The sequence below is a fragment of the Ostrinia furnacalis genome, unplaced genomic scaffold, assembly GCF_004193835.3.
Source record: "Ostrinia furnacalis isolate ACB-3 unplaced genomic scaffold, ASM419383v2 OfSCF7233, whole genome shotgun sequence".
In the NCBI taxonomy this organism is placed as follows: Eukaryota; Metazoa; Arthropoda; class Insecta; order Lepidoptera; family Crambidae; genus Ostrinia; species Ostrinia furnacalis.
In genome coordinates, this window is record NW_021137472.1 from 1 (window position 1) to 72,089 (window position 72,089).

Sequence of the window (72,089 nt, forward strand, 5' to 3'; positions counted from 1 at the left end):
ATTTTTTTTAATTACTCGCAATATTCAGGACATCTACATAACCCGTCCCATAGTCGGGTCTTTTACCTTAATAATTTTTCAAAACAAAATTGGTAGTACGTAAGTTAGTATCTACTGTACTTGCCACTTGGATACCTTGGTGATAAATACTAAAATGAACTTTGAAACTCTGAATCCATAATATTATCACCATGAAATGCACTATAGTCATTACTAACTATAGCCCGACCAGGAACATAAAAACCCTCGCCATGTTGCGGAAAACTAATGGTACTAATTTCTTTTAATGGCTACAGTAACTGAAAACTTCATCGACATGTCATCTTGCATGTCATTTTAAACTGTCTATTGCGGTCAAAGTGTAAACAAACTTTATTTTATATGTGTGCAATTGATTTTGTGAATTAAATTGCTAAAATCTTTTTATAGTCGTGAAAGAAAAGTGGTTCACAATGTGTTAAAGTATTTGTCGAAGAGAAATACTAAGGGTTCGGCAATATTTTCATTGAATAATGTTTCCGACAAAGGTTGTCAACTTGACTGACATGTTTATCGTATAGTACAGTCCACTATGAAAATTAGCTGTGGTTTGTTTCAACTACCTATTTTAAAGTTTTTTGTCACTTACAGCGCAGCGCAGAAACAGCGCGGAAACTCCCGAATGCACATTCGGTTTCGGTCGTAGTTTCGGCAAGTTTGCCGCCGAAAACGAAACTAAACCGAAACTCGTGTTTTTACCGAAACTCAACCGAAAACGAAACCGAATAAGCTACCCATCCTTATTGCTCGCGCGTAATTATATTGCTGTCGCGACTGTGCGACGGGCGCCCGCAGTGAGTGTGCGAGCGCGACAGCAACATAATCGCGCGAGCGATAAGGATGGGTAGCTTGGGGTCATTGGACAAAATTCTACGTGCTCACGGACCAGGCTTTAGTATAGTCTAAAACAGGGGTCTCCTAACTACGGCCCGCCATCAATCCGGCCCGCGACAGCTTAAGACCCAAATATGCCACCTGTTAGTGGGTAGCTGCAATAGAAAATACCTAGAACAGTACATAGTAACACTACTCGACACTCGATGTCGTTACGTGTCACAATACACAATCAATAGTAATTTAAATGTTTGCATAGGTGGGCAAACATGCCGAAAGAATTATTATGGCCCCAAGACTTCAAAGTTTGGAGACCCATGGTCTAAAAAAATAATTTCTAGAAGCGCAGTCGCAGTATCACTACCGTCCCGTAGCAAACGCGACATGAGTTGCGCTTCTAGAAATTGTATGAAAACTAGTTGTTCCGCCCCAGTGGCGCCATTATAATGCTTCCTCACGCCTCATACTTATTGGCACACGGTGATATGACGAAACTATAATAAGGATAGCAAACCAACGGCACACAACATTAAAGAGACATGCATTTGAAAATAACTTACCCATTTTTTCCATAACTTCTAATTTCTTGTTGACTTTGTACGATGACGGGCGGTAATCGCCAGACGGCGGGGAACCTCGCCTCTCCCCACTGCTAAAAATAAAGTAATACTGTATTACATACAATAAAATTAATTTCATGGCTACCATAGTATAATTGATATTAGGACAGTGATCTTCGTATTAAACTAAATTACTTAAGTCTAATGTTTGTATTATTTCTTTCTTGAGATGGCAGGATGTACGAGCAAGTACATAGCATATAAGTTGTTCAGTAAATCTGCTGACATAGCGCCTGCGCGCGCGACCTACTTTCTGTTCATTTTACTTCATTTTTATAACTTACTTACAATTCAGTGCAATAAACGCTCTCTACGGAATCGGACACAGTTTTAATTACCACATCCCGTGACGTAGATAAAACTACAATTACAACTAACATCAACACTGTAGAGGCACACAAGACACACAGCCCCTACAACCATGCTCTATGCTGGATAATGGTTTGGTATATTGTCCCAAAGATTAACGTAACCTGGGACTATTTCAATACATCTTAAAGGTTTGCGATGATGCAAAATTCATTGTCATGAGAAGAGAACTTCATTTCTCTTAGAGAAGTCTACGAATGCATTACCTGGAGGTAGATGGTGGCGGAAAAGCCGCGCCGCGGGAGCGCTCTCTAGACCGGGACCGCTCGCGTCTGTCAGGATGCCTGTGGGACCTGGGAACAACATAAACGCCTTGCAGTTAGTCTGTGTAATCTTTTAAAAAATAGTTCCGTTAACCCTACAATGCTTGCGTGTTCACCACAATAGTCCAACAGGGGTGGGTTTCGAACCCGCGTTCCTCGGATCTCGAGGTCAGTCGGACCCATTAATTTTATTGGAATATAGTCGCTCTCAATTTTTACTTGTTTCCCACCATATAAGAAAGAAATCAATTATTGTTCTTTTTTCTTGTATTTCAAATTGAAATAAATATGTAGTTGTGGCAGAAATAAATACTCACCATAAGATGAATAGGAATGCGTACGGAACAAATAAACACACAATAAATTATCTTGCATTAGAAAATAATTAGTTTTCATCCTATTGCAGACAACAAAATTCAATTATAATAAGTACTATAATAATAAGAAGAACTATGAACTTACCGCGACTCCTCGGAGCGGCGGCCGTGCCTGTCTCTGTCTCGCTCGCGGTCTCTGTCGCGGCGGTCGCGGTCCACGAACCTGAAGACAAATTAGAATTTTTAAATTCACTCAGCTGAAAGTTTGTAAAATTATAGCATTACGTTTGTTCTTCTAAGGGCCTCTGCTAAAACGCGTGCGGGTGGACGAAGCGCGGATTAATGTAAGGAAATGCACGGGCAACCGCGTGCGCTACTCTTCTAATATTTCGATACTGAACCGCGTGCAAACGCCCGCGCGGGTATTAGCGGAGGCTGTAACAGTTTGATGGAGATAGATTTTTCAGACTGGCAGTATAACCGGTATTTGACAGTGTAAGGTGTGCGTTTTTTCTATTTCTCAGTAAGAAACGGCGGAGTAGAAGCGCGTCAACACTAATGGGCCTCAGTCAGCCACTAGAATCGAGGGCTTCTCTACCGGCTGCGTATCCTATCTATCCTAGATCATCATAGGGATGTTACGGATATGTAGTTTCGGTTATGGATACGGTTACGAATATTGGAATAATATTATACCGGTTTCGGATATTTTTTTATTTCGGATATCCGAAAGTTTCGGTTACGGTTACGGATATCCATAACATCCCTGCTTTAAAGGTATTTGCGCCCCCCACTTTGGGAACCAATGGCCTATACCGTTGTACAGTATGCTTACCTGGGCGAGGCCGCGTCCCTCGCGTCGTGGGGCCGGCGCTCGACCGGCGGTGGCTCGCCGCCGAAGGGCCGCAGCTCCATCAGCGCCGGCGGCCGCTCGCCTAACAACCCGCGCCGGCCACTGCGAGGGCCGTTCTTGTCGCATCTACACAATATGAATGTTTGAGACTTGTGAACACATTAGTAAATTAGCGTAAAATATCAATTACGGTAGAAATTCGAAGCAGACTACACGCAGCAGTGCAGGTAACGAATTGGTTTCAAATCAATGTATTATACCTTATAAGACGTATCACCACAGAGTATCGCTAGCAACGGTAGCCAATAAATCAGCTTGACACTATTTTTTTGGGACATCCTGTATAAATACATAGAAACCAATATTATGTCGCCTGCTGCAGTGTGTAGTCAGCTTTGAACTTGAGCCTTTACCACAAGCTTTTGCTCAACATTTTTTGAACAGTCGACGACACAAAGATAAGCACTAAAGCTGTTGTCATATGCGCTATTTTGTAGACATGAGGTGTTAAGCTGCCGCGAAACAAACACAGTTTAGTGTACCAGCCGCTATAACAATCTTGTCTGCAAACCTTTTGTTGGCAATCAATTATTTACAATTTTTTTTAAGATTATTAGTAATTTGTATTGCACAAAGTTAGCCCCTCGTGGTAAGCTTGTGTTACGAGTGGGCTCACCTCAATAGTAAAGCGGCGTTGGGATTCGAACCCGCGTTCCTCGGATCTTGAGTCGGCCAGTCCGACCCCTTCACCATTCGGCTATTGTTTATTCTATTGTACAGTAGACTTTTGATCAAGATATAAAACCAAAATATACCTGTCTTTACGCGGCGAGCGTCTCTCACGCTCCTTGTCTTTACGCGACTCGCCGCGCTCCTTGCGGTCAGGCCTGCGGTCGCGGTCGGGCCTGCGGTCACGACTGTCAGCCTGAGGAGACAAATCGCACCTGTCGGGCCGCTCGTCCCGGCGGTCGCCGCGCCCGTCCCGCCGCGGCGACTCGCGGCGGCGGCGGTCGCTGTCGCGGTCGCGGGTGCGGTCGCGGTCGCGGCTGTCATCTGGGGAGAATGAGTTTTGTTAATTTCTTTGAAGAATAAATTAAGCAGGCAGGGTTCCAACGCTTCGTTTGCTGAGTTATTAAAATACTTATGCATAAAGGTTACAAATCATCAAACTGCTGAACCTATAGTGCTGAAATTCGGCACATATCTGTGCCTATCTAGGCATCCGTTATAAAAAGATGTTTACAACATTCATCTCTGTAGGGATAATAAAATACCTACATAAAACCGTAAGGGAGATGCTACACGGTGCATTGCATCGCCGCACCGCAAACATTTTGCAGCATCACTGTATTAGTGTCCGACCGAAACTAGTTTTACGACCGAAACCGAAACCGAAAACGAATTTCGGCAACGGTGTCTATTTCGGCCGAAACCGAAACCGAAACCGAAACTTTCTTACAAGGCTCATATTTTAAGGGAAAAATAAAGAAAACGTTATTATAATCAGTCAGTCTTTATTGTTTTCTCTTTAAATTGCATTATTTAAAGAGAATTGAACATATAAAGCACCTTTTTACTCTAAAATGTATCAAATTATGTATTAAAAAAGAAAAAGAAGGATTTATAGTCTAGATTTTTTTTAATTACTCGCAATATTCAGGACATCTACATAACCCGTCCCATAGTCGGGTCTTTTACCTTAATAATTTTTCAAAACAAAATTGGTAGTACGTAAGTTAGTATCTACTGTACTTGCCACTTGGATACCTTGGTGATAAATACTAAAATGAACTTTGAAACTCTGAATCCATAATATTATCACCATGAAATGCACTATAGTCATTACTAACTATAGCCCGACCAGGAACATAAAAACCCTCGCCATGTTGCGGAAAACTAATGGTACTAATTTCTTTTAATGGCTACAGTAACTGAAAACTTCATCGACATGTCATCTTGCATGTCATTTTAAACTGTCTATTGCGGTCAAAGTGTAAACAAACTTTATTTTAAATGTGCGCAATTGATTTTGTGAATTAAATTGCTAAAATCTTTTTATAGTCGTGAAAGAAAAGTGGTTCACAATGTGTTAAAGTATTTGTCGAAGAGAAATACTAAGGGTTCGGCAATATTTTCATTGAATAATGTTTCCGACAAAGGTTGTCAACTTGACTGACATGTTTATCGTATAGTACAGTCCACTATGAAAATTAGCTGTGGTTTGTTTCAACTACCTATTTTAAAGTTTTTTGTCACTTACAGCGCAGCGCAGAAACAGCGCGGAAACTCCCGAATGCACATTCGGTTTCGGTCGTAGTTTCGGCAAGTTTGCCGCCGAAAACGAAACTAAACCGAAACTCGTGTTTTTACCGAAACTCAACCGAAAACGAAACCGAAACCGAACATTCGGTCGGACACTATGATGAATGTATCTGTTACTATAAACTCGTAATATTTATTAGAGGCAGTCTAAGTTGGCCTTACTACTTGGTATCCACAAACATTACTATGAGGTCTCACAATGCGCGTGAACGCACAGGGTGACACGTACCAATCACAGAGCTATTCAAGGTTGTGGGTTCGATTTGCTGTTTCACTTAAGCAAGCATCGTTTGTGAATACGGGCGTAAGTTTCTATTTGACAATATGATTATTTATTATGCTATTTTTATGGCACGTCGGATAAGCTCGGTCCCGAACACGTTCAAACGTGTGACATGTTTTGTGCTCTTTGTAAGTGCCTATACATGTATTTTCTTTGAAATATGAATACCCTCTTTGAATGCTGCACAATAAACCGGAACGAAATATGTTTTGGGAAAGTACGTGACCATTATGCCCACTTTGGACTCGTTGAGAAGGTTCCGTGATGTATTTGTTGTACCGTAACATTTAATACAAAAGTTCATTTACACTATGTTTTAAGCCATCAGGTCCAACAATCATTTTAAAAGAAATGTTATACATAGTATCTCGGAATCTCGAAGTTATCATACGCAGTCCGATTTTGTAGTTGTATTATTCCAAGTTAAAGTCACAATTCTTTTGATTTGCATGGACTATTAAAAATAGTGCTTACAAATCCTCAAATATTAAAAATAAAATAAAAAAAACAAAAATAAAAGACTAATAAAAAAAATTAAGTTTTGCGGAGCCTTCACATATCTCATAATCTTTTTGCCCTACCAGCGCTTTGAGACAAACATTTGGCACGTATTATGGGGTCTATTCGTATGTCATATGCAAATAAATAACCAAATAACTATGTCATCCGGTTGTTCTTAGAGTATGTAACCAACCATCATATTATGTAGTTCTAACTGTCCTGATTTTTTCAATACTGTATAACATGTACTAAAACAACGAATTTTTGTATGGAAAAATCACCTAGCTATATTACAGTCTCGCAGCTTTCTAAAATAATTAAATCCAGATTCATTTACTAACTAAATTGCCAGTAGGCAAGTAACGGACGGAATCTCTATTTCAATCTAGACTGCATTGTTAGATTACAGTTTCAATAACAATTAAAGCCGACGTTCACTTTTTAGTGAGGAACTAATAATTAATTTATTCTGATTTGAATTAGTCTTTCATAGATCAAAACCTTTTGTCCAGTCTAATTTAACCCTGAAAGTTATTGACACAGAGCAATTGCGATCGTAGTCTATCACTACAGACGATGGATTGTTAGTATTTAATGTTACATCTTTATAAAAATACACAAAAAGAAGTGATTCAAAATGAATTCACTTCAAAAGTTCTGAAGCACGAGCGTATTTTTTGACATACAGTAATAGGTACTCGTACCTAGTTCAAAATAAAATGTACCCCGTTGGGATTCGAATATAAACACCAATAATAGTTAAGTGTAGGTATAATAATGACTAGGTACCTACCTAGTTTCATTTTTTATAAGCTCTTCATTACATTAGTTCGATAACTAACATGTTGGCAGAGAGAGCGCCACGGTGAGGTGTAGATGACAGCACGTCTACCTAAACCCCAGCACCTTATCTACATATGATAAGTGCTATTTTGCAAAAAATACATACGTAGGCTGATCTGCCGTCGACTCTACATTTAGTGGAAATAATGGGTAAAAGGCTGAACGGTTATTTTTATGACTGAGCTTGCATGCCCGGCCTAGCTTTTGGTCACGATTTGAAAATAGCGATTTCGACAAAAACATTTTGATTGTCCTACTTAAATAATGATTAAATAAAAAGCAAGTAGTTTAAACATTTCAATCTTCGTGATACTGTGGATTGAGAAGCTTGAGTCCGATTGGGAGTAACATTTTTTTCAGTTTTGTTTAAAACGATGGCGCTTAAGATAATTAGGCGGTAGGTATTTGAAATTTGAACTAAAAACATATAATTTCAATCGGGATAACGTTCACCAGCAATTTTTATCCGGTAAATTCAAATTCAAATTCAAATTCAAATTCATTTATTTGCACAGGAACATGGTACAATACAGATGTCAGATAAAAACAATCAGGTTCAACATTAATTAATTATTCTTATGTATTTGAGTATGATGATCCATTATCTTTTTAACTAAAGAGCGGAGTTTTTTATGACAAGCTTAAAATAGTATTTATCGAAATAAAACGTGAAACGCACTACAATAATTTCATGTTAAAACTCGTACAAGTTCTGTGACCTCGGTCAATAGTTTTTAGCATGCCGGTAACAGCTCGTTGCAGAGGCATTGCGCTATGCTGCGTCGGCACGCGTGATATGACATGACCACACAACCTGTGACAGGAAAACCATGGTGTATTTTTCTTCTTCTCTATTCTATGGCTTATACGATCTATCTAAATATAAATGTAAGCCAGCCATAAGCTTCTGACATGGCTCTATCAGATTGGCTTAATGCTTGTACATTCTTCTTCAGATGATCAGGTTAATTCAAGCCACTATGCTCTATCGAAACTGGGCAACAATATTTTGGTACCTACATAGTGATTAACCACTATGTGTGCCTTAGCTGGGATTCGAACTTGAAACAGTCGAGTGATAGTCTACGCCACTATGGCTACATTATGGTGACGCGGACGTGCAATTATGGAAGTAGGAGTGTCACAACCATGGAACACCAATGTCCGTTAATTGCGTTCAGGGGCGTGCAATGCATAATAATATAGGTTCGCACATACTGCCTGCACATTGTTTACTTGGCAAATGTTTGTTTATTGAAAAATAAAATTTAGTCATTTGAACATTTGAAAATTATTGTAACTGTCTAGTAGTTTCAAAATTGTAACTGCCAATCCTACCTCAAAATCAAATCAATGCTCGCCTTGGAAGCACAGGACTTGAACTGCGTAGGAAGTTCTCAAATGTTCTATTTACAAGTGGGCCAACTCCGTTAGGCTACGAGTACATCCGAATTTCAGCTACGTCGTATGTAGTCCAATACATAGTAAGCTGTAGATTCTTTAGGAAATGCAGCATCGGAAATGTGTGCCAATAATCTCGTTACTACCACGAGCAAGATGTGAAAAGTGTACGGCTCAGAAAAAGCCAAGCAGCATCGACAACTCTGCTAAAAGCATGGAAATGACATTAAGAAAGCCCCGCTTTTGAGAAGTAATAAAATAAAACAATCCCAGAATACAGCTACGCAGTAAAATTTACGATCGTCTCTCCAACACGCATTTCTTTTATGTTAGACTAGCGGCCGCCCGCGACTTCGTACGCGTGGATCCCGTTTTACCCCCTTCATCTATCTTACGTGGTTTAGATTTTTTCATACAAATGTTTTTTCCCGCTAACTTCCGTTCCCGTGGGAATTTTGCAATATCCTGTTGTAACTAAGCTTTAAGTTTACTAAGGTACCTGCATACCAAATTTCAAGCATCTAACTTAAGCGGTTTAGATTTTTCATACAAAAGGATTTTCCCGCTAATTCCCGTTCCCGTGAGAATTCCTAAGTATACTATAACCTGCCCAGGAGTATGAAGAATAATTGTACCAAGTTTCGTTAAAATCTGTCGAGCAGTTTTTGTTTCTATTAGGGACAGACAGACAGACAGACAAAAATTTTACTGATTGCATTTTTGGCATCACTATCGATCACTAATCACCCCCTGATAGTTATTTTGAAAATATATTTCGTGTACAGAATTGACCTCTCTACAGATTTCTTATAAGTATAGATGGTAATTGGCGACAACTTATGTGCAGGCGCAGAGGCGATCCATTACATGTCAAGATTGTTTTATTACGCGTTATAACAAACCTCAGCATCCGTGTTTGAGTGAATGGAGATGTAGTGACAGATAAGGATGAAACTAAGGCTTGAATTTGTTTTGCAATTGTACTGATTCTGTGCCTGTTATACGACTATTTTTCGAGTTTATTCTGCACATATTTCCATGAGCACCATGGGCAGGTTAGAACTAATGCAAACGCATAAACTTCCCCAACCCGTCTGGCCAGCGTGGGGAGTATATGACATATCCTCTATTTGCCTTTTTGAATTAGAGAGGGTAGTGCTCTTGCAGTGGAGACAAATTCACCTGATGAGGAAACGCAATGTATGTTACTTACTTAAATAATACATTTTTGGACCAAATACTCGAATTTTAAGTAACGTCAAAATCCAGTGAGATAATGCATCTGCTTGAGCAACATTTTTGCCTCAATTGTTGTTTGGTGTCAAAAAATGCATTCAAGAATCACGTTGCAAATGCAATCTTCAAGTAACACCTAATGAATTTCGTTAATATGGTACGAGTATGTCGTTGATGTTTGTGATTGTTTGGGTATGGGTTGACTAGATCTTTGTAAACTTATAATATGAATTTTGTGTCTATTCTATAGGTATTATTATTGAATACTCATAGCTAGGTACTTTACATACACCGATACCTCAAGATTGTTATCTTTACTGTCAAGTTACAGTTACAGATCACAGGCCTATAGATTTACGACAGAGAAAGTACTAAATTAACAAAAAAAGTGCAAATTTTAAAAACCTGCTCGAAAACCTGTTATTGAAAGTTTTTCGTGCGTTCTGACAATTTGGATTTGAATCTTTGGCACTATAAAGACTATGTGACTTGCAAATTTTGAGAAACCATGAATCTACGGCTGATTGGAAGTGTTGATAAGGATAAAATTAATTTGCTAATAGAGAATGAAACTGATAATTGGTAAAATTTAAGGTGTGACTTTAGTATTACTTTTTCTATTGGTCTTCAAGTTGAAATTCGCTCGTTGAACACTGAGGGATGTTGGAGCCTTGGTATTGTTTAGAAGTGGCCGCTAATTGCAGTCACAAAATAACATATCTAAGTAAATTATAAATAACTTGAAAATAATAAACTGCCTAAGGCGGGAATCGAACCCACGCACGACCTTTCGCTTGCCGGGCGAGTGCTCTTCCATCTGAGCTACTTAGGCTGGGTTGCACCATGTTACTTTAACTTTGACAAACGTCAAAATTCTGTCAAACTTCATACAAAAAACACCGGTCATTGTTATAGTTACGGTTAAAATAAGATGGTGCACTCAGCCTTAAACACTGGACTCCCGCCTTAGGCAGTTCGATTTCTTCATGTTATTTATAATTTAGTTTGAGAAGGGACTCTAATCGCTAAGATAAATAAATTTAATATCTAAGTAATTCTTGATTACTGACTTGACTATAAATTATATTCGTAACATTGATACAATCAATTTTTATCCACCCGTTTCAATTGTCTTTGCTTCTTGTAGAGCCAATAAAGTTTACATTCAAAGTACTGCTGAATTATTCATGGCCGATAGATTTGTACAGATAGCACGTCAAGCTTAACACTAGGGTCTTATGTATTTGTAATAGAAGCGATTTCGAAACGAAAATGTATAGCCTGATGTGCTGTCGTTTGTACCTAAAATCTTGTTATATAAAACGAAGTTTATTTAAGGCTAGCGTGTCACGCCTCGGTGCGGCTTCATGCCTAGGTCTCAGGTCGCCTGGGCCGTAGCACGACGAGAACAGCCACCTCTTGACCTCGTATAGTAGTGAGATACTAAAATAATGTGTCTCAAAACGAACTACAAAATAAATACATGTTCTTACGAGCATTGCTAATTAAAACTAAGCTAATTTCTTTGCCAATAATTATTGGTGGGTAAAAGAAAATATAATAATTATGTATTTTAAATTTTAATTAGGAATCGCGCTCAGAATCAACGTTCGCAATTATAATTTAAATTACCGTCTTGACACGTAAACATTTATTACATTACTTATGCTTAGGCAGAGTTGCACCAACTAACTGTGACAATAACCGATGTTTTTTGTATGGAGTTTGAGAGATTTCTGGTGTTTGTTTTTAGAGTAAGATGGTGCAACTCAGAGTTAGCTGATCTCAGATGTGCTATCCAAACCCAAGGCCGAGCCACAACGATAGGTCTCCGCGACAGCCCAAGGCCCACGCGGCACGGAAGGGTGTTTCGCCCTCTGGGCTGCCGGTCGATGAAGTAAAGATTTGCCAGAAAATACTGTCTACTTGGTAGCCAGGATCTACAACTTGACCGCCAATAAAAACCCAACCAGTGAAGGCCAAGTGTGTCCCGGGGGAAAGTTAAACTGTCATTGGACCCGCTTGTCTACTTGATACTGAAATGCGACATTCACAAACATTACTATGAGGTCTCACAGTGCGCGTGGACGCACAGGGTGACACACGAACCAATCACAGAGCTCTATTCAACGCTGTGCGTTCGATTTGCTGCTTCACTTAAGCAAGCATCGTTTGTGAATACGAGTGTTAGAGATTTGCTAGAAAACGTTTGGGTATTCAATTACCTACTGATTTATATGTAAGCATGTTAATAATTACAATAGCTGGTTTATGTGCTATAAAATGAATTTGGTGGTGGGTATAGATAGAGCAAAATAGAATAGCATAGATTGCTGTTTCTATTTGTAAGAATGTTTGTACGAGTATGTACAAGGTGGTAGAAAAGTTTTTCACTATTTGAAAAAAGAGGTCAGAGAAAAATAATTAAACACACCCGGAAACGTCAATTAAGCAGGGTAAATTGCCAGTCATCAGACAGTTAAGGGATATTATAGTCTAGTAATTTATTGAATTAAAAATATATTTCTATTTCAATACTAAGGAGTGTTTGTCCAATGACTGTGCCCCGATTACGCTAATTTTTAACGTCTACAATACATCGCGCTTATTCTCCAGTTGCGCTCCGTTTTTAATTCCAGCTGAGGTGCAAATTCGGTATCACCGTAATGGACGTACTTTCCTAGTATTTTCATTGTCACATGAGATATTTAGCTTTACGTTTACGTCTATGCTTCCTTTCAACTAGGTGTCATAACGACACCGCGATACGGATTTGTCAAAACAGCTGATGTTCGTTCGGCGTCCGGGCACGTTGAAGATGGAAATTTTTAGCGTAATCGGGGCCCTGGTCGGCGTCCAATGGAAGTTTGCCCTAGTGATATGTATCTGAACGTCTGGTGATATAATTGAAGCCGTCTAACTTCGCTCGACATATTAAAGAGCCATTGTGGAAAATTCCACGAATGTATTGCGGAATCGTCTCCTAATTACGAGACTTATTGTTTCAATGGACAGCAAGTTGTTCCGCTTTCAAGCCGTGCTCATTAGGATGGGAACTTGAGTGTAAAACCATTTTGCGGGAGTCTCACTCAATTGGAGGAGAAAATTCTAGAAAAACCATCTCTTATTACTTTTCAGGATCATTTATAAAGTGACCGATTTTCATTAACTTTGGTATAAAAATAGATTGAGCCTTCAAAATAGATTAGCTTCGTTTTATGACAAAAAAATAAGGATTTTGATGAAGTCAAATAAGGGAAAGAGAGTTGGCATCATTTAACGAGACGAAAATTCTTAAATTATGGTTTGGTAACTGAGGGGATTTCATTATTATGTATATCCATAATAGATATTATATACAAACAAATAACTCTGAAATGTAATCAGTACTATTAATTAAGCTCTGAAAGCCTTTTTTTTCTAAGCCAAGCCTAAAAAGAGAAAGGTTTCGTGCGAAGCTGAGACACGCAGATACATGGGGACTGGGGAGATGAGAAGGTCGTTGACAGACAGACACATTTAATTTTGTTAATGATTTTTTAAATAAAGTCTTGCATTACAACATTAAGACAATGTCAGAAAACCAATTATAGGTGAACTTAAGCTTCGGCCAAACCAACGCGTGCAGCTCGCATCGGTAATGGCGATGACGATTGACGATCCAATGACAGGACGCGTTGCAAAACTCATCGCTACAAATTCATACTGATCGTCATCGCCATCGCGCACGCAGGCTGCACGCGTTGGTTTGGCTTAACGTTTACATGTGTTCTGTATGCGTGCCATGTGTTGTTGTGCAATTATTGTATTTTTTTTTGTGTGAAATTACTTCTCGTATGTTAATAGAGTGAAAGTGTTGAGCATATCGATGTATGAAGATAGTTTTCACCATTTATTTGGGTAAATGAATCACAGTTAACTGTAAATTAATAGGTAACTGTTATGAATATAATATTTTTAGAATTGTCTTATACTTATTTAGTTAATATGGAAAATCCAAAGATGAAAAGGAAAAAAAAATTTAGCATCATAGAATTACTTTTTGAACTTTCTCGGTACCTATATCTTTAAGAATTGAAAACATTAAAAGATCAAGAAACTTTTTGCTACGAGTATGTAACTTTGATAGAGAGGTTAGTTAATAGCAATTATTGCTGTTTATTATCATACAGAGACTTGTTATCTGGTCATTTAGTGGCTATCTGCAAGATATTTTAATTTCTTATTAGCACTATCTGCCTTTTTGTGTAAATATCGTAAAACTTGTGTATTTCGTAAACAGTCATACATAATTCATGGTGTGGACTCGGAATGGTAATGGATGACGTATGTATGGGAGTGAAAGCGACATACTTGTATGTGTAATTTAATTATGTTACGTGCAATTAACATTGATGTTATCAATTATGGAGTAAAAGATTCTGATTTACGTGGGAAAAACAATACGTGTTGATAAATTCAACTAAATTAAGTGAAAATAAACTTCTTAGTTTGTAAAATAAGGTTTTGCGACATAGTTGCGATATGATACTTTAAGATGTTGTTAAAACCATTCGAATTTTATCAATTCTTGAATTTCTTCGCTAAGCCTAAATTATTGCTAGGCCCGTTGACCTAGAATTTATCAATTTATTTATAGTAGAGGGACGATTTTTATTGGAGTCTGTAGTTCTGTACAAATAATAATACCTACTCGTATGTACGCAAATACAGGATGTCCCATAAAGAGCGTGCCAAACTTAAGTTGATGTAATAAATAATGGATGGCTATCTATGAAATTTTATTTTATTTAAAAGTATTTCACGCCATTTTCGATACAGTTTTTTTCATCTTTTTTTAATCCTCAATTTTGAGCCTTTCTCTGTGTGTACAAATGAGCAGATATTTCTCATTTTCTTCTACTTATTCATTTTGAAATTATTTGCCCATTTATACACAGATCAACAAGAGATATTCTCAAAATTAGGGACTTTGAATAAACATGAAAAAAAAATCTCTGAAATGGTGATACTTCTATGAAAACATTTTTTTTTGTATAAATGGTCGTCCATTAATCTATCATTTGCTTACATTTGGTACGCTCTTTACGGGACCCTGTAGGTACATTAATACGACCAGGGAGAGAGAGAGAGACGGGAAGAGAAGCAGGTAAGTATATTTTCTGCATGTTAATGTACATAAACTTGTGTTCCACTACGTGTCTGGCTGCATATTAATTGTGCTTTTATACTCGTTATAATTGATGTTAGTACGTAGATAATATAAAATTGTTTAGATTTAATAATATTTTTTAATTTGTGTGTAAATGAAAAAGGGTCATGGGTATTGTGTGTACAGATTAGGTTTATAGAATTAATTAAATATCTACAAGGTAAGATGGATTATTTTACTACACGGTAATAAAATAATTAATTGATAACAGCAAAGTTATTAGTAGCAAAATATAAAAGGATCTCTACATTAAATAAAGTTCTCATGTATTAATCGAGTCAAAAGCACGTCATCTGTGTTTGCTATTTGTTGCAAAACACGGTACACTGTATTACGTTTTACTGTGAATTACACTCGTACACTTTACCAAATATTATTTTATCAAATCAGAAGATGACGTAGGTACACAGATGTATAGATCGTTCCATCCACGAAGACGCGCCCCACCATTCCATCGCTAATGTTTGAGTGTTACACGCTAAATTACACACTACAATAATGACGCTCGGATTGCTCGGATCAAACTTCTCGCACCCCGCGCTTCCCTCGACCAAAAATTGGTGGGGCGTGTCTTCGTGGATGGAGCGGATCATTAAACTAAGCAATTTGAATGTAATCATTGTCTTCAATGGTTTCAGAGCTGATCAACTACACGCAGCCGGTGTACGTGTGGCGAGACGACCCCAACTCGCGGCAGAACACCATCAAGGAGATCATTGAACGAGCTACTTCTAAAGAAGACTGGCCACAGGTATCCATCATCAACTAAAATCCTATTAAGGCTTCGCCAATAGGACGCGTACTTACGCGGCGTAGAGTTAATCTAAAGTCGCGCTATAGCGCCGATTTGTATTGGTAGAATGTATAACCAGGCGTTATACCATCCTAACGCCGCGACAGAGCGTTGATACTAGCGTTGGCGGGCGCTCTGTTTGACGGTATTTTATCATGGTAGTACAACACAATCTTAGCGTCATAGTGCGGCGTCAAGTTAGCGCGCGTCAGCATTAAGTACGCGTTCTGTTTGACGAAGCCTTTAAATGAGATAAAAAAAGCCATTTTTAGTGCACCCCCTTTGCGATACCAGACCTTCGTTTCAGCCAAATGATGTCCACTGCTGGACAAAGGCCTCCCCTAAGGATTTCCACAACGACCGGTCCAATGCTGCCCGCATCCAGGAGCTTCTCGCGACCTTCACCTTCATACAAAGGTGTTTTTTTGTGGCAAGCAGATCTTTTGAATCAATTCGAACTTGAGTGATATTATTAGTACGGTCACAATTAGTTTCGGGTTTTAGTTGGGTTTCAGACGGGTATTAAAGAACGAATCTTAAAATTCGTTTCAATATTATCTTGTATGCGTGGAAAGCTTTTTTCTAGTCAAATGTTCAGCCAAGACCTCTAAATAAAATTCATTTAAATGTATCCAGAAGAGGATTCAGGTTACATTTGAGAATGAGCTCCCTTCCATTGAGCGACACCCTAACTATTCTATAACGAATTTCTAAGGTGTTCTAGTTTTGATACAGAACAAAGTAGTAATATTATAAGTCGTAAATTCAATTATACGACCGTAGAAATGAATGAATACATGAGGAAAATAGTATTTCGTACTACTTTACAACTTTATTGCAGCTTTCTTCTATTATCTTTCAAAGCCATCTCGAACAAAGGTTCTTATGCACGTATACCTAAGTACTCAGTACACTAATTTTTGTAATCAAATACGAATAAGCTACGGTCTGGTTGGAAAACATATTAAGTTTAATATTGCTAATTACATACACCGCACCGTTGTGAATTGACCACCGAAAAACTTTACAACGTATTTTGACTGACGGGACGGCATACTTACAATGTGTTAGAAGCGCAACGAAATTACTTTTTAACTAACCTATATTATTTCTTCATTTCATAAATGTAAGAGGCAGTTGACCGACTTTTTATAGTGCACACGGAAAGACCTACTTTCCAAATGAAAGAAAATAATTACGATCACACTCGGACTTAGTTGCAGGAAAAATATAGATTTTTATTTGCAATTGCAAAATAAGCTATATTGAAACAATCTGGGAAGGATAAGTCAGAGATACGTCAGAACGGAAAAACAATCGATGAAGCACATGATGTCGTGCTCTGCGTACCCATGCCCAAACAACAGATTTAATGAAGGCTACTGACAACGCCATTTTTGTAGCGGAGTTTTGGGGTGATACTGTTAAGGCTTCGGCAGACCAAACGCGGGGCAGTAGCAGCGTAGTTTGAATGCGGGCCCGCGAAAGTTGTAATATAAGAAACTCTTTGAAGTGTGTNAGTATTTCCTAAAGGCGAGCGTACCAATGTGCCGATAAAAGTACCCTTAACATGTATTTTTGAGCTGTTTGGAGGCACATAGTTAATGTTAGATTAGCTGACTGTTGGTGGAATATTATATTCAGTTCTGTTTTATTTATATTTATGGTCTTTCTATGTTATCCTACGGTCCAGGATGTTAATGTAAGTTGATTGCAGCAATGAGTCGAGGTCTAGATTTATTTATTTATTTAATGAGCAACATAATAAGTTTACAGATTACAATAAAATTATATAGATTGGCCGGAGGATACGTTTCACGTCTTAAATGATAATATGGTGAGACTTCGAGGCTTAATTACATGCGCCACTTGGTCAGCCAATCAGCTGACTTTGCAACAGTCTAGTCACTTTAAGATCACAGTTACATTTGAGGAAGGCCGCAGCTTTCTGGTGTCTGGGCTACTTTACCAGTAGATGTTATAGAGTATCGGACCAAGTACAGAGTCCTGGGGTACTCCAGCTCTGCAGCTAAAAAGAAAAGATTTTGTCACCGAGTTTGATTTTAAACTGTCTGTCACTGAGATAAGAATCCATCAACAGGTAGTAGAAGTGTGCTGGAAGGTACTTTTTAATTTCATAGAGTAGTCCTTTATGATTAACCCAGCTGAAGCCGCAGCGAAAGCAGACGTACAGGATTCTTTCTTTTCCAAACATTGTACTGATTATGGTTGGTATGGTTTCTGCCAAAATTTATGGTCGGGTATACTATATTACATGGGTCATACTTAGGCAAGGGAATAAACGAGCAAGAATGATCCTTTTCCATAATTTTAACAATACAAATGTCAGATTAATTGAGCGATAAGAGAATTCGTTAGGCGACTTGCCAGTATTATGGATCATTTCCAAAGTTAAAAGACTTGCGAGGTTCTCACTCAGTGTGGTCATTGTCATTACCATGGACTTCATGGTGATCAGATCAATTGCAAGTGCTTTACGAGGGTTCATTTTTGCTATTTCTTTAGTTTAGCCATCTCTCTTAGCGTTAGTTCTTTCGTTTCAGCCGAAAGACGTCCTGCGCCGCTCGCATCCTGGCACTTCCTGCGACCTTCCCCAAATCGTCGGTCCACCTAGTGGGAGACCTGCCCACGCTACGTCTTTCGGCTCGTGGTTGCCACTCAAGAACTTTACTACCCCAGCGGCCATCAGCTCTACGAGATATGTGCCCCGCCCACTGCCACTTGATTTTAGCGATTCTGTGGGCTACGTCAGTCACTTTGTCCTCCTGCGTCTTTCGTCCTCAATTAGCGTAGTAGGAATCAATCTTCTACTTTGAACTTGAGGAGGGTAAGCGGAAACATGGCGGTCAACTCCTCAGACAGTCAAGTACAAAGATGTCCAGAAGCAGCATACGAAAAGATGCAAAATGGGCCCTCTCAAATCACAATGGGAAGGTTTGGCAGCACAGCACCTAGAATGGCGGGAGATTGTGTTGTGTAGAGGCGAGTCCGCGAATTCAAGGAGCAGCGCATAACTGAACTCGACGCAAAACGCGATGATGTAAAACTCTCAATATGCGAGGAGTTTGCCGCGAATAAGTAGGTAAGTCATCTTCGGGCGCACCAGCGCCGCTAAGACAGCTAAGTCGAAGTGGTCACCATGACCGAAATCGGTCGGATCAATCAAAGGCAGGCATCATAGCTGCAAGTCTCGGATCAAGTTCAATGCTTGATCTTATTTTTTTGAAAAATCCACAATTCATGTGGATTTCGGATTATCCGTGTCGGATTAGCAAAGGTCTGAGATTTTTCTTGTCAGTTTGCACTCATGTATTATCGGACCTAATAAGCGGAGAACACTTTGAGGGAGGTACTTTGTTGCCTTCCAGAGCTTGTGGTTCCCATTTGCATTCCGAGACATATTTGCCAAACTCTGTGTGTGTGATTCGCTTAAAGTATAGTCCAATANCTTGTTTTATTGCACGTAACGACGCATTATCCAAAATATCGGAGAACATTTCCTTAGTACGACTGAATCGCGACTAACCTAGCTACGCGGTCGATGTTCGTTTCTGGGCATATCGCGGAGACACGCGCCACGCCCCCGTTTCACATCTATTCCCTTCTATGATCTGAGGTCACACCAAATTTGAACGCGGGACCGCGCTCCAACCGCTCCGCTCCGCGCCGCGCCGCACTGCAACTGCCGAACGACATACCAGGCGGTGGGACAGAAGCATTTTTTTTTGGTATCCTTCTATTTGGCCAAATTACTTTTCGCCAAATTTCACTTCGCAAACAACTTATCGCCAAAGTTTCATTTCCCAAATGAACTTTTAGCAACTGTACTTTTCGCAACTAATTCATTTGGTCAAATTATCATTTGGCCAAATTTTACTTGGCAAATGTTTATATAGCAAATGTTTTATGTTGCCAAATATTATATCCCAAATAATTTGTTTGGTCAAATTGACACTTCACATACTTACCCATCGTTACCCATAAATCAAAGTATAAGGCACATGATCATGGTTTTCACAAGAATTTTATGTAAAACATTGCAGGAAATAGTGTGGTAGCAAAAGGTAGGTTAGGTTAGGTTAGAACAGTGACCCTTAATGCGCGAAGGCGAGCGAAGCGTGCCGCGGCAGCGGCCGCCGAGCACTAGAATCACCTCTATTGTTAATGAATCGTTTGGAAATTTCGATAAAAATAATGTAATAAGGAAATTAATGTAGAACAAATTTTATATTAAGTACCCACTAAACAAAATAATAACCACAAGCTAATTTGTATCCATTCTATGCACCAATCAAATTATTTTGTAAATAGTTTATCGTGAAATATTTTTGCTTAATGAAACATTTGGCAAACCATACCTTGCCAAACAATAGTATGCCAAAAACATCATTTGCGAATTAAAAGTTTGCAATAAGTTGCTTTGCCAAATGAGAATTTGCCAAATGAAAATTTGCGAAACGTTGTTTGCGATGTGATAATTTGGGAAACGTTTTTTGGCCAAACATTAGTAATCCATTTTTTTTACAAGCCCGCGTTGCAACTGCTTTGATACTGCCGCTGCCTTCAGTGAGCCTACTGCCGCGCTGCAGCTGACCCGCGTTTGGTCTGTGGAAGCCTCAATAGGTTTGTTGTCGACACGACAAGAAGAAGACTGAAAAAGCTACCTAATGTACAAAAAAAACCACACGAGAGAGATACATTTTGGTCTTATTAGTTAGGTATTAAACGAATAGACACGCTAACTCGACATTATGCCTTATTAAATTTGCCTATAGCCTATTTAGGAACTTTCTTCATCGCGTGTGGTGTTTAAATTAAATAGCTATTAAATTAATTGCGATTTGGTATTCAAGATTATTAATCAGACAAATTAGTTGCTTATGCAATAGGCTGCATCGTTTTTTATTTTCACGTTTTAAGATAATAATCATAATGTTATATTACGAGTATTCACTGTAGAGTAGGGCATGTAATATCGGAAGGTTTTCAATTCCGATATTGGTTTCCGATATTAGATCTCAATATCGGAATTCCGATATTAATATCGGAATTGAGTTTGTGTTATAGGAAATTTTAAATATTTGGTTATATTCGTATAATTTCTCGATTGTATACAGTAAAATAATGATTTCAATCAAAATCTTTAATTTATTACAAAATAGCACTTCTTAAAATTATAAAATTGAAGTATTTAAAACCATTTTGTGTGTTAAAGGTAATCATTGGTAACTGATAATGGGCCAATTATGGAAATGGACTAGCAAAGAATTTAAGTGTTTTTGTAAAACAGGTATCAAACAAACTTTTACTCCTTCAACCAATACTGGCGGAACGATTTGTAGAGTCATTCAAGTCACATGTTACAAAAATATTAGACAGTGGTATAAAACTTGAATATGCTTGTAATTTGTTCCTTTTTGATTATCGATGTACAACTCACAAAACCACGGGGCGATATCATCATCATCATTTCAACCATAATATGACGTCCACTGCTGAACATAGGCCTCCCCCAATAATTTCCACAATGGCCGGTTGGTAGCGGCCTACATCCAGCGCCTTCCTGCTACCTTTATGAGGTCGTCGGTCCACCTTGTGGATGGCAGCCTTATGCTGCGCTTTCCGGTACGTGGCCCCCACTTCAGAACCTTGCTGCCCCATCGGCCGTCAGTTTTGCTAACTAGGGCAGAATCGCTGGAAGACCTCGGCACAATGCTCGAAGACCTAATCGAGTCTCCCAACAGGTAGGCCTTGGACATGGACAAAATGAAGCTTATGACCATGTTTCGCCCTACCTATTTTCGGTTGGGAACCTGATTTTCGAAATTGTTGACAAGTATGTCAACCTCGGATAAACGATTCAGCTAAGTAGATTCAATTTCGAGAAAGCGGTAAATCGTCAAATCCTACTTGGCTGGGCCGCGTTCAGGAAACTACACAACATCTTTTCGTCTAAAAAACCTCAGTTCTTAAAGACCACCAAACTACCACCACTTAAAGATTACCAGTGATAATATACGGCTCGGAAACGTGGCCTCTCAAAGTTGCACAGCGTGCTATGAAGAGGGCTGTGCTTGGTGTTTCTTTACGAGTTCGAATCAGAAATGAGAAGCCCTGTTTACGAACCAAACCAAGTACGGTAAGTGCTAAAATTGTTTTAGAACATTTTATGGTTAGTAATTATTTGCAGTGGGACAAAAAGTGATGTTGAGAGACATGAGAAAATCATTGGTCTTTGCCAATTATGTACTTTGAGCTTTGTAGCAGGTTCTGGCGCGTTTAAACGCTTTGTTTAAAGTCTCAATTAAAACCTTTATCTGATTCCGATATTACGATATTGGGTCGCTCAATATCGGAATTGTAATATCGGATCTCATCTTCCGAGATTCCGATATTACGAGATTCCGAGATTCCGATATTCATGCCCTACTGTAGAGTGGTGGAGTTCTGGACTTCGGTAATTTATCAAGTATGTCTTGAGTAACTATAAGGCACAGTAAAAAAAAAGTTTCTCTGCTTGACCCTTGGTTGAGTGGTAGAGAATGCCACCCGGCATTAAGTCCGCCACTTTTATGTGCAATAGTTTAAATAAATAAGTCCAGAAAGTTGCAATTTGGAATTAACTCGTACTAAGGTTTATTTTATTTCTAGTGTAAATCAACGGTAGGCTGCTTTTACAAGTAGGTTCATAAAATTAACTTAAAACTCATGATAAAATTGATGGAAAACCACTCATGCACCTTGACTAAATCCAAGGATGACAATTTCACCCTTATCCGCAAGCATCCAAAGTTCGAGTTTAGAGGAGGTTTCACCAAAGAAAAATCTTCAAAATGAAACGCCATTCACATAATACACATTACACACACATTATTGCCACAGAATACGTAATTTACTGCACTGATCCAGAAACTAGTGGTTGTGTCCTGAAACTAGTCCTCCGTGGTTGAGGATTCCGGGTGAAGCTCGCTTCCACCTTCGGCCTGATCATCACTTACCATCAGGTGAGATACAGGCCAAGAGCTTCCTCGTTGTGGATAAAAAAAAAAAAAAGTAATATTTTAACAGGACACTGAAATTCGCCGAACCGTAGATACAGAGAGGTGCTCTGAGTGGGGGCGCGGGCCGAACTGGATGAATAAAACTGTGCAAACTACCGAAGTACCCTCTTTTTTCGTGTCATTTGTGGTTCAACATTTGACAGTTACCCCTTTGATAAACAATATGCATGATCGATAAAGCAGCATGGCATTATGCGTTCTATTTTTTAAATTTCATAAATCGAACTGAAACAAAACACCAAACATTTTCTTGTATGGGCCTCTTTTGATTTTTGTTTGACTCTTTCTAGCTAATAGAAATACAAGTAATGTAAAAAACTGTCTGTTTATGAAAACAAATGAACCACGACAACCGAACGGTGACGGGGTCGGATTGGCTCGCCATTTGAGGAATTGAGGCTCGCGGGTTCGATTCCCGCCGACGGTTGACTATTGTGGTGAACTCACTCGTGACATTTAGCTTAGTTAGTACGAGGCACTAACGGGACTATTAGTTATTTGTGCAAAACAAAATGACTAATAATTAATCTTTAAAAAAAGAAAATGCGGACTGCGGAGTCATATTAGGTTTTTTCTAGTACAAAACTTTTGTTTATTAAATTCCAGGTGCTCATCTTCCCCGAGGGAACATGTACCAACCGCTCCTGCCTCATCACGTTCAAGCCGGGCGGCTTCTACCCCGGCGTGCCGGTGCAGCCTGTGACCATCCGCTACCCCAACGCCCGGGACACCGTCACCTGGACCTGGGAGGGGCCTGGCGCGTAAGTTTCTTTCCCGAGAAACATTACAGACTACAGCTCATAAAGCTAAATACGAGTACTGTAACCTGGAGTAGGTGTCTTTCCTGAAAGAACAGGGAAAGAGGAGCTTCTTCCCCGAAGGAGCTTGTACGATCAGATCCTGCCATATCACATTCTAGACGCTGTGGTGAGTGTCTTCCTAAAGGCCATGTAGGATCCGATCCTGCCTCATCACCTACAAGTTTGGAGTTTGGTACATAAGTGTCATCTTCCTTTAAGGAGCCAATACGTTTACATCCATCTCATCACGTTTAAGTGAGAGTTTTGGCGCGTAAGTGACAAATCTTTCTTGGAACATGTACCAACCGCTCCTGCATCATCACGATCAAGCCGGGGGGCTTCTACCCCGGCGTGCCGGTGCACCCCAACGCCCGGGACACCGTCACCTGGACCTGGAAGGGGCCTGGCGCGTAAATGTCATCTTCCTTGAAGGAATATGTAGGAACCGATCCTGCCGAGATTCTGTTCTTGTTGGCAAGGGCCCACGTCGCGATCCCACTCGTACCGTCTCTTCTGGCGTAACCAGTACTTATGTTAAGTTACTTTCCACAGCAACGCCTTAACCCTTTAACTGGTACAGAGAAAAATATTTTTAATTACTTTTGTACCTTATGTTTTCTCAATACGGTTCAAAATATGGTGGCAACAATTCTGCCACTATCAGGTAAAGGTTTAAGTAGAGAATCGAGACCCACTCGAGGACGCCATTAGGCTGGCTTAATGTTGTTCGAAGGTTGAAATCCCACAAAAGTTGTAGCTCCAGCATATTGTACATTTGTAGGATATGGATCTTAGTTATTTAATTTTTAGCGTTAAGAGTTGCATCTCAAACTAATTTGAAAATTATAAATAACTTGAACAAATCGAACTGCCTAAGGCGGAAATTGAATTTTTTCAAGTTATTTATAATTTTCAAATATGGATCTTAGGTTATGTAGATTTTTTGAAATTACGATTTGCTGCTTATTCTTACCAATTTGTATCTTAAACAGGTCCAGCTGTGGATATTACTATTTTTTTCACATTTTACGTTCACTTACGAAATGGTCTTCTTAACCCATAAGACTAAAAATGTGGTAAACATTTTCCTAAAAAGTTGGCGCAGTATTAACAGTATCTTTACCCCATTCCAGGTTAAAGCTCCTCTGGCTGACTCTGACGCAGGTTCACAGCTCGTGCGAGATCGAGTTCCTGCCGGTGTACTACCCCAGCGAGGAGGAGAAGCGAGACCCCAAGCTCTACGCCAGGAACGTCAGGGATGTCATGGCCAAGTAAGGACTAAGGAGTATTAATAAACCATGGCTTTGTTGATAAGATAACTAAAGCCTGGTCCGTGAGCACGTAGAATTTTGTCCAATGACTCCAAGCTACCCATCCTTATTGCTCGCGCGTCTGTGCGACGCGCGCCCGCAGTGAGTGTGCGAGCGCGACGGCAACATAGTTACGCGCGAGCGATAAGGATGGGTAGTTTGGGGTCATTGGACAAAATTCTACGTGCTCACGGACCAGGCTTTAGTACTATTCTTACGTCATTGTTCAGTAAGAAGTATTATCAGGTCTTTTAGTGGTAGATGACATGAATGATAGGTATACTATAGTGCACCTCCTCAGCCCATTGGTACCTATTTAATGATCTTGTATCTTGTATGTTGTAATTTTTTAAGCGACTGCGCCAGAAGGATGGTTATGTATGGATTTCTTTAATCATATCTGTTAATTAATAGATATGGGTAATATATATTCTTCGTTAATTTCAACCAAATGACCTCCACTACTGGGCAAAGGCCCAAGGAGTAGGTACTTACACTTAAAAATCAAAATCACATCGTTTATTTATGTAAGCCTGTCATAGGTTCCTAAAGAACACTTAAATCTCTTTAAACTATAAACTGTGAACAGATTTTGCGGATTTCGAAAATTTCTTTGATGTGTATTAGTTCCTACACATCATAGAAGTAAAACCTTTCATTTTACCTTACCTTCCAGAGCCCTCGGTATTCCAGTGCTCGACTACACTTACGACGACTGTCGGCTGATCGCGCGCGCCAAGCAGCTCGGCATCCCCAATGCGGCTGCTGCGAGGGAGATCAACGAGATTAGGGGACAGCTGGGGTAAGGGGAAAATGATTTTGTCTCATACGGTATTTGTTATAAACCCCCGTATTTACAAATATTACTATGAAGTCTGTTACACCCTGCCACTCTAAGGGAAACGCCTACGAAGTACCAACCTAGATTTTGGCTAAACAAGTAATTGCGTCAATCGGCGACACGAAAAGCTGCGTCGGCAGAACGTGATGCACCGAGCCGCCGCGTCCCATCGCGCCACCGCCACATCGATCACTTTGGTTCCAACATCGAACTTGGTCAATCGATCTAGTAATAATTAATTTGTAATTGTAATTTCTATATCTTTAATTAAATTAGTTTAAAGTCAATTGCTTTTTTTTTGAGACTAGGAAGAAGCCACAAAGTGCCATTAAGTTTTTGGATTTAAGATTTTTTTGTCTACATCGGTTTTGGCAGATGCAGTCACCTGATGAAAAGTCATGATCATGCTGAAGGTGGAAACGAAGTTCACATGGAATCCTCAACAACGGAGGAGTCCGCTGGTAGAGGCTTATGTTTACTTGGTTAACTTCGTAGCGGGTCCAGTGACAGTTAACTTTCTCTCGGGACAAACATCACTGGTTGGCAACAATGGTGGTCAAGCTGTGGAGATCCTGGTCTCACCTATTGCTCAGTGAACGCTCACGGCGATCAGCATAATCAACATAATCAGCCCAAAAAAAACCTAGGAGATCCTGGTTACACAGGGGTTGCAGCGGTGGGAACAAGAGGTGGGAATAGTCGCGTAGAGCCAAGTTTATAACTGTCTGTTACTGCTTACAGCCTGGAGCGATCCCAGTTAGAACTACACTTGGCAGCGCAAGGCGTGCAGACGCGCTCGCGATGGGTGTCGGGCGAGGAGTTCGCGCAGCGCCTCGGCGTTCCCATGGACCAGCGCTCGCAGAGGCTCTTTGACATCTTCGTGCAGGTAAGGAACAGTTCTCACTTAGAACTGGAGCTCCACTTAGCAGCGTAAGGCGTGCTGCCAGACCAATACCCGCAAAGGCACTTTGGTATATTCGTGCAGGTAGGAAAGATTGAAAAGATGGTTCTAGTAGTATTTTCACCAGTCTTCGTACAGGGGAGAACTGATTGAATGATGTGACAGTGAAATATGGAGGTTTTTAAGACGGACTAAAGGTGGCAGCTTTAGAAGGCAAGTGCCGAGAAGAAGCGCCGCAACAAACTCAGTCACCACTGTCTGCCGGTTTAAAAATACTTTGTAGAATCTATGACCCATGGGTTTAGTCAAGGACCAACGCTCAAAAAGACTCTTTGACATCTTCGTGCAGGTAAGGAACAGTTCCTACTATAACCTGGAGCGATCCCAGTTAGAACTACACTTGGCAGCGCAAGGCGTGCAGACGCGCTCACGATGGGTGTCGGGCGAGGAGTTCGCGCAGCGCCTCGGAGTTCCCATGGATCAACGCTCGCAGAGGCTCTTTGACATCTTCGTGCAGGTAAGGAACATTGAAAAAATTATACTGCTCAATCGTAGCTTAAGAAGGCTGCTGTAGTAATACCAGTCTTCATACAGGTGAGATTGATGTGAAGAAGGAAGAGGGAGGTTTTTCAGACAGCCTAACGACGGTACCTTTAGAAGGCTGCCCCAGTTTTACTGGACTATAGATAAGCACATGGTTCTCGCATGAATCTTCGCTGTAAGCGTGGAGTGGTAGAATCCATAACCCATGGGTGTAATCCAGGACCAACGCTCGCAGCTCTTTGACATCTTCATGCAGGTAAGGAATAGTTCCTACTATAACTTGGAGCGATCACAGTTAGAACTACACTTGGCAGCGCAAGGCGTACAGATGCACTCGCGATGGGTGTCGGGCGAGGAGTTCGCGCAGCGCCTCGGAGTTCCCATGGATCAGCGTTCGCAGAGGCTCTTTGACATCTTCGTGCAGGTAAAGAACAGTTCTCACTTACAACTGGAGCTCCACTTAGCAGCGTAAGGCGTTCCCATGGATCAACGCTCGCAGGGGCTCTTTGACATCTTCGTGCAGGTAAGGAGCAGTTCCCACTTACAGCTGGAGCTCCACTTAGCAGCGTAAGACGTGCCGCTAGACCAATACCCGCAGAGGCTTTTTGGTATATTCGTGCAGGTAGGAAACATTGAAAAGATGGTTCTAGTAATATTCTCACCAGTCTTCGTACAGGGGAGAACTGATTGAATGATGTGACAGTGAAATATGGAGGTTTTTCAGACGGACTAAAGGTGGCAGCTTTAGAAGGCAAGTGCCGAGAAGAAGCGCCGCAACAAACTCAGTCACCACTGTCTGCCGGTTTAAAAATACTTTGTAGAATCTATGACCCATGGGTTTAGTCAAGGACCAACGCTCAAAAAGACTCTTTGACATCTTCGTGCAGGTAAGGAACAGTTCCTACTATAACCTGGAGCGATCCCAGTTAGAACTACACTTGGCAGCGCAAGGTGTACAAGCGCTCGCGATGGGTGTCGGGCGAGGAGTTCGCGCAGCGCCTCGTAGTTCCCATGGACCAACGCTCGCAGAGGCTCTTTGACATCTTCGTGCAGGTAAGGAACAGTTCTCACTTAGAACTGGAGCTCCACTTAGCAGCGTAAGGCGTTCCCATGGATCAGCGTTCGCAGAGGCTCTTTGACATCTTTGTGAAGGTAAGGAACAGTTTCTTCACACAGCTGGAGCTCCACTTAGCAGCGTAAGACGTGCCGCCAGACCAATACCCGCAGAGGCATTTTGGTATATTTGTGAAGGTAGAAACCAGCATGCATACAGGGGAGAACAGATATTGACAGAGAAAGATGGAGTTTTATCAGACGGACTAACAGTGGTAGCTTTAGAAGGCTGCTCCAGTTTCACTAGACAATAGGTAAGCTCAAGGCTCTCATATTTTAGTAATTATAGTGCTTAATATAAGTGTGGAACACAAAATGAAATTAAATGGGCATGGGTTGACTGACTCAATAAATAGAAGACACCTAGCTAAATGGCACTACTTTATACTAAATGGATAGACATCTACCTTTGGATGGATCATCATCATCATTATCATGTCAGCCATAGGACGTCCACTGCTGAACATAGGCCTCCCCCAATGCTTTCCATCTTGTCATCAGCGGTCTGCGTCTAGCGCCTTCCTGCTACCTTTATGATGTCGTCGTTCTACCTTATGTCCCACGCTGCGTTTTCCTTTTGGATGGATATGGATGATGATTGATTGAAATGAGAGAGACGAGATTATGCTTTACTTACATGAATTCGCGCTGTGCAAGTACAAGAGTATTAATTATTGTCCTTGTTGCAGCGGTCCAGCGGCCTGGTGCACTTCCCCGACTACCTGCTGAGCGCGTGCTTCCTGTCGCTGCAGCACGCGCCGCTGTCGCAGCTGCTGTCGCTGGCCTTCAAGGTAAGGACCCAGAAGACTGTCTGTGGGAGACGAAAGAAAGAAAGAAATTTATTCGATGCAAGTACACAGCAAGATAATAAATAAAACTAAACAACAGAACGGGTACAAGCACCAAAATGGCATCAGCTCAGTATGCGCCGTGACGGTAGAGAGCGCGTCACGACCACTGGTATTCTGCGGATGACAGTTGAGGTAAAGGGCGCAGCTCGCCTAGGTACAATCGGTTAACATAACAAGTAATTTTAAACATAGATACATGGAGCCAGTCGATTATGAGATGACCAACATTGAACCCTCCCAGCTATGACATTGGCAGGAGGGCGCCACTATCCATACTGGTTCCGATTTTTGTCATCATCATCATCATCATCATCATCATCATCATGATCATCATCATCATCATCTCAGCCATAGGACGTCCACTGCTGAACATAGGCCTTCCCCAATACTTTCCATGTTACCCGGTTGGTAGCGGCCTGCGTCCAGCGCCTTCCTGCTACCTTTAAGATGTCGTCGGTTCTCCTTGTGGGTGGACGTCCCACGCTGCGTTTTCCAGTACGCAGCCTCCACTTCAGAACCTTGTTGCCCCATCGGCTGTCAGTTCTGCGTACTATGTGCCCTGCCCATTGCCACTTCAGCTTGCTAGTCCGTCGGTCTATTATATTTTGTGCAAATACACACATCAATAGTATTATAGCTTGCCCTACTAACACTTTGGGACAACAGATCGACTGGTGCTAAGAAGAAGTGATGGAAAAAACTCAGTTTTAAACTCATTGAAAGATTTTCTCAACCTAATTATAGACACTAAAACACTGTTTATTTACCTAGCTATACGACACCAATCGTACGGGGCGGCTGAACAGCAAAACCTTCGAAGAGGTGGCTACGCGCTGCCTCGGGCTGACTCCTGAGGAGGCCCAGGGCACCTTCCGCGCGGTAGACCTGGACGAGAAAGGGTACATCACTTACGGTGAGTTAATTTTTTTTTATCCACAACGAGGAAGCTCTAGGCCTGTATCTCACCTGATGGTAAGTGACGATCAGGCCGAAGGTGCAAGCGAGCTTCACAAGGAATCCTCAACCACGGAGGAACTGGCTATCTTACCTCTAACTGCCGGAACACAACGATGCTGTTAACATTGTTGTTATGGCGACAGACTTAGGTAAGATGGTGGTAGCTAGCCAGGCGGACTTAGAACAAGCCCTACCACCAACCAAACCGAACAGAAAAATCTCGAATCGAACCCGGTTCGAATCGAAGAATCGAACCCGGGACCTCTGCGTCAGAAGCAGGTGGTCTTACCACTAGACCACAGAGGACACAGCAATGTTGGCAACACTGCATCAAGATTGTAAGATATGACTGGAAACATCCACATTCGGACCTTCGAAGAGATGGCTACGCGCTGTCTCGGGCTGTCTCCTGAGGAGCACCTTCCGCGCGGTAGACCTGGACGAGAAAGGGTACATCATTTACGGTGAGTTCAGTGTTCAAGACTCTATGAGATATTGCTGGCAACTTGTACATTGAGATGTTTGAGGAGGTGGCTATACGTTGCCTCGGGCTTACTTCTCAGGAAGCCCTGGGCACCTTCCGCGCGGTAGACCTGGACGAGAAAGGGTACATTACTTACGGTGAGTTCAATGTTCAAGATTCTGTGAGATGTTGCTGGCAACTCCTACATTAAGACCTTCGAAGAGGTGGATACGCGCTGCCTTGGGCTGACTCCTGAGGAGGCCCAGGGCACCGCGCGGTAGACCTGGACGAGAAAGGGTACATCACTTACGGTGAGTTCAAGACTCTATAAGGTAATGCTGGCAACTTGTACATTGAGATGTTTGAGAAGGTGGCTATACGTTGCCTCGAGCTGACTCCTGAGGAGGCCCATGGCACCTTCCGTGCGGTAGACCTGGACGAGAAAGGGTACATTACTTACGGTGAGTTCAAGACTCTATAAGATAATGCTGGCAACTTGTACATTGAGATGTTTAAGGAGGTGGCCATACGTTGCCTCGGGCTTACTTCAAAGAAAGCCCAGGGTACCTTCCGTGCGGTAGACCTGGACGAGAAAGGGTACATCACTTACGGTGAGTTCAATGTTGGCAACACTGCATCAAGATTGTAAGATATGGCTAGCAACACCTACATTGAGACCTTGGGAAGGGCTGACTCTTGAGGAGGCCCAGGGCACCTTCCGACTTGGATGAGAAGGGCTACATCACTTATGGTGAGGAAACTTTAAAAAAAAGTCCCGTTAACCCTTCGAGCTAAGCTAAATATAAACACGAATGGGTTCACCATAATAGTCCAGCGGAACCGGGGTTCTATCTTAATTGGTCAAGATAACTGTGCACCTGCCGTTATAATGTTCATAGTTAGCAACACCTCGGAGCGTAGTGCGAGTTTACGTCAAAATAATTCGATATCGACTGCGTAAAAAAGTGACATAAATGTATGACGAATGAGTGACAGCGGAAACTTTCAAGAATTAAAATCTTCATAAAATATATTTTTAACGCAATTGATATCGAATGCGTTTAACGTAAACTCACACTACGCCCCCTGTTCATTTTCAACGCATATCTACGTCAAAACAATCGAAAGTCTCACAGTTGTTGTTTGCTGTTTCTGGACTATACAAAATAACATTTTTTCCAGACGAATTCATCTCTCACGCGCAGAAGAAATCCGACTTCTCATTCATCTTCACAAGCGACGGGTCTCACAAGCCGAAGACTCAGTGAGAATCGCCCGTACACATCCCCACAGTCTGCAGCCAAGTGCCGTGACGTCACAGCGGTGACGTAGACATTGCGATGGATATGTGATCTTTGATAAGAAAGTTTTGGGGCATCCAGGATTCGTTTTTGACTAACTGCAACTTAAGCCCAGGGTGGGTTCTTTTCTGTATTCCTTGATGTATAACTTATGACTTCAGAAAAAGTAGGCAGCATGGGAACTGAAGCCTATTTCAACATAAAAAAGGCAGAAGAATATTACAACTGATGAGGTTCTTGCCCCCATTTATTTGGGTATTTGGCAAGGAAGGTATCATGAAGTTTTATCATCCATTCTACACTTTCAACTACTATGAGATTCATTTAGGTTTAATGTTAGTATTTTTTCATCTAAGTCAAGTTTTTCAATTTTCTTCTTAGCAAAGAAAAGTAAGCAAGAAAAACATCTCCTTGAGAGCTCAAACGACGATGTATTGCTATCTCTTGTAACTTATGAGTAGAACAAGGATAGCATTACATTTATCGAAAAAAGAATGCTTCACAGAATCTCGTCTTCGCCTTCGTAAAATTTTTGCTCACACTTTTTTATAATATTGGGTCGTGTTGGAATGTCATTCTTCCTAAAGCCTGGTCCGTGAGCACGTAGAATTTTGTCCAATGACCCCAAGCTGCCCATCCTTATCGCTCGCGCGTAATTATGTTGCTGGCCCGTCGTACAGTCGCAACGGCAATATAATTACGCGCGAGCGATAAGGATGGATAGCTTGGGGTCATTGGACAAAATTCTACGTGCTTACGGACCAGGCTTTAATAACTAATTTTCGGTGATCTCTTTTCACAGCTAAGTTGTCATAGGTGTATCGTTTAAGTCTGTCAGTACCTGAGGTATGGGACCGGCAGGGGAGGGATGACATTGACATAATATGACGTGACAGAGCATATAAATCTGAAGGAGATTTGAAGTCTCGCTGACTTCACGCTCCCATAGCTCAGGCATTGACTGGGTTAAAAGAAAGAAAGAAACATTTATTGCCAGGGACATCACAAAAGACAAGAGGTAAATAAAAAAAAAGCAAATAAGACAGAGGTGACACATAAAACATACAATGGAAGAGAAAGTAAACTGAGCAGTGCCACCCTGTCGCACAGCGATGTCCATCGCAATGGGACCCCACTCAGCATATGCCGTGGCCCCCGATGAGGAAGGCCACGACACTGGTTTTCAGTGTGCCCCCAGACCTATAATAGTGGATATTAACTGACGTTAGCTCCTAATGCTCATTTTAAATGGTGCATTACCTATCCACTATCGAAAAAGATACACCAATGATTTTGCAGTGATGATTAATTTGGCAATGAAATAATGAATGACAAGTGGACGGCCCAGTAAATCAGCCTATTGGCAAGTTATACACTTTTATACTTAGATTTTGATTATTAGACTTTTTGACACATCGAATCGCTCATCCTTTGATGCCGAAGTTAGCTAAAAGAATCGCGTAATGTTCTGCAGACAAGAGGTATGTGAATGTGAAGATTAGGTAATTTTTGTATTTAGCTAAAGTTTGTGAATAGTCTGTGTCTTACATTTGAGGCTTAAGTATTATCTTATAGTATGATTATAAAGGTCAAAGCACACTTATCAACCCAGAAAGGGACACCGTATCGCCTTTCGCCGCACTGTCAACCGCGAGGAGGGCGTTGCGTTTACGTTACGGTGCGGATAAGCCTACAAAGTTCATACAAAGATTACAGGTGTCTATGGGCGACGGTAATCACTTACCATCAGGTGATCCGTCTGCTCGTTTGCCTCCTGTCCTATAAAAAAAAATACTGACTGCCTCGAGTTGATACGGTTAAGATCCGTTTCCGGGTTGATATGTGTGCTTGGTCCTTTAGGAACTTCTTTTAAAACAAAATTTTACATCTTAAAGTTCTGTCTTTTTCTAATCAAACCATTTCGAAAGAGACAATAATAAGTTTAAATTGTAAAATTTAGTTTAGGGAATTATGTATCAGAGTGTGCACTTTAAAAGTAATAGATTAGATTGACTTTTTATTAAGCCTTTAAAGGGATTTGGACACATGTTTAGCCACGAAATATTAAACCTTATTATTTTATTATAAGATATAAGTGTGTCTTAGTCCTTGTAAGTTGGATTTTAACTGCTGAAAACCTTTAGAGATTGTTTAATGTGTTTATCGTCTATAGAAAAATATACCTACTGAATTAAGTCCTTCTTATGCCCGTTTTCACCATCAATCCGAAACACACAACAGAAATGTTGTTTTCATTAGGTATTGATGGTGAAAATGAATGAAAATGAAAATGAAAACAGGTATTAAAGCCTGGTCCGTGAGCACGTAGAATCCCGTCCAATGACCCCAAGCTACGCATCCTTATCGCTCCGCGCGTAATTATATTTCTGTCGCGACTGTGCGACGCGCGCCCGCAGTGAATGTGCGAGCGCAACATCAACATAATTACGTGCGAGCGACAAGGATGGGCAGCTTGGGGTCATTGGACGGGATTCTACGTGCTCACGGACCAGGCTTTAGTCATTCTATAATAGCAGAGTTGGACTCAGGCTGTATTATGACACGAAGCTCAGGATGCGATCAAAATCAAGCAAGTCTTCACCGTAGATTTATTATTAAGTACATGTTTAACCATTTTATGCATAACTTGAGTTTGAATCAAGTTTTAGAAAATCATAAAAATTTACCGTCGTCAATTTGACTTTTTTTTGTCATAATTTTAACTGATGTGTGTTTGAGGAACTATAGATCTAACGTTTAGTTCAGTTTGCCTGAGGTAATACCTGAGGGATAATGGGACTGACACGGGAGGGGTGACATTGACATAATAATTATGACGTAACAGAGCATATAAATCTGAAGAAGTTCCCATATCTCAGGCGATGACTGAGTTAAGGATTCCGTGGAGGGTAGTTGAACGGGAAGCATGGTCGATCTGTTTTAATGGTTTCAATTTATTATTTAATGGACTTTAGTGTACAAATTTGGTGTTATTTTGTGTTCTAAAGTGCAGTGAAGTGATAAATTATAAAAACATTGAAATACTTCGAATTTGAGCGAGTGTCGAGTGGGTTGTCGTATGAACAACCCGCTTTGAACCCGGTGGCGTCTCGAAACCTGCTTACGGGCATACTTAACTCCACGGAATCCATGAAAAATCAATAGAACTGAAATACCCACGTTCTATTGATAACTATGTCAATTTTCACTCGACATTGGCAGAAATAAACCTCCCAGAGAGGTTTGGTTGCCATTAAAAAAAAAAACTGAGTTAAGCGTTAGATCTGTAATGTTTTGTAAATCAGAGCCCCGATTACGGTAACTTTTAACGTCTACAATCCAGACACGCTTCTCGATTCTGCGATACGATTGGTCAAAACAGCTGACGTACGCTGTTGAACGACCAATCGTATCGCAGAATCGAGAAGCGTGTCTGGATTGGTGACGTTAAATATTACCGTAATCGGGGCTCAGAGATACCATAGTTTTATATTGCAAGAAATGCTTATACTTAGGCTTGCCTAGTGACGCTATATTATGTACTTAATTTATTAAATATTTTAGGTTGCCATTGTTAAATGTGATAATTTTAAGATGTAGTTGTTATTTTGTATTTGTACAAATGTTTATAACTTTAACTCATTTCAAATGAGATTTTTGTTTTGTTTTTACCTTTTTAATACCGTTTTGACATTCAGGTGATATTGAAAATAGGCCGTGTTTACGAGTTTTTTTTAAATTTGTTTATATTTATTTGTATAGAAAACTAAATGACACCCACAACAGCATGTTCAAACTTTACATGTTCACCTTAATTCAGCTCTAATTGTTTAGGCAATAAGATTGAGTTCAGTGAAACTGTAACACTTGATATGCCGTCAAGTTTTATAGATATTGAATTATTGATCGTTTTTCGTAGGTGTTATTTTGAACAAATAGGTAACTAAGTTATTTAGATTTGTGTCTTTAAAGAACAATGATATCTTTAAGGTGAGTATAGACTAGAGCATTTGATTGTAACAGAACAACGAGCCGCTCTATGAAAATGTCCTAGTGTCAGTGTTACGAAAACGTGAAGTACCAAACGTCGTACATTTTACCTTTATTGTACCACTAGCTGTGACCGCGACTTCGTACGCGTGAAAACCCGTTTTCGCAAAATTTTTCATTTTTGCTCTGCACCTATTATTCGTAGCGTGATGGTATATAGCCTATAGCCATCCTAGATAAATGGGCTATCTAACACTGAAATATTTTTTCGAATCGGACCGGTAGTTCCTGAGATTAGCGCGTTCAAGTAAACAAACAAACTCTTCAGCTTTATAATATTACTTAGTATAGATTCGTGATAACATTACATAGAAATGCTAAAGTCAATACTCACCTTTAGGCTCATATTTTTAAATTTAAAAAGCGACGTCAGATTTTAAGAGTAGCTATTCGTCTTTCGTAAGTTTAGCTATGTTGTGTATTTTAAATAATTTTATTTATTATCACCGTAGGCTTATGTAAATAATAAAAAGTATTGCTTGTTATTAATAAGTAGACTAAAATAAAGCCTTGTTAATCTTGAAATGCCGTCTCATAAGGTGTTTAGGTAACATTTTAGCAATCAGATATTACTTAGATTAATTGTAAAATAATAATTAAGTGCAGCAACTACGTATTGTGAATAAATACATTGGTAATCATTTGAGCGTACTTCTAGATCATTGACCAATAAGAGATCACGATTAAAGGTGCATTTACACTATTGCGGGGCGTAAGACGGGTTATTTTAGTTGGGAAAGTTTCGAATGCCCCACGAATGACCCACGTATGCCCCGTAATGTGAATGTACCTTAAATCGACGTTAAGGTATTTTCAGGTTACATTATCATAATTGGGGTAATAAAGTACCAAAAATAAGATAGACCATGTTTTTAACCGACTGCGCCAGAATGGCGGTTGTTTTTTGTTTGTGTCTTCCTCGTTTTGTCTTCCTTGTAAGTTTTTATTGTTGTTATTTTATTTTAGGATGAATTAATTTATTAAATGGTTACACCAAGTAGTTTTTACCGTAAAATGTATTGTCAGAGTGACATAAAATAATATTAAAAAAAAATCATAAAACAAAGGTTCTTAATTTGATTTGCATTAATAAACAAAGAACAAGATGATGGTGCATCATTAAAAATAGATTTTTACTCAGCTTATGTTTAAGATATAAATGACAAAGAAGAAGGAAATTGTTTCTTTCCTACTCCACTTATACGTTTCAATTTAATTTGTCTGACGAATTATGCAATTTTTTTATGTAAGTAACAGCTGCTGTAATAATGTAAAAATACGGATATTTTACATTTTGTATGTTAAATACAAATGCGCGTTAAAAAAGAATTTTGCCTCCGATAGTTAAAAAGGCGCATCTAACATTTTTTTTTCGGAAATGAGTAAAAAGGCAGCGAAGAATTGCCCATTTAATAATAATTTGAAACTTTTTAACTCCGTTTTGACTTGACGTTACATGCGCCCTTTTTTCTATCGGGTGCAGAATTTTATTAAATAACTCCGAAAACAACTAAAGTGCGAAAATCACACTTTTGTTCATTCATAATAACAATATTATGCCAATTAATTGATCGTGTCAATTACCTAATTTTGCTTTAAAGATTTTGACAATGTAATGTGTATTGGTTAAGTTGCTACTTCCATGATGTTGGCTGAAACACATGGAAACTGACTGAATTGAAAGTAAAGAAGAAAACTTGATGAAACAAGTAATTTTTTGAAGTAGGCTGTATAATCGATGTCTTAGCAGGCTTTGGCCTTAAAAATGAAAAAAATAAAAAAGGCAGCCAGATCTAAAAAATCGTGATCGATGTCTTATCAGGCTTCGGCCTTAAAAAATAAAAAAATAAAGGCAGCCAGATCAAAAATATCGTGATCTGAGGCTACTATTTTGTAACTGTAAGGTCATAGGGTTACACATTTTTTATTAGTCCATACGAAAGCTGTACTTATTCTGAGAAAATCCGAGATTATTGTAACAAATTCTGTTACAATAATCAAACAAATTGATTCATACTTACAAGTAGTTTTTGTTGTGACATTCCTTTGTTGGTATTATTTATTTGGTAATATTATTGTACTTTTAAAATAAATTGATTATAATAAAACGGATTGTTTTATTTATATGGCTAAGTATGATTAATCTCAGATTATAAAAAAGTGCTATTTTTAGCTGTGTCACATTTGATCATTTTTTTTATTACTATTAAATTTTACTTGGTGTATGTTGCTGACATAGCCCGACGGATTAACAAGCTGAAGTGGCAATGGGCAGGGCACATAGACGCAGAACTGACGGCCGATGGGGCAGCAAGGAATGGAGGCCACGTGCCGGAAAGCGCAGCGTAGGACGCTCACCCACAAGGTAGACCGACGACCTCATAAAGGTAGCAGGAAGGCGCTGGATGCAGGCTGCTACTGACAGGTCATTAAGGAAATTATTGTGGGAATGTTCAGCAGTGGACGTCCTATAGCTAAAAACCCTTTCCTTTTGCTATGTTGACACTGTCTGTCACTACTACCATACTTTTTTGGGTTTTGTGCTAGTGTGTGCGCTAAGTTAAATGCAAAGTTTTTTAATGTTATACACAACTAGCTTTCCACCCGCGGCTTCGCCCGCGTGGAATTTTGCCTGTCACAGAAAACTTTATCGCGCGCGTCCATTTCAAAAACCGGGATAAAAACTATCCTACGTCCTTTCCCGGGACTCAAACTATCTCTATGCCAACTTTCATTAAAATCGGTTCAGTGGTTTAAGCGTGAAAGCAAGACAGACAGACAGAGTTACTTTCGCATTTGTATTATAATATAGATTTCTTTTTATTTACCACAAAAGCTACATTTTCAATTATTGCATCTTGTTGTGCAATGAGTTACCGTCCTAGTTACAATGAGGATCCGTAGTCAGGCTCAGTTGTAGGCTCAGTTGCGATTATTTCAGTTTCAGTCTCGGCGGGTTCGTCAGTCGTAGTATCAGGCTTTTGGTCAGTCATCGTATCTCCATCATGATCATCATCACCTCCACCGGGTAATGTCATTTCGGGAGTCGTAGCTCGGGTTCGCGACGATGACGATGCCGTCGATGTCTCGGTCTCACCAGCACCGTACATTTCACCAGAAAATGAGAACATCGATACCCTCTGAGTGCGCACCGTGGGAGGCCTCGTCCTCGTGCGCCGACTGCGCCGGGGACTCGTCACCTGCGTCGGCAGCGGGATCGTCGGCGCGATCTCCACAGGCATTCCTAAAGAATGTCCCTTATTATATTTATCATTCAAATCAAATATCCTGTCCACCATGTCGTGAGCGTCGACATTGGCGGCAAGAATTTTCTCATACATCACCAACCACCACAGGAAATGTGTTCGCTTAGGCAGTCTTCTCATGATAGTAAGTATCGTCTCCATTTTGATGTTTACTTGCATCAGCGCGCCGTACAGCACCGCTATATGGAAGCTGATGTCGCTTGCGTACCGTTTCCTGAACTTTCTGGTTTCGTTCATTCTGAATTTGGTGGCGTAAACGGACTGTCTCATCATGTCCAATGCGGTTTCTCTTATGGCCTCTGAGTCGGGGTATTCGTAGTACGCCTGCCAGTTGTATTGGCGTCGGGTGTTGTTGGAGTGGCGCTGTTGGATGTTTCTTATGATGTTCCTTACGTTGTAGGCGTCCAGGACGCCGACGTCCCAGTGGTCTGAGCGTCGGCGGGGATCGTTCCCGCGTAGGAAGTCTATGATGGAGTCGGTGTAGTCGCTTTGGTTCAGGAATTTGGACAGCACCCGGTCGAGCACCACCGCTCCCGGGACCGGCATCCCCCTGACGTTCGAAGCTTTTGCTGTAGAAGCTGAAACTTAGAATGGACAAAGATGATACTTTGTACTGCTTTTGTTAATGCTAGGGAACGTTATTAGAAATTAATCCAGGGTAAGGTAATTCGGCAAAAGACCAAAGTAATGGACACAGAAAGCAAGTTAGTGTAGTAAGCCGGCCAAATCTATAGAAGAATCGACAAAAGATGGATTAAATTGGCTCCCGAATGGAGACCGCGTCGCGGTTCGTCTTTCTGAGCCATTAATGGGTGTACTTACGTTCGGAACAGACTTTGAATTAGAACAAGCTATGGAACCTTGAAAATACTCACAATACATAAGAAATATGATGAAGAGCATATTCATTCATTCATCTAACCCTAGTATAACGTAAATAGAGATACATCGATTTTTAAATTAAATATTATGTAAAAATGGTTAGGTTCTGTATTTTTGTTAAAGTTTTAAAACTAATAAAAAATGAAAACCTTATAGTGCAACATTGCAATCGATTACCAATTTTTATCGCATTGAGCTTAATTTGAAAATTCTAATACATAATTATTTTTAATCACTTGATAAGCGTACTTCGCACGGGTAGATTATTTAACAAACATTTTAAAAGATATAAATTAAAAAGATATAATGTCTATGTTCACCTGAAAAATATTTATTATGAAGGTGAAAGAGTTTTTGAAACCGGTCCAGTAGTTTTTGAGTTTAAAACATACTTGTACAAACTCCTCTTTGAGTATAACATCTAGAGTTGCAAAATATGCTAGAGTTCTCTTTGCTATAGGATGAAAATACCAGACGCGTAGTTTCTACCTACTCTATGGAATAAATTGTCTTAATTTAGTTTCTACTCCAGGAGCACAGTTTTTTAATTTACCAGAGACAGTAGGGAGAATTTGGCTTACAGACCCAACGTTGGATTGGAAGGACGGGTTGGGAAGCCCTTGTTTTCGCATATTTTTCTATTAAAGCCCGGTCTCCGAGCACGTAGAATTTTGTCCAATGACCCCAAGCTACCCTTTGCTGGCTGCCTTGGCAAGCTGCTCTTTATCGCTCGCGCGTAATTATGTTGTTGTCGCGCTCGCACATTCACTGCGGTCGCCCGTAGCGTAGTCCCGACACCAATATAATTACGGGCGAGCGATAAGGATGGGTAGCTTGGGGTCATTGGACGAAATTCTACGTGCTCGGCGACCAGACTATAGTCGTCTCTAACAAAATCCACGGGACGAGTAAGGGTACTCTTAAGTATTTTATTCTGGCGGAACTACAGGGATAATAGAATTTCATTTATCAATTAAGTTAATTTCTTTGGAACGTTTAATTTTTTTTTAATCCACAACGAGGAAGCTCTTGGCCTGTACCTGATGGTAAGTGACGATCAGGCCGAAGGTGGAAGCGATGTTGTGATGATCATTAAAACAAACCACAGCCATAGCCACGATAGCCGAACGGTGAATGGGACGGACTGGCCGACTCGAGATTCGAGGAACGCGGGTTCGAATCCTACCGCCGCTTGAGTATTGTGGTGAGACCCTCGTAACACAAGCATAATATTAAGCTTACCACGAAACGGAACTGTTAGTAATTTGTGCAATACGATTTTTTTAAATAATAAAATTACTAGTATTCTTAAAAAAGCAAACACAAATATAATTATTTCTTATGCAATAATCATCGCCGCTCGACGCACATCGTGCATATTGCTCATGTTTACGGTTTGCTGTCTAGCCCTGGTCGACCTCGTCCGAGGGCCCCTGGTCGCGTCCTCATCCTCTGTCGTCTTAATGGTGGTCGTGGTCCTCTGCCTGAACATATTCTTGCCNCAAGGTAATTCGGCAAAAGACCAAAGTATCTAATGGACTCAGAAAGCAAGTTAGTGTAGTAAGCCAGTCAAATCTCTCGTAGAATCGACAAAAGAAGGATTAAATTGGCTTCCGAATGGAGATCACGTCGCGGTTCGTCTTTCTGAGCCATTAATGGGTGTACTTACGTTCGGAACAGACTTTGAATTAGAACAATCTATGGAACCTTGAAAATACTCACAATACATAAGAAATATGATGAAGAGCATATTCAGTCATTCATCTAACACTAGTATAACGTAAATAGAGATACATCGATTTTTAAATTAAATATTATGTAAAAATGGTTAGGTTTTGTATTTTTGTTAACGTTTTAAAACTAATGAAAAATGAAAACCTTAAAGTGCAACATTGCAATCGATTAGGTACCAATTTTTATTGCATTGCGCTTAATTTGAATTCTAATAATTATTTTTAATCACTTGATAAGCGTACTTCCCACGGGTAGATTACTTATTTTACAAACATTTTGAAAGATGTCAATTAAAAAGATATAATGTCAATGTTCGTTCACCTAAAAAAATGGATTATAATGGTGAAAGAGTTTTTGAAAACGGTCCAGTAGTTTTATAGTTTATTTGTTACAAACATACAAAACAAAAATACTTGTACAAATCTCTCCTCTTTGAGTATAAGATCGCTTGTACTGCATAGTTATACTATGCAGTGCAAAATATGCTAGAGTTCTCTTTGCTATAGGATCAAAATAGGTACCAGACGCGTAGTCTATGGAATAAATCGTCATCATTTAGTTTCCACTCCAGGAGCTCCGTCTTTTCATTGACCAGAGACAAAAGGGAGAATTTGGCTTACAGATCCAACGGGACGAGTAAGGGTACTCTTAAGTATTTTACTCTGGCAAAACCACAGGGATAATTGAATTTCATTTATTTGGAACGTTTCATTGATGATCATTAAAACAAACCACAGCCATGGCAACGATAGCCGAACGGTGAAGGGGTCGGACTGGCCGACTCGAGATCCGAGGAACGCGGGTTCAAATCCTCGAGTATTGTCGCTAATCCACGCTAAATTTTGTCAGTGTGTGCGTGCGCGCCGCATACGTATTGGCGCGCGCTCACATACAAACCGCGCTCGGTGCGTTTCTATGAAGATGACCTACTCATTTGTGACCCTCGTAACACAAGCATATTTAGCTTACCACGAGGGGCTAACGGGACTGTTAGTAATTTGTGCAATGCAAATTACTAATAATCTTAAAAAAAAACAAACACAAATATAATTATTTCTTATGTAATAATGATCGCCGCACATCGTGCATATTGCTCATGTTTACGGTTTGCTGTCTAGCCCTGGTTGACCTCGTGCGAGGGCCCCTGGTCGCGTCCTCATCCTCTGTCGTCTTAATCGTGGTCGTGGTCCTCTGCCTGAACATGTTCTTGCCGTCCAAACCAATCAGCACCCAGTACAAATACTGAAAATCTTCATACACTTTTAAAACCTTCAGGTGCATCTTCATAGCCAACGTCAAATCAGTATACCAGATCCAGTTATTAACTTTATTTATCATCATCGTTAACAGGTCCATCATTTTACGCCAAAGCCTTCTTAGCTTTCGGTATAAAAACGCGACGCGGTATCCAGTATCTTTGTTGTTGAAATGCTTCTCCTTTTCCATTAGCTTTATTTTGTGTCTTGTCATGTATATTACCTGCAAAGCGTTGTCCAAAGCTTTCGTTTTCAATATGTTGTTACTAGCTCTCTTAAACTGCCATCTCGTTATCATTGGTATATTCTGCCTTCTTGTCTCATTTGTTCCCAAAATTTCTGCTTCAAGTGCACTCATACTTTTCGTTAGTTTGTCCATATCTATTCTTTCTAAATCAATGTCGACGTTTTTTATTTCCTCGATTTCAGATTTGGATATCTGTGGGAACAAGTCCTCGATTTGTGGTAGTTCATCTTCATTTTTTACTGTGTAAAACTTTAAAGTAGTTACTGTAATCAATGTTTTTGTGTGAGAATATTATTATGCACAATTTTACTACATAATAGCACTTACACATTATTTACTTACCTAATAAAAATGTTTCAAATTTCATGATTATGTAATATTAAGTAGGTAATAATTATCCACCTCAACTTTATCAAGAGTGTGTGTTTGCATAATAAAATACTTTTTAGCAGCTGCCTGTTAAATTCACAATTAAAAGGTTTGATAATTAAAATTAGCGCTATTATGACCAAATTGCAATTAAGCCTTTTCATGACAATGCTTTGAAATTCAATATCGTTTGCAAAAAGATGTTTTTAGTAATTTGGTTGTCGTGTAAGTTGTCTTTTAGGATTTATGTAAAATTTACATGAATTTGGGTACAGATAAGTTTTTAACTATTTTTGTAAATCTAGGTACCTTGACGTGCATATCAGCGATATACGACGGTCAAGTATCCACCTACGAATTACTTTATGGCGATCTGACAAATTTGGAAAACGATTTCGTGCTGCCTGTAAATTTTTCTGGAAATACGGACAAAGAAGAGCCAAAACCGAAGAGCAAAAGATCACTTGTAAATGAACTGCTTAAACAATTAGATCAAGTCGATCAGATACATGCATCTGAGCATCGCTATGACATTGAAGATTTCAACAAGATAAATAGAGAGCTGAAAAATCTGACTAGAAGACAGTATGAAAGATTGCGGTACCCTTTCGATGAGGACGATTATTACGACAGAGCAGTGAATGAGCGAACGAAGAAAATGATGCTGTTGGGTTTAAATCTCCAATTTTTGATACATGCGAGACGTAAGATCGCGATAGCGATTAGGTTGAGGAACTTCGTGCGAAAGGACAAGAGATACAGGCTGGGATATATGTTCAGCAGGCTACGGCGGTTGGTATACAATCAGCGAAAGATGGTGTTCACCGCGGAGTGGAACAGGAATCAGCGTTACTACACCAACTTGTTGACACAAATTCGGCTCTACGAGAGGGTGGTGCGACTTGACATTGACATACGCGACACGTGCAACTTGATCAAGAGTGTGTATGCAGAAAGGGCGGGCATCGACATGGTCTATTAAAGACGAACGAAATTTTGAGTTATGCAGTTGGTTTTTTATGAAGGTGTTTTGGATCTTATTCTATTTTAAACCAAATGCCTCTAATGAATGATAACACTACATTATTGTTTGTCTTGCTCTTAAATAAACTGAAAAATATAATTATTGTTAAAAGTGACTTTATAATAATCTGAATTACACCTTGTAAACAGTCTATGCATGCACTTATAATTATGAAAAAATAAAACATCTTTTCGTATCGTGTGGGTAGTGAGATTTGATGAACTGCAAAAAGCGTCTGTAGTAAAAATAGGAGTATGTAACGTGTACGTAGTACATGTAATTTGAAACGTTTTAAATAATGGAGAATTTAGAGAACCAGAAGTTAGGAAAATCTGTTTAGGTGAGGATTCTTGGATGGCTCAAACTGGTAGTGCAGTGTGGTTTTGTTCCCCAGTCGACGAAGCACATGATGTCGTGCCCTGCGTGCCCAACGTCACTCTTGTGGTGGAGTTTTGGGCTGACACTGTAAGGTTTGTCGACACGACAAGAAGAAGAAGATTAAGCGCTTTTTAAGGACCCAAAATAAGGTAGGGTATTAAATTCTTCATTTATTTCTTTAATCAATAAACTTCCACTTCTCCTTCCTGCCCTTGGAGAACTTCTCGACAGTTTCTTTTGCGTTTTTGTCGTTTTCTTGCACCAAGTCGATGAGCAAGTCTATTTCAAACCACTTGTTCAGGAGCCGCTCTTCGCCGGTCATGAAGGATAGCACCTCGTGTCGCGTGGTGTGACCCTGCTGCCTCGTCACGCAGGCGTGGAGCAGTCTGGAAGACATATAGGGTGTCTCGTAAAGAGTGTGCCAAACTTAAGGAGATAAAATAGACCAATGGATGGTTTTTTAGAATCTCAATTTTGAACCTTTCGTACAGTGAGCAGATATTTATCTTATTCTTCTTATTATTATTTATATACAAAGCAACAAGAAACTTGTTACGTACGCCTAATCTATGAAGATCGCTGCATCGACGCTGACCCAGTTTACCCAAATCAACATTGCAACTGCACTATGGACCGCGAGGAGCAGCATCAGCAAAATGCGCCTCTCATGACGACAGCGGCGACGTTTCATTAATTTTATTAATTATTTTATAATCATATTCGTTTCATACTTCGAGACGGTATCACTAGGCTAGGCTAATTTTAGTTTAATTGTAATTTCTTTCTTTTAAATTAAATTTAATTAAATAAAGTTTGCTTTTTTTTGGAACCTCCGGTTGCAGCTAACGAAATTAACTGGCTCAAAATTGGGATTATAAATAAACATTTAAAAAAAATATCCATGAAATGTAGATACTCTTTACGGGACATCTGTATAATGTGCATCTAATGCGGTTGTGATAACGTGCTATTTTACAGCAAAAAAATAATCTGATGTGCTGTCGACAAGCCATTAGACAATTTTGCTTCCAGATTATACCTATGCAAGGACATCATTAATTTGTGTGAGAAGTATTTTAGTTAATTGATGTCGTGTACTCTATTAACTAAGGTCATTTCATATACTATTGGAACTGCATTGAAGAGAAGTTGAACCTTAACTTCGGACTCCTAAGTTTTTTTAACTAATTTCGTTGCGGGTCCAATGACAATTTAACTTTCCCCCGGAACAAACTTGACCTTCACTGGATGGGTTTTTATTGGCGGTCGAGCTGTAGATCTTGGCTACACAGGAGTTTCAGCGGTGGGAACGAGAGGTGGGAATAGTCCCGTTGACAGCACATCAGATTATAAATTGTTCTAAAATAGCTTCTGTTATCACGAAATAAAGGTGTTTACTTTTTGAAGAAGCTCATGTCCAGCAACTAAGGCTGAGTTGCACCATCGTATTTTAACCGTAACATTAACAATAACCGGAGCTTTTTGTATGGAGTTATTAAAGTTGACGTTTGTTAAAGTAAGATGGTGCAACCCAGCCTTAGACTTCCATAGGCTAAGATGTAAAAATACCTGTAATTGAACGATGCGAAGAACTTGCACGTGGTATCCATGATCAGCAATCCCATTTTAAACAGCGAGGAGTTCCTGTANTTGTAGTGCAGTGTGGTTTTGTTCCCCAGTCGACGAAGCACATGATGTCGTGCCCTGCGTGCCCAAACACTGCACGCAGGAAGATAATTATTGCTATTGACAACACCACTCTTGTGGTGGAGTTTTGGGCTGACACTGTAAGGTTTGTCGACACGACAAGAAGAAGAAGATTAAGCGCTTTTTAAGGACCCAAAATAAGGTAGGGTATTAAATTCTTCATTTATTTCTTTAATCAATAAACTTCCACTTCTCCTTCCTGCCCTTGGAGAACTTCTCGACAGTTTCTTTTGCGTTTTTGTCGTTTTCTTGCACCAAGTCGATGAGCAGGTCTATTTCGAACCACTTGTTCAGGAGCCGCTCTTCGCCGGTCATGAAGGATAGCACCTCGTGTCGCGTGGTGTGACCCTGCTGCCTCGTCACGCAGGCGTGGAGCAGTCTGGAAGACATATAGGGTGTCCCGTAAAGAGTGCCACACTTAAGGAGATGATAGACTAATGGATGGCCATCTAAACAAAAAAAAAATGTTATGGAAAAGATCCATCTTTTCTGTTATGATTTTTATTCATGTTTTTTAATCCTCAGTTTTAAACCTTTCTAGTCTATAACATCTCCTTAAGTTTGGAATGCTCTTTATGGGGCACCCGTATAATGTGCAATGTGCATCTTATGCGATTGTGATAGGTGCTATTTTCAAGGAAAATTGCAAAATCTGATGTGCTGTCGACAAACCATCAGACAATTTTGCTTCCAAATTCCACCCGTTATTTTCAGACATTATTACTGACAGACTTTTGACGTATGTTAAAGTTAAAATAAGATGGTGCAACCCAGCCTTAGACTTCCATAGGCTAAGATGTAAAAATACCTGTAATTGAACGCTGCGAAGGACTTGCACGTGGTATCCATCTTGCTGATCAGCAATCCCATTTTAATCAGCGAGGAGTTCCTGTACTTCTCTCTGAGGATCTGCATGATGACCAGCTTGTTCCGGGTTCGGTAGACCGTGTGCCGCATGAGTTCGAGCAGCCTGTGACGTAAGCTGAAGGTGTCTTTTTTGCTTACTGCCATAGGCTAAGATGTAAAAATACCTGTAATTGAACGCTGCGAAGGACTTGCATGCGGTATCCATCTTGCTGATCAGCAGTCCCATTTTAAATAGTGAGGAGTTCCTGTACTTCTCTCTGAGGACCTGCATGATGACCAGCTTGTTCCGGGTTCGGTAGACCGTGTGCCGCATGAGTTCGAACAGCCGGTGCCGTAAGCTGAAGGTGTCCTTGCTCATGGCTTCTGTGTTGAGGGTGCCTGATGGTCGCCACTTTCTTCGGCCGCTGCTTAGAGAGTCGAGGTTGAGGCGGAGCAGTTCGTCAGTGGGGTCTATACCTGATACATGCCAAATAAATGTGATTTAAGAATTAAACATTCGTGTTCCATATTATATTTGGCAACATTCCCGATATGTGTTCTTTTATATTATTTTATATGATGACTAATTTGAAAGAAAAATACCTATCAAAGTTTTCCTCAACTGTCACCTTTTTAAGAATACACCGCTGTAGGTTTACATAAATACGATAGTGGAAATATCAATTACTGTAAGGGACAAAACACGACTTTTCAGGAGAGCCAAAAAACGATTTTTTTTTTCTTTATACCTCAATATCTTTTTATGTGATGTTACGATTTAAATAGTTTCTATGGCAAAGTTTCTTAGAATTTTCTGTTCTTTCATAATATAAACGCCAAATTTTCGAAAAATGGGTAGTTTAAAAGATAGCATGTCCCTTACATTAAAAAAACGAGCTTGACTGTACCTTACAATGTTGAAATTTCACAGTATGGAATGTCATGTATGTTGTAAGGTACATTTAAGAATAAACACGACAGTAATATTATTGTAACTTGACAATTTTAACATTGAAACCTGATGTAAGTAGAGGTTGCATTCGAGTATTCATTAACAAAACGAAGAGAAGAGATAGAAACAAGACAACTTAGTGTTCACAAATGCAGTTGGAGGCATCAAATACACATCACCAACAAAACATTTAGTCACTGATGATGCCTACGTCTGCATTTGTGAACAAGTTGTCTTGTTTCTATCTTTTTCTGTTCATTTTTACGCAGTTAGGTTTTTTTTTTCAATCATCGTTCGTTCGTTTTAGCCGAATGACGTCCACTGCTGGACAAAGGTCTTCCCCCAAGGATTTCCACAACAACCGGTCCTGCGCCGCCCGCATCCAGGCACCTCCTACAACCTTCACCAGATCGTCGGTCGACCTAGTGGGGGTCTGCAGCACATTACGTCTTCCAGCTCGTGGTCGCCACTCAAGAATTTTTCTGCCCCAGCGGCCATCAGCTTTGCAAGCTACGAGCTCCATCCACTGCCACTTGATTTTAGCGATTCTGCGGACTATGTCAGTCACTTTGGTTCTCCTGCGGATCACGTCATTTCTGGTTCAATCACTACGAGCATAGCACGCTCCATCGCCTTTGACCTTGAGTCTTCTTATGAGGCCCACAGTAAGCGACCACGTCTCAGATCCATAAGTTATCAAAGACTTTTGTCTTGAGACAGTGCGATATTTCAGACGTGAGAATATCACGAAGCTTCCTGAACGTTGCCAGCCGAGTTGGATTCGACGATTGACCTCTTCCTCGAAGTTAGACCTACCTAAGCAGCCTTAGGTAGGTCTAACTTCGAGAAAGAGGTCAGAAGAAACCAGCGTTTTAGTGTCACGCAGACCGTCAGTGCGGATCGCTCCGCACAGCCAATCTGTATGAACTGATAGAGAGCGAGCGATTCCAGCGGACCGCATTACTCTAAAACGATTCCTCGAAGTTTACAGATCGGCTGTGTGAAGCGGATCCGCACTAGACGGTCCGCGTGACACTATAACCAGCCTAACTGGACTGTTTGTACTAGGTATATTATAAGTGTCAACAACTGCCGAGTGTAGAGTATCCAACCTTTATAGGAGTGGGTGCAACACGGACATTTGACATGATTTTGTCTGGTCCATGTTTCATTTTAAGACCCCCTTGTTGAGAGGCTCGACTCAGGCAATTGTGCATTGTGCCTAGATCTTCCACGGTCTCAGCCATGGCTATGATATCGTTTGCGAATCGAAGGTGGGTTATTTACTCACCGTTGATATTTATGCCGAATCCGTTCCAGTCCAGAAACAGTTTTGGAGTTTTCAGTTCCCCCTGTCTGCTGCTGCAACTGGTTTCGAGTCTTGATCCTGGAGACGGAACGACATTGTGGCGTTTTCGTACAAGCCTTTCAACATGTCGATGTATCGATATAGGTAGTCAATTTGACACCGTTGGAGAAACTGTAGTAGGTACTGCCCAGGTCTCGATCGAAGCTTTCTCATAGTCCACAAACGCCAGGCAAAGTGACTGACTATACTCCTCGGTCTTCTGTATAATCTGCCGTGGCGTATGTATGTGGTGTACTAAAGCGATTGAGAGATTGAGAGGCTGGAAGTCATCGAGCTTACGAGCGAGACGATTCGTAATGACTCTCGAAAACAGCTTGTAGACATGGCTCGGAAGTGAGATGGGTCTATAATTCTTCAACAAGGTTTTGTCGCCTTTTTTGAAGAAGAGTGTCACCACACTTCTGTGCCATACCGTAGGCGTTTTTCCTTCGAGGATGACGGAATTGAACAGCTTCTGAAGAGCCTTCAGCCCCTCGGTCAAAAACCCAACTGCGTAAAAATGAACAGAAAAAAGATAGAAACAAGACAACTTAGTGTTCATAAGTGTAGTAGGAGTGGGAGGCATTAAATGCATATCACCACCAAAAAAAGTAATTGATATCCTATATGCACAGTGGCGGGGCAACAACTAAATTTGATGTGGGCAAGACAGATTTCGCGAGGCCCTGTTCTATGGCGACCTGAAGACGGATTTTATAAAATAATAAAAACAAACAAAACAATTAACACTGCCAAGTTTAGAAAAATGTATGTATGTGTGTGTGTGTGTGTGTGTGTGTGTGTGTGTGTGTGTGTGTGAAATGAAGCAATCGATTTAAAATTTTGACAGTAGGTTTGTCTCGTGGTGGAATCGTGGCCATTAGTTTGTGTAGATTATCGGCCATTCGCAAATTGTTTAAACAATTGAAAAAAGCATTGTTTTTGTTATAACTAAAAAACTATTGTCTGAAATGAAAAATGTATTGAAACTTTTTTGTGAAAAATTGGAATGTCTTGGTTGCAAATGCAAATATCTCGAAAACTGTAAGAGATACGGCAAAAATAATGAAATTTTGGGGGTTTCCTGAAGGAGTGATGAACAGTTCATACTTAGTAGTTCATACTTAGTAGTAAAGTTCATCATGAACTTTAGCAGTACTAACAATGAGTTCTATGATATTTGCAATATGTTTTATGATATTTGCAATATTGCAAAAAATCAATTATTTACTCAATAGTTTCGTAAAATGTTTTTGAGTTATATATCTTGAGGTTCATAATATATGTAAGTACGAAGGACTCCCTATAATATTAATCGTATCGATACGCGCAGGTATGTCGGAAACGGTAAGTGATACGGCAAAAATAATGGAATTTTGGGGACATTCCAGAGGAGAATGAATTCCGGCAGTACAAACGTTATGTATCAAAGAATTTGCGATATTCTGGAAAATCAACTGTAAACATCGTATAGTCCCGATTAATCGGGAAGTTTTTGCGATTTGCCATTAGGCAAGATGCCACCAAACCAGAATCACATCCATAACAAATAATAATATACTTTGCAGAGTCACACCCATCCAGAGTCACACCCATCCAGAGTCGCACCCATTACGGCTTATTTTTGTTTTATTCTCGCTTTAAACATTTTTGAGTCGCGAGGCCCCTTGTACCGCGAGGCCGTAGGCGGTGGCCCACATCGCCCACGCTTAACCCTTAACACCACTTGGTATTTTCAGCTTACACATCTACACTCGTGGGGGACCTAAGTCCCCATTATTTGTATTCAATATTTAAGTAATTTAGTATGAAATATCTTAGGATAATTTTTCATAAAATAAACAAGAAACATATATTTAAGTGAAAAAACAGGTTTAATCGTATTTTAAACATAAAAAAATATTATTTCTAGCTACAAACAAAAAAGTTACCAAAAAACTAGTTACATTTATAGTGTTTTCTTCACAACCCCAAATAATATTGGAAATTAGAATATCAAAACAAAAAAAAACTTTTTTCTAATAAACCAATATACCTATGAACAAAAACAAACATAAACTTTTCAATAAGTTTAAGAATTTGAAAAATCACAATAGGAATAGTTGGCCCATATTTTTTTAACTCATTCTAAAAATGTCTTAGCAGCCTCAATAATAATTAGTCTCAACATTATGATTATAATCTAAAATAAACTTATTGCTGACATTTAGTATATATTTTCACATCAATAGAGTGGATTATGACAGACATTTTTCATACATTTGGAGCAAACTCTGGGAGGGCACATGACATCTAGATTTCTTTCTTAACCCTTAACACCACTTGGTATTTTCAGCTTACACATCTACACTCGTGGGGGACCTAAGTCCCCATTATTTGTATTCAATATTTAAGTAATTTAGTATGAAATATCTTAGGATAATTTTTCATAAAATAAACAAGAAACATATATTTAAGTGAAAAAACAGGTTTAATCGTATTTTAAACATAAAAAAATATTATTTCTAGCTACAAACAAAAAAGTTACCAAAAAACTAGTTACATTTATAGTGTTTTCTTCACAACCCCAAATAATATTGGAAATTAGAATATCAAAACAAAAAAAAACTTTTTTCTAATAAACCAATATACCTATGAACAAAAACAAACATAAACTTTTCAATAAGTTTAAGAATTTGAAAAATCACAATAGGAATAGTTGGCCCATATTTTTTTAACTCATTCTAAAAATGTCTTAGCAGCCTCAATAATAATTAGTCTCAACATTATGATTATAATCTAAAATAAACTTATTGCTGACATTTAGTATATATTTTCACATCAATAGAGTGGATTATGACAGACATTTTTCATACATTTGGAGCAAACTCTGGGAGGGCACATGACATCTAGATTTCTTTCTTTTTTTTATTTTGACTAGGTCCTTGTGTTGGTAGCTCTTCAGGTAAGTCAACACATCTACTGGGGATTCAAATCTTTAGCTATATTGCAGCAAAACCTATGAAAAATACTTATTTATAAAAAATCTAATTTGGAAAAATACCTACATAACTACACTCGTGGGGGACTTAGGTCCCGCAACGGCATGTACCTCATAAACCACAAACGTGAACAACGCACACGTCCGTCCCCTGCTAGCTCTCGGGCATCACTGGGAATACACCGGACCGCAACCGCGTCGCATTTTAAATAATTATTTTATTTGCAAAAAAGTAGGCGGTGGGGGAGCTAGGTCCCCCACGAGTGGTGTTAAGGGTTAACGCCGCCTCTGTAATATGCATATTAACGTAAGGGCCTAATTATAATAAATCAAAAAGTTTTAAATGAAGTAAGGTTCAATGAGTTCAAAAGTTAAAACCAACAGTTTAGGGTAAGGGCTGAATTGTATTATAAAAAGGAATTTACGTCCTTTAAATCATTTGTTTCCCCAAAAGTCGTATTCAGACGACTAAAAATGTTTAAGGTAAGGGACATTTTTTTAAAGATATCAACATTTCAAGTATACCAATCGATAGAGCCGAAAATTCTGAATGCGTTGGTATATATAACTCATTTTGGCCAAAATGTCCCTTACATTAATTGATACTTCCACTATCAATATAGCATAAAAATATACACTGTTTGAAACTTTTTGGGGGCAGCAACCTAGCCATTAGAGTTTTATCTCGGGACTTAACATTTAATTTCCATGATAGTTGTTGCAATTCACGAAGGAGAGTGAGCTTTACATGTGTGGTGGCTCGCTACTGTTTGAATAGACATTACACTATCGTTATGTGCATGTACACGTACACACACAAGTAAAGCTCACTCGCCTTCGTGAGTTGAAAGAACTATAAATACTGCCTTCTCGGTAGATAAATAAAAAAAAATAAAGATAACATGAGAGAGTTTTTGGCTGCGAAAATAAAAACGTACCTTCATATATTTCATTAAAGTCTTCCTTAACCGACGTCTCCAGGCCTTCTGCTCTCTTCCTCTTCTCAATTCTATTGAAGACCACATTTGGGTGGAACTTCATGATATAATCCTTGAACCTTAACGGCCCTGACTGCTCGAAGCGGCGGGTCAGGGTCATGTTTCTGTACCCGTGTCTTGGGAGCTTGAACTTCGTGTGATCGATCTGGCCCATTATGGTGGAGAATGTAGTGATTGTGAAAAGTATGACGAATACGTCCAGAAAAGTTGCTGAAAGAAGGTTAGGCGAGTAAACTTGTGGATTCAACGTGAATTGTTAGGTAATTCCTTCGGAAAAAGTTTTATTAACTATGACTTCACGGTTTTTTTAAACAGAATTCAGACTCCGACACATAAGTTTAGTTGCATGCACCACCATGAACTTTGATGAATTAAAGTTAAGTAAATGAACGACAGATAAATCGATCTACCCACTTTCTAAATATCAATACTTTCGACTTTGGTACCACTGTTCACTCACTCACTTCTCGCTCGATTTTTTTCACATTATTCGACACACAATACTAAGGTTAGTAAGTAATTATTTATTTTCATCTGTGCCTACTTGAAAAATTGGTAATTTTTTTTTAGTAATATCAACAATTTAGGCGAGAATAATTGTTTCTCCAATACCGACTTAACTAAAATAGCGTTTTCTGAAATTTTTCTTTTTTTAAATGCTCTGCAATTTACCGCCTGGGGTATTCGCAACTCAGCCATATTTAAAACAATAATTTAATACTTACAAAATATCATTTTTCATGTCGATAAAATCGTGTAACAAGCAAATAAGTTTGCACAGTGTATTGTTCATAAGCGAAAGTAATTAACAAAATTAGTAATAAAGATTAGGAGGTTTTATTAGATTTTGAAAGTAAGATTCTTCATTTTGCACGAAACGATTATTAGTGTTACATAAATCTGGTGGAAATTTTAATTAACTGAACATCTGTATTTATTTACAGTTTGAATTTTCATTATAAGCAAGATTGGGAGTTGCCTTTGACGGGGAACAACAAATGTACAATCCGGTCAAGCTGCGCACCTGGCAGCTGTGACGTCACATCGAACGCGGGGTGTGCGGGTGAGTGTGAGTGAGAGTCGCATTCCATCAAGGTGCGCAGCTCGATTGGGTTGTAATCTCTATGCAGAGAGCATATTACGATGTTCGTCGACTTCAATGTATTGAGCAATAAAACAATATCAGAGATCTGTAGTTTTTCAGTCTTAGTAAATACTGGTAAACATCCCACGCTGCGTTATACGGTACGCGGCCTCCACTCCAGAACCTTGCTACCCCATCGGCCGTCAGTTTGGACGAGGTCACAAGGTGGACCGACAACATTGGACAAATGTAGCAGGAAGGCGCTGGACGCAAGCCACTACCAACCGGGCAACATGGATAGCATTAGGGGAGGCCTATGTTCAGCAGTGGACGTCCTATGGCTGAGATGATGATGATAAAATATTGGTAATTCTTATGTTACGTAAATTCAGTCTAAACTTACATTTTTCTAATGCAATCCATGGTCGCAAATGACACAATTTTTCTTTAGTCTTGCCAGTAATGTACAGAGCAAGACTTTTCAGGGTTTTATTACCTATCTATTCACATTTAGTCAACCGCACATAAGACTGCACAATTGCACATTTTTGTAGCAAAATGGTATCTGTTGCAACTACATAAGGTGGCGTAGTGTTAGCTTGAAGTGCTACTTCATGTTTTAGGCTGAGTTGCACCACCTAACTTTGACCGTAACTATAACGATAACCGGTGTTATTTGTATGGAGTTTGACAGATTTTTGATGTTTGTCAAAGTTAAAGTAAGATGGTGCAACTCAGCCTTAGTATTCTCTAGAAATCCACTCGCAATACGGCCTTGGGGCTACCATAAATATAAGGCAAGTGCAATAAACTTCAACGTAAGCTGACCGGTAGTGGCTACGAATCTTAGAACTTAAGGGCGCATGCACAATGTGTTTCCTTCAGGCGCAGACGTGCGTTTCTTGCAAATGGAATTTTTTTTTGGCGATTTTTGCAAACAATGTAATGAGGATTTCCTTGATAATAATTCTGCTCGTTACGTCTTCCGGCTCGTAGTAGTGTGGGCAGGCCCCCCACTTGGTGGACCGACGATCTGATGAAGGTCGTGGAAGGTGCCTGGATGCGGGCGACGCAGGACCGGCCTATGTGGAATTCCTTGGAGGAGGCCTTTGTCTTGCAGTGGACGTCATTCGGACGTCGAAGGAATGAATTGTGCTCGTTAGTTGGCGCCACTGGCGAGTAAGGTCCTATCATTTTCCTTATGGATACACAGTAGCGCCAACTTGTGAGCGCTGAAGCGATAGAAGGACTATCACATTTGCTATTACCAGGCTGGTGCCACTTACAAGTAAGCTCCTGTCAACTAAGTAAACAGTAAAATAATCTAATTTCGCAGCGCAGCAAACGCGTGAGACACGCGGCGCTTGAAAAAAACCCGATGTGCATGGGCCTTAAAACTTCCGGGAATCGCCTACTCTCAGTAATTAGGTTCGTTCGTTCGTTTCAGCCAAATGACGTCCACTGCTGGACAAAGGCCTCCCCCAAGGTTTAAGGAGAAAAACTTGGTCAAAGTCAATATTAAAGTTTATTGGTTCCATTCTGTGAAACTTTTCTTCGACTGATTTTGAAATAAAGTTTTTTGGTTATGGTAGACTATAGTACATTTACATATTTTGTTATTAAAAAAGGTTCATATTTATGGAATCGTTAATAAAAGTTCAAAAGGTAGAAGTATATTATTGATTTGTGCTAAATATTAAAGGAAACAGACAAACAGTAGACCTCTTTTTATTTAGCACCATTATTCGATGAATTCTATACTAATATTATTAAGTTGAGGAAATTTGTTAGTTTGTTTGTTTACTTGAACGCGCTAATCTCCGGAACTACTGGTCCGATTTGAAAAATTCTTTCAGTATTATATAGCCCATTTATTGAGGAAGGCTATAGGCTATACAACATCACGCTATAATCAATAGGAGCAGAGCAACAATGAAAAATGTTGCAAAAACGGGGTTTCACGCGTACGAAGTCGCGGGCACAGCTAGTATTTTGATAAAGTCAAATTGTTTAGTACGCATTTAAAGCCACACTTTTACAATACTGCATTATAACGAACTCATTACCCATCATGAACCAGCTTCGTGGTTAGTAATAATGAATGTTCGGGCCGACAAAATCGATGGCGCTACCCCATAACAATAATGGCAAAGCATAGTAATCCTTCCGTATCGATGGAACCTAGGTGAATAATTTGCCATGGCTCAGGCACATCTCATATTTTATTTGAACAGAAAGAAAAGTTGGTCAAACACCGCCGGGCCGTCAATATGTTCCGTCTTCGTTCGCGGGGCTAGTTTCAGGATCTTCTGTCTCACTCTAACGTGCCCTGAAACGGGGCAAAGAGTAAGGAGTCAGCAGATCGGGTTTTTATGCCTATCAGCTGCATGTAGTGTCTGTATGGAAATGTGAATGTAGTTTTTTTAATTTCTTAATTTAGCTGTGGAAATGTGGAAAATATTGAATAATTTGATGTTGGAAATATTTTAGCTAAAATGTTTTTATTTTGCATAGTTGTCGACTAAAGATATATTTTATTTCACTTTCTTTCGATACAGTTATTATTCATGAAGTACTTAATTTAATTTACTATTTTGTATGCTTATTTCAAGTCAAAATATTGCCTTAGTATCTTTTTTGAAATATCATATTGTAGTATTCGCATCTGTTTGTATTCCGTAATCTAGTCTTTGACCCCGTAGTATCGGAGCGTAGGGGTTTCCTACCCCCGAAGCCAGTTTACCGAGGCTCGCCACCGTGACGTGCCGCGCGCCGCGTCGCCGCCATCTTGGAAAATAAACACGAAAAAATGTAGTCGAAATTCAAACAGAGTCGATCACGCGACGGTAACTGAACGCACGCGATGATTCCAAATTTGAAAAGTGTGCTTTTTCTGTGAGTCGCCAGTTATTTTTCTGATTGGGTTCTTTTTAGTGTGCTGTGTGGAATTATACATTTGTTTTTGTGATTTCAAAAGTGTAATTAAAGGTGAGTTGCTGAGACGGTACTTTTTGATTACGGTTCGGGATCTGCGCTTTCATGATGTTTATTAATTTTTTAGCGGCGCCCCGTTTACGGTAAGGTTAAAAGGCTCTTTTGAGAGTGTTGTTTTGTGAATACGAAATGTAGGTACCTACGTGGGGAGAGTTTTAATCTGCAGGTTGTTTTTTCCTACGGTAAATAGATAATTAAGAAGCCTACCTGAGCTTTTCGAGGCTTTTATTCGAAGGTATTTCAACGATTTACAGCTAGTATGTTTGTGGCAACTTAATTAAAAATAAATGAGAAGGAACTACCTAGCTACTTCAATATTTTTTCCCTTTGTTTCGACCATACCAAAATTGTACTTGAAATGCATGACATAATAACTCATTCAACTGAACCTTTACTGTATTAGAGCACTAATTATGATATTTTAGCGTCAAAATCATATTCCAATACAAAGGAAGTTTGTATTTTATTTTAAATAACAACAACTCCTGTATTCACAAAGATATTTCTACCATAAACAATATTAAAAACATTCCCTTTTACCACTAATATACCAAATAAATAAGTAATACTACGAATAATTTTCTTAAGTATTTGCTACGGCAATGCTACGAAACTGCTACAGAACTAAGATATCGTAGTAAATTTACGATTTTACTTTTTCATTATTTAAAGTAAGGCAGCCATTAATTATTATAGAAATGACAACAGTCATTATTCATTTCAAGGCGTTTGCTAAAAGAATAAGCTTGAATTATGAATAAAAGAAACGATATTTTCTTTTAAGTTACATTTTGATCGTAGAGGTCAAAATTAATGATCTCAGTCAAAGTCAAAGTCTAAAATATGTTTATGAAATTGTGCTTACAATTTATTAAGACTATTTTGACTACTTACAAAATTATCGGTCATTTGGGGGGTAGTTTAACATTGAAAACTCGTAGCTGTACGTGTTTTTATTAACTTCAAATTGAAAATAGAAAGCGTTGTTTTAAAAAATACCACCTACATNTCCTATATAATTATATTTTTTAAATGCCATCGTTATCAAACCTCATTTATATTTTGCACTCTGGCAGTCTACAAAATTTAAATTTAGAACAGAAAAAGTTTTTATCCGGCACAATCTAAAAAGGATTTCGCGTGTTGATTTGATATTCGTCCTTTGAAATTCAAATTTAAAATTAGAACTTCGAGATTCTCTCAGCGTTGTCACAAAAATTGACATTGTCGTGCTTGTCTGTGCTTTGTATTGTGTTTTCAAAGATCTAAATTTTCTTTGTACCTATTCGTTATTTCAAAAGCCTGTGATATTATGAACATTTTTATCGTGTTGTGTTGTATTATTTTGCAAAAACACTTACGTGAAAGTAGCTTCTAAACTATATGTATAAATTGTGTTTATATCATAAACATTGGCGTTGTTACGTTATATTTTGGCAAAAAACACTGAAATAGGTACGACGTGAAAGTAACTCTAAACTAAAAATCGATATGTGTTTGTTCGTGTAATAGGAAAATCTTGAACCGAAGGTAAGATTTTGAACTTTATTGTTAACATTTGAAAGATATTCTTTTGTCTACTTAAGAGTAGGCGCACACCGTTGATTTTTAGTTGGCCGATAGTTGTGCCCGATTTTAATTTGTATGAAGAATCGGCCAAATCGAATCGGCGTAGTGTGCGCACTCCCATACATGCCCATACTGATCAACTGCCCGACTAAACTATCGGCCGACGAAAAATCAACGGTGTGCGCCTACTCTAAGGGCCTAAATTGCAGACGAAATTGAGCTGTAATTATTCAAATTTATTTCGTGTGCTTTTGACAGTAAAGCTCATTGTTCTGTCACGTGATATAAACAATAATGGAACTATGGCCCTGAAGTAAAGAAAACGAAGGCATTATTATTGATTTACATTGTATTGTTAGGTTTTTAATTAAGTTCTATTTGTCTAAACTGGCCTGAAAAAATCATTTTAAAACACATACCTACCTATTCGTGATTTTAATTCTTTCGTCGAGAAGTTTAAGGCTGAGTTACACCATCTTACTTCAACTATAATAACAAACGTCAAAAATCTGTTAAACTCCATACCAGAAAAACCGGTTATCGTTATAGTTACGGTTAAAGTTAGGTGGTGCAACTCAGCCTAATTCATTCACAATATATTGTCATTTAAAATGATGTAGGGCATAATATATTTGATAGACCGTCACTGTAGCCTTGGTTTTTATCGTGACGTAGGTGTTTCGTGTGAAATAACAGTGTTGAAATAATATTATTGTCTTTCGTCAAGTATTTGTAATACAAATACCTATCAGTTACACTGTTCATTTAGGCCCGATTCCGACCAAACTTTTATGCGAGAATAACTCCTGGTAGGTAGAACTGGCATATTGACAGTTTCAATATGGAAAATATGTCACAACTGACGATTTATTCTGAGATTAATATTTACTCTTGTTTGGTCGAATCCTCCCTTAGAAATACAAAACACCTAGTAGAATAGCTGATAGCATAATTATTGAGGTGGTTAGGAAGCGACCTCTTCCAGACTGCATGGGGAGAGGATACTAATAGTATTATAATGGTTTTAGGCCTACTATTTGACTAATAGGGATGTTTCCTGGGTCAAAAAGCAAGAGTTTTAATTAGTCCGTCAGTTAACTTATCAAAAAATACTCTACACGTATTTTTCACTTTTTCAAACTAATGAAAATTTAAAGAGATTAAGCGCGCCAAAGTTCATAAGAAGAGGCCCGTGACGTCAATGCGTGCATAAAAGTGCCACACGTTGTGACGTCGTGCGGAACTTCAACGCACCATAACTATGTAATTATTTGTTAGATTGACAAATAAAAATATGTGTCCAATATTTTTTTATATTAAACATGACGGACTAAAAAAATTTTTTTAGGAAACTAGCCTATTATTACGTACTAGCTTTTGCCCGCGGCTTCACCCGCGTGAAATTTCGTTTGTCACAGATCGTCATAAATTATAGCCTATATTTTATGTTATTCTGGGTTATAAACAATGATATTGTAAAGTTTCATCAAAATCCGTTTAGTAGTTTTTGCGTGAAAGAGTACAAAAACATCCACACATCCAAACTTTCACATTTACTTATATTAGTAGGATTACTATAAGACGGACCTAATAGTAAATGAAAAACAGTTCCTTCTAAATGTCATCCCTTATTTATGACATCCTTCGTATTTTTTATAATTTTAGTTGCAGTTAGCCTAAATTTCCTCATTCATTCAGAATTTATACGTCAGCTAATACTGCACCTTATCTCGTCAGAAATAAAGCTTAGGTCAAACAGGCGGTTTTATTTCATTTAATGGCAGCAATTCGTGGTAATTGTCAGATCTAGTAACCTTATTCCAATTGGCGGGTTTCCAAAGAAGGGAACGACTCGTCGTGTTACATAACGTGTAAATGGGGTTTATGTAACGTCTTGGTACTTGCATCGTTCGTTCGTTCGTTTCAGCCGAAAGACGTCCACTGCTGGACAAAGGCCTCCCCCAAGGATTTTCACGAAGACCGGTCCTGCGCCGCTCGCATCCAGGCACCTCCCTCGACCTTCACCAGATCGTCGGTCCACCTAGTGGGAGGCCTGCCCACGCTACGTCTTCCGGCTCGTGGTCGCCGGTCGTGGTACTTGCATAAAGACACATATCAAGATCAAGATAAATACTGTGGTGTTTTTCCATCATAATCATTTCAACCATAGGACGTCCACTGCTGAACATAGGCCTCCCACAATGTTTTCCATGTTGATCGATTGGTAGCGGCCTGCGTCCAGTGCTTCCTTGCTGCCTTTATTATGTCGTCGGTCCACCTTGTTGGTGCANTGGGTGGACGTCCCACTCTGCGTTTTCCGGTACGCGGCCTCCATTCCAGAACCTTGCTGCCCCATCGGCCGTCTGTTCTGCGTACTATGTGCGCATTGTCCCATTGGTGTCTTATATTGTTGGGATGAATACTATTTTGCTACAAAAAAATTGTCTCCATGTGCTTCACTGTACATGAGAGTAATCTTTGTATTGCCCGCACAAAAGCGTATGTAAACACTACGTCTGTGTGGGCATAAATACTTAAAGATTATGCCAAAGAGATCACGTCAAACAGAAGCGTATTAAGACGCTATCTCCCTGTAGAAAACAGTCGAATCTGCGACGAATTTGACTATTAATTTGTCACTTTAGATTGCTACATTTATGGGCTGAGTCCATTACTTACTAATATACTGTCTTTGGGCTGTAGAAAGTAGAGCAGCGCTTTAGCGCTTTGAAACCCACTAACTAGTACTGTTTGGCAAATCACACGCCAATTTCTACTGGGTTTTGTTAACTACCTTGTCTGTATTATCTGAGAGTCAAACATTACGACCTCTACATGAAATTAGGTGTTGACTATTAGACTGCCGAGGCCTTCTCGATGTAAGTTGTAGAAAGTACGGTATATCGAAGTTAGAAATTGTCTCTACGATAGAGCTTTTGATAGAGCTTAGGGATCATCTTAAATGTCAAAGATGGTGTCGTTTACTCACTGGCATTAAAAACGATTATAGGAAAATATACTTTCTTCTAGCTTCAAATTTTAATATTAATAATGACTTTTTAGTAAAATAATCTCATGTATTTTTCTAATTCATTTTTGTTTCTAATTTTCTTTCAGTAATTTTCGTTGAGTCTCAGGGCTTAAAATGTTTTTAGGGGCTTAAATTAAAATTAAAGTCATCATCTCAGCCATAGGACGTCACAGCTGAACATAGGCCCCTCCCCAATTCTTTCCATGTTGCCCGGTTGGTAGCGGCCTGCGTCCAGCCTTCAATATAAATGAATATTATAATATTGAATTTAAATAGTTTTTGTTCCTAGTATTATTTCAAAATTCTAACAAACTAAAGTTAATGTTCATTGAGCATTAAGTTGCCCTAAGTATTTATGTCTTGGCAAGGAACTGACGTCTAGTATCGCAGAACAGGAAATAGTGTGATGCCAGACGATCGCTGTTACGTCTATCTATTCTATCGTATAATAATAATAGCTAAGGGTTCGGTAAATCCATTGCTTGAAATTTTAGCCAACACGGAAGATACGTCAGATGTTTGAATGATTAGATAAATCATCATTTTTTTATATTAGCTGCTTTCTTGATAATAATGTACATGCTAGATGAAGCTTCGATTAAAATTGACCACCTAGGTCTTTAGGAAAATTTAATAGTGCTACATAAATAAGTTTGCTGACTACTTACATTAAACGCAAATATTTATGAAATTATACGTTTGTTAATTAAAATAATTTTACTACATATCCAAAGAAAAATATGAATTGCCTGAGATGGGAATTGAACCCACGAACTTTTGCTTGCTTTGCCTGCTCGCATTTTCTTTACTATTAAAACTGAAAAACCTCCTGGACAATTTTCAAAATTGACTTTTTTTCTTTTGCAAAGAGGTACTATCACATACAATACAACAAGTTTTGGTATAGTCAAGTCAGATAGTTCGTTAGTTCTTGAAATCGTAAGTGACCAAAAATTTGATAACACAACAAGACATGTTGCGAACTTATTGGCTACTTTGGGTGTCACGAACTACACTGGTCATCACAAAAATCGACCCTCCCGCGACAAGCACTTTCAAACGTATGCATCCCCACTTCCCACCAATATTGGCACCATTTAAAAGCCTAGTTCTAAACTTCATTTCATTAAAGAAAAGGTTTTTACCCCAAAAATGTGTCTGTAGAAGAATCCAGAGTCACTTCTTCAAAAAATAGGTAGTTACGCTTGAGCCAACTTTTATGGCTATAAAACTGTTAAGTTGGGAATAATCGCTATCCATCTGTTAAAGAGGACACGTGAGATCATTATTTGGTTTTATAACCATAAAAATTGGTCTCATTGATCCCAGAGGTGAGCCCAAAGTAAGGTCTTTTTTCAAGTCACATTTATTGTATATCGCGTTTATGTTAATCGTTTATTAAGAAATTAAATGTGTTTTTCTTTAAGGATATGTAATTTTATCGGGCTTTCAAATAACACAAATATTGTTGGGGCACCATGATTGTGTCAGTAGAAACGAGTTTTCCTGTAAAACGTAGGTGGGCCAGTTTTTGTGATGACCAGTATATTTGACGCTGACTGTACTGCAATTTGCATTATTTTCTCGATGCGGTTCAGATAACTAGCTTACGCAAACCACAAACACTACAGAGAAAGCTTTCGTCATCTCTCTACTTTATAACGAAGATCTACCGATCGATTGTCGCCAAGGCCGCGGCCCAAAAGTGAAGCTATTGTATCGAGCAGTGAATATAGCCTCGTAATTTAGCTTAATGTTTTAGACGCGGTTCGATTGCAAGCGATTTTTCAAGTTCAGTCTAAAAATTTGCATAAAATATGGGGCGTAGAAGTTACTGTCAAAGTCATTCTTGTTACGCTTGAAATAGGATCGACCTCAAGGTCAATATTTTATGCCTTAAGTGTCGCGAGTACAAATTACTCTTTTTAATAAACTAGCGGCCGCCCGCGTCTTCGTACGCGTAGATCCCGTTTTATCCCCTTCATCTATCTTACGCGGTTTAGATTTTTTCATACAAATGTTTTTTCCCGCTAACTAACGTTCCCGTGGGAATTTTGCAATATCCTGTTATAACTAAGCTTTAAGTTTACTAAGGTATCTGCATGCCTAATTTCAAGCGTCTAACTTAAGCGGTTTATATTTTTCATACAAAAGGATTTTCCCGCTAATTCCCGTTCCCTTGGGAATTTCGGGAATTCCTTTCTTAGTGCACCTCTACGGTACCTAAGCTACGTCCCTTCCAAATTTAAAGTGCCTACGTTTAGCCGTTTAGGCTGTGCGTTGATATGTCACTTAGTCAGTCAGTTTCTCCTTTTACAGATGTAATAAAATATTTAGATAAATAAATCCTTGGACATTTTGACACTGTGCCTCTAGTCCCAAACTAAGCAAAGCTACGAGTACTATGAGTAATATATGAGTTTACATGGGAAGTTGTTTTATTACTGGATTATGTGTTACGGTTTTAAGTATGTTACGAGGATACAGGTGCTAAAAGATGGTACGAACTTATCCAAAACATGCCTGTTCACTTGACCAAGGACATATGCCCGTTTTCACCATCAATCCCTGATTTTTAAGTGACTCCTATGAAAACAAAATTCCTGTTATGTGTTACCATAGGGGTCACTTAAAAATTAGGGATTGATGGTGAAAACAGGCATAAAGTTTACTTTATTAAATACCTTACCTCTATTTGCTATCTTTGTAGATTTAAACTACGTTCTCACACCTTTCCACGAATTTAACGTCAATTTTCCTGTAAAAATTCCGCAAAAATCTCACCCTCACCATCACTTACTAATTCCTCGCTTGAAGTCAAGCCGCGGCCCTTCGATAGACGTTGGCGATAAGGCAACGCTTGAAGATACTATGCATAATAAATAGGCGGTCTAGTATCCTACCTGCTTGAGCTTTTCGTGACTACGTTACGATAAACAAGACAGGATTAGGTTTTAAAGCTGTCCTTTTAAACCAATGTTCAATTAAAATTATGTATTGCTTATTAAGTGTCAATTTGCAATTGTGTACATTACAAAATACAAGAGCTTTAAAACTTAGTTACCTGAGACTGAAAGGTAGAGTAAGTGGATATAAACATTAATTTTAATATTATTAATAGTCATCATCATTTCAGCCATAGGACGTCCACTGCTGAACATAGGCCTCCCTAATGCTTTCCACGTTGATCGATTGGTAGCGGCCTGCGCCATTATTAATAGTAATAAACAACATAAAATATAACTACAATCTAAGCAGGATTTAAGTTGATAGCTAACTATAGTAGTTGGTTACTATATTTTTTATGGCTTGCTTGCTTTTGCCCGTAGCTTCACTCGCGTGAAATTTAGTTTGTCACAGATCGTCATACATTTCTGGGTTATAAACAATAATATTGTAAAGTTTCATCAAAATCCGTTCAATTCAAAACACATCAACCCAGGTTGCTGAAAGTGTCGCGATTCCCAGCTTCCGGCGAAACGCCGGCGCAGGCGGATCCGGTCGGCGCTGCCAATTACCGGCCCTGTGGGCAGGTAGGCTTTGATTTGACGGAAACGCTTTGTTTGTTCTCCTGGTGATAGGCTTTGCCCGTCACATTCAGTGTCATGTTTTTGTCAGTAAATACCGTAAGGTGTGGGTCATTAATGGTGTTAGGAACTGAGTCTACGTTTGAGCTCAATCTCACCGGACAGTATGTTGTCATGGTGTCTTATACGAGTAATAGAACACGATTGCATGTGCGGGACGACAGTCGTTAGGTTAGGTTAGGTTAGGTTAGGTTAGTTATTCTGGTAAAGAAAAAAAGATAGAGATTGAAGATGCAGTATAGTTTTAATTTCATGCAGCTCTATGGTAGAAACATACCTAAGTATATCTGTCTTTATCGCGCGCGAGTTGGAACACTGCTCGATGACTAACATCTCTTCTTTGGACGTGCCGAATGCTGCGGAAGAGAATAATTGGTTAATACTTAAGCTTTAAAGATTTTAGACTTAACTTAGATACCCGACGGATGCGCTATAAACTTAAAATGTACCTTTTACACAAAAACACATCAGCCTAGGCTTTCTTCGTAGACTTACAGTTTCTATTTAGTATAGAATAAGTAGCTTCCCGGTGCATTCGGAGTTTACCTTTTGGAATACCCACTTAAATGAGGCAAAGAAGTGACTCAAAGGCCCAAAACAGACAAACTAAGGATTTTAAACTATAGTTTCAGTAAATAAAAGCCAGCTACTTGACATTCTTATTGCAAGTAGCCGTGAGTGTCCACCCGATGCAGTCTTATTGGATCAACGCTTGCGCTGAGCGCCGCTTTGTGCGCTAGCTTAAAGCGATTGTTATGTTTGCTGTAATGTGGATAAACCTATTACAGACACTACTTTACTGTACCTACTGTCTCTACTATCGGGTAATACACTTAAACACTTCTTGTACCAACTGTGCTATCGGCAACAGTGTTAACTACCCATTGCAGGTCATGTCGTCTCGTTCTATCGCAGTGGTTCTTAACCTTTAAGTCATGAGGGACCATTTTACCAAATTTCTGTATTGTCAGGGACCACGGAAGGTAAGACAAACTTCTTGGGTGTATAGGTAAGGTCATTTTGAGAATAAGAATGTTTTTTTTTCAAATCCTATGAAAGCGGAGGTCGATTTCTCGCCCACTGTGTGCCGTTTGCGTTGTGTTGACTCGATTTCATCACGTCACATCACTTGTTTCTTACGATGTCTTCGCGGACCACTTGGAATGCCTCCAGGGACCACCAGTGGTCCGCGGACCACCGGTTAAGAACCACTGTTCTATCGCAAAGAATCATCATGATGAGAGCGAGAGCAAAAACGGAAATGGATAGTTAAAAGTGTGGCCGTGTGTACGACCACAGTACCTGATAGGGAATAATATGCATCTATTTTAAAAGTTAATAAATGATGTATAAAGAAACACTTTAGATAATCATAGAATTTCAAAGAACTAGTATTGAATTTGGACTGGAAACATAAAACTTATAAGTGTTAAAACTTTGTATGGAAATAGCTGAGCGTGACGTCAAATTGAATGTCACCCGCCCATAGTAACTTGTATGGGACTCTGCGTGTCGTTCTAACATGACCAATGACGTCATGAGATCTCTAACGTCTATTCATAAGTATCTTTTAAAATTTTGTTAATGAACAGCACTGATTAATTTGATAANGTTAAAGTAAATTAGTGAAAGTGCTCAGTGCGCATTACATCCGTGGTTGACTGGCGTGTGGTGACTCATTATGCTTTGCCTCAAAGTTTTTTGTTATTCGTGTGAATGTTAATATTAAAACACGTATACTACTTAACGAGATCCTTCAAAAAGCATTTCCTGCAAAAACCGGGATGTCTCTGTGGGAATTTGTGGGAAAGAGCCCTTTCTTAAAATTTGTAAGGTTATCCCATCGTCCTAAACTCCTTTAAACTCATGATAAATGGATGAACCAAAACACATCAACTCAGGTTGCTGAAAGTGTCGCGATTCCCAGCTTCCGGCGAAACGCCGGCGCAGGCGGATTCGGTCGGCGCTGCCAATTACCGGCCCTGTGGGCAGGTAGGCTTTGATTTGACGGAAACGCTTTGTTTGTTCTCCTGGTGATAGGCTTTGCCCGTCACATTCAGTGTCAAAGATGTTTTTGTGTGTCTGTAAATACCAAAAGGTCATTAATGGTGTTTGTAACCAAGTTCATGTTTGAACTCCTGATAGAAAGTTATGATGGGGTATAGAATACGCTTGCATAGTAAAACCTACCTAACTTAAATCTTAAAGGATATCGAAAAGCGGGACGACAATCGTTAGGATTGTTAGAAAAAGCTAAAGATTTATGAAGCAGTTTAATTTTACTTTCAACTCTCTAGTAAACATACTTCTCTAAGTATTTTTTAAATAATAACGTTTTTTAGATTTATTGTAACCTAGTACCTACCCTACCTACATAGTTTTTGAGACGCAATTAAGTTAAAATGAAAAACACATCAACCTAGTAGGCTTTCTTCGTAGACTGCATACTAATGCCTTCTATTTATTTTTAGTATAGAGTGCGCATCGGTGCATTTAGCGTTTACAAATAAACCTTAAGTTTTGGCTATTGAGCAATAGCCCACCAGGCGCGGATCCAGCCCTCAAAAAAGGTTGTGGGCACAGCCACCAAAAATTAGCAAAGTGAGAGCCAATTTAAGTGGTCGGTGGCGGCGGCGTTTTAGTGGAACGGGTGTGTTCCAAATCACGCTCGATTGTTTAAGGCTCATCAGTCAGCCATTTTTATCATCAGCGTATGGATCTTATCAATAGATCATAATTAAAACAAGCAAATTAGGGTTGTGGGCATGCCCACAGTGCCCACAACGGTGGATCCGCGCCTGTAGCCCACTTAAATGAGGCAAAGAAGTGATTCAAAGGCCCAAAACAGACAAACTAAGGATTTTAAACTATAGTTTCAGTAAATAAAAGCCAGCTACTTGACATTCTTATTGCAAGTAGCCGTGAGTGTCCACCCGATGCAGTCTTATTGGATCAACGCTTGCGCTGAGCGCCGCTTTGTGCGCTGGCTTAAAGCGATTGTTATGTTTGCTGTAATGTGGATAAACCTATTATAGCCTGACCAGGAACATAAAAACCCTGGAATAGAGGCGCGTCAATTGCATTTGATAGTGCAACACTGAGTACAGTCGTACCTGTGTTAATTTAATAGGCTAACTTTATGTATTACATCAGGATTCAAGATTAAGGGCTAATTTGATATTTTCATAAATTAACGAAAAAATATTATTATAGGTAACATGATTTAAATAAATGAAATAAAACCATCAATCGAGCTAGTAGGATTTATTTTATTATTCATCAATAATCAAATTCAGAACTTGAATATTCAACAGCAATGTCTGCTCATGAACGCCTCAAACTCTGTACTTCTTTCCCAATTCCATAAAATTCAACATTAGAAAGTGACAAAAATCTTTAAAATAGGTAGTTGAAACAAACCACAGCTAATTTTCATAGTGGACTGTACTATACGATAAACATGTCAGTCAATTTGACAACCTTTGTCGGAAACATTATTCAATGAAAATATTGTCCGAACCCTTAGTATTTCTCTTCGACAAATACTTTAACACATCGTGAACCACTTTTCTTTCACGACTATAAAAAGATTTTAGCAATTTAATTCACAAAATCAATTGAGCACATTTAAAATAAAGTTTGTTTACACTTTGACAGCAATAGACTGACATGCAAGGTGACTTGTCAATGAAGTTTTCAGTTACTGTTGCCATTAAAAGAAATTAGTACCATTAGTTTTCCGCAACATGGTGAGGGTTTTTATGTTCCTGGTCGGGCTATACAGACACTACTTTACTGTACCTTTTTTTTTTTTTTTTTTTTTTCGTCAGGAAATGCATGAAATTGCATACCCACTGGCCCGGGGGAACCAGTGGGTTATGTAAGGCTCTCCCTGCCAGATGGGCAGGGCCTACTCACTAAAACCTGACGGTGTCCTCCCGAAGTCTTTGGGACGGTGCTGCGAGTTATTGTCCGAGCTAGATGGCCTAGACATTCTTTCGCGGCTCCGCCCCATACTTTACTGTACCTACTGTCACTACTATCTGGGTAATGACTTTTTGTACCAATTGTACAAGCAGTAATAGGATATGCATTGATTTCAAAAGTTAATAAATGATGTATAAATAAACACTTTAGTTAAATCATAGAATTTCTGATTAACTAGTATTGAAGCCGTGTGGTGACGGCAGAGTAGAATACATTTGTCACCAACCCCAACTCTTCCCACGGGCACAACGGGTGTCGTAAGAGGCGACTTAGGGACTACACATCAAACAGAGAACAGGCAGCAGCGCTCTCTGAAAAACATCAATCTTTTAAATTGCGATCTCCAACCCGCTTGCTAAGCGTGGGGATTATGACAAAACCCTCCACTATAGTGGAGAAGGCACATAGTCCAGCAGTGGACTGTAAAGGGCTGTTGATGATGAGTATTCGGACTGGAAACAAAAAAAGTTACGTGTTTAAACTTTTTAATGAAAATAGACGCGTGACGTCAAATTTCGTCGCTTGCCTCTCTAACTGACGTAACTGACATTTAGCAAAATTTTCAGGCGATTAGACAGATCGATTCGTCTTGCGAAATTGATTAAGATGGTGTAGATAACTCAGTTTCGAAAAAAAATTCAGATACGTCAGAGAGGCAAGCGACGATTTAATGTCACCCGCCCATAGTAACTTGTATGGGATTGCGTGTGGTTCTAACATGACCAATGATGTCATGAGATCTCTAACCTCTATATCTTAGGTATCTTTTGAAATTTTGTTAAAGAAAAGCACTGATTGATTTGATAATGCCAAGGCTACTGAAATGTGATACTACAGCAGCAGAATTACTCAGTAACAGTCGTCTTATTATTAATTTTCCTGTTCAAAATTCCATTCAAATCATTTCCAAACGAATTCTCGATCTGTTCGCTGTCCAAACAGTCACGTACTAACAAAATATTCCATTAATGACATTCACATCACAATGAATCTAACACAGATATTGATTCAGTTAATGATTATTCAATCAATTATTCAATACGTATCGAGCTACGTGTGACGACACAGTATGCTCGACGAGTCTGTATACTGTATAATTCAAGTTGTGGGTATTGTTTCGTGCATGCAGAATCGTGCGCTTTGTGCGGGTGTAACATGATTTCAACAGTGTGTCAACTGGATTATATGACTTAATGCTAGGGTAACTCGATAAGGTTTTGGTTTACTATACGCGTTCAGCGTCACGCGCCCTAAGGGCGCTTTCAATTTAGACGTTTCGTGCCGGACCTTTGCGGCGCGCTTACCGTGCGTTTGCAAGAACGCACACGGTAATTGTATGACAACTGCGTCGGAATAAAATTGATAATTACCAATAATTACCAAAGCGCCCTTAGGCCGCGTCACAATGCTTACTATAGAAATGTATTGTCCAACTACAACGATCAGTAACATCACAAAATAGAAAAGTTGATAGTAAAACTCATAAAATTCATTTTATTTCTGCAAGTAGCTTTTTAAAAAACACTTTTACACGTCCCAGTATCAACCCTACCACTGCTTCGCGACAATAAATAGGCCAGTGCTGAGAAGCAGAGCGCAAGAAACTAATCACTATTACTGTGACCGTACGTACACAGTACCTATTTGACACAATTTTCAAAGTTCGATAGAGTTCAAAATGCTTAGCTACACTAATTGGGATGTCAGTTTATTATGGTCATCCTAAACCTGGACCCATAATATAACTCTTAA

At 39.3% G+C, this 72,089-nt stretch overlaps 3 protein-coding genes across 3 annotated transcripts; 1 reads left to right on the forward strand and 2 right to left on the reverse strand.

Moving 5' to 3' along the window:
- Positions 1–1,340: 1,340 nt before the first annotated feature.
- LOC114363702 (U1 small nuclear ribonucleoprotein 70 kDa-like) lies at positions 1,341–8,012 on the reverse strand (the record flags this gene model as incomplete). The annotated part of the gene is made up of 6 exons (XM_028319501.1): positions 7,952–8,012; positions 4,111–4,348; positions 3,278–3,421; positions 2,588–2,665; positions 2,069–2,155; positions 1,341–1,525 (listed from the first exon to the last, which is right to left on the reverse strand). Coding segments are annotated over exons 1-6 (793 nt in total), but the record flags the coding sequence as incomplete, so codon positions are not given.
- A 7,709-nt stretch (positions 8,013–15,721) lies between these two features.
- LOC114363693 (lysophosphatidylcholine acyltransferase-like) lies at positions 15,722–32,696 on the forward strand. Its single transcript, XM_028319491.1, has 8 exons — positions 15,722–15,844; positions 23,575–23,729; positions 24,902–25,039; positions 25,755–25,880; positions 26,661–26,805; positions 29,166–29,267; positions 30,099–30,240; positions 31,930–32,696. The coding sequence occupies exons 1-8, from the start codon at positions 15,722–15,724 to the stop codon at positions 32,013–32,015; spliced, it is 1,017 nt and encodes a 338-aa protein (XP_028175292.1). The 3' UTR covers positions 32,016–32,696.
- A 14,354-nt stretch (positions 32,697–47,050) lies between these two features.
- Positions 47,051–54,634, reverse strand: LOC114363699 (uncharacterized). The gene is made up of 4 exons (XM_028319497.1): positions 54,500–54,634; positions 54,026–54,295; positions 47,993–48,284; positions 47,051–47,340 (listed from the first exon to the last, which is right to left on the reverse strand). The coding sequence occupies exons 2-4, from the start codon at positions 54,237–54,239 to the stop codon at positions 47,133–47,135; spliced, it is 714 nt and encodes a 237-aa protein (XP_028175298.1). The 5' UTR covers positions 54,240–54,295; positions 54,500–54,634; the 3' UTR covers positions 47,051–47,132.
- Positions 54,635–72,089: the final 17,455 nt, after the last annotated feature.

Coding starts and splice junctions, on each gene's coding strand:
- LOC114363693 (XM_028319491.1), top strand. CDS start 15,722: ATGGTTTCAGAGCTGATCAACTACACGCAGCCGGTGTACGTGTGGCGA. Junction 15,845..23,574: donor CTAAAGAAGACTGGCCACAG/GTATCCATCATC, acceptor ATTAAATTCCAG/GTGCTCATCTTCCCCGAGGG. Junction 29,268..30,098: donor TGCTGTCGCTGGCCTTCAAG/GTAAGGACCCAG, acceptor TTATTTACCTAG/CTATACGACACCAATCGTAC.
- LOC114363699 (XM_028319497.1), bottom strand. CDS start 54,239: ATGGGCCAGATCGATCACACGAAGTTCAAGCTCCCAAGACACGGGTAC. Junction 48,285..54,025: donor CTTTAATGAAATATATGAAG/GTACGTTTTTAT, acceptor GGCATGTATCAG/GTATAGACCCCACTGACGAA. Junction 47,341..47,992: donor TTCGCAGCGTTCAATTACAG/GTATTTTTACAT, acceptor TATGTCTTCCAG/ACTGCTCCACGCCTGCGTGA.